Genomic DNA, 72089 nt, shown 5'->3' with positions numbered 1-72089 from the left:
GTGGGGTACTCTCATATATAAATACCGGTGGAATGAATGAAATCAAAACACATCTCATTTTTACTTTGTCTATATTACTGCATTTCCTCCCCCCACTTTCCACAAACATCTTCACACATAATAAATATTATATATATATAATTACACACGCACACACTATCTACTCGTATATATTTATATTTATACACAGTAGCTTACATATATATATTATATATCTATAGTATAATACTTTTATCCATATATTATTCTTTGTACAATATATAAAATAGTGGTTAGCGGTAGAAATAATTAATATTTCTCTTGACTAATCCTATAATAATATTACAACAATTAGAATATACATGGTGGTTTGGTTGGTGTACACTACAAGAAAAAATCATTTTTGTAACAAAACTTTTTTGTCTCTAAATCTACTTTTTCCGTTACTAATGACATTAGAGACGGAATTAGTAATGGAATTACATTAGCTACGTGAACTTTAGGGACGGAATTCCGTTACAAATATATTATTTTTTTGTAGTGGTAACTCAACACTAATATAACATTATTATTTGGTCGAATCTGTAAATGTTTGTTTTTGAAAATTTTCAAAATGTCTCCTATTAGTAGAATTCTCACATTAGTTATCTAGCTTCATATAGATACGAGAATTTAGACAAAGTTATAACTAATAAATAATTAAAAGTGTATTAGTAAAAATAACTATTGTATAACACAAATAATTATAAATTAGGATAATTAATTAATTTAATTTAAATTAAAAAATTATAAATTATGAAATATAAAATTTGATTAAAGTATATAATTATTTTTTAAAAGAATAAAAAACGAAAACGAAATTATATAAGAGGAACAAAAATAAAAAATATGAAAAAAAAGGATTGAGTTTGCATCCCATAATAACTTTATAACAAATACATAAGCAAAAGCTATCACATTTTGGAAAGGGGAATGAATTTGGTACAATATCTATGGATTTGGAACCAATTTCTTCAAATATTACCTTGGGACTAATGTTGCTCAACAATGTATATATTGGGACCAAATGTACACTTCTTTTACTATAAGATGTATAATAATTTTACAATATTTGGGTGTGTTGTATTGGAGTTTGATTTTTAAAATGGATTTTTAATTTTGGTTTGAATAATAATTTGAATGTTATTTTTGTAAGAAAAAATAATTTATTTTTACGTAAAATTTCATAGTAATAAAATAAAAACCATATTCCAAAAGAACAATATCTAATATTCAATAATATAATAAATAAGATTTGAGATATTCACATTATTTAATTTTAAAAGGTTTATTATAAGATTTGTTACAATATTTCATCAATACCAATTAATACATTTGGGTATGCTTGTGTGGGGCTTTAGTAAAAATTTTGAGTTTGAATAATTTTATGATGTGATATAAATAAGTATTGATGTGATATTTTGAATGTAAACTTGATTTTTAGAATAATATAAAAAAAATAAAAATAAATGTTTGATTTGATTTTTTTTTTTTTGGAGAAAAAAATTGTATGAATAGTGTAAATCCTTTAGAATCCTTCAACTGATTTCATTTACATTGCAAAAACATTTCGTATCTCATTTCCCTTCTATAACTTAAAATTAAAGTAAGATTTCAATTCATTAATCAACAACTACTTTTTTAATATTTTGGTTTGAAGTATATATATATATATATATTGTTTTATATGAGTTATAGGAAATTGTGTAGATAATATAAAAATATAATTTTATATTGAATATTAATTTTTTTGAGATAATAATATATACATTATATATATTAAGAATTATATCGAAAAAATATTTTTTGGAAGAACAAACAATGTATTTTCTCCATATTATTACTTATCTTAATATTATTTTAAACAACACATTTTCAAAGTATGCGTCAGCATCGTATATTTATTGAAAATATTTATAGTAAGTGAATCCCGCTTTACGACAATCATTTATAATACTTACTATATATATGAGCACAACATTATTTTACTTACGAAATAAATAACGAATGCTGCCTATAAAACGAGGTTTTCTTCTGTCATATATCAAGCAATATAAGAATTCAAAGTAGATTTTCTGTCGGCAAGCATTTTTCAAATCACCGATTGTACGTTTATTTGAGTTATGGATCCTCAAAACAACTTTTTGGAAAACAACTTCCTTCACATTGTGCTGGGAATTATAATGTTTTTCTGGCTTCGTCATCACGGGTGAGTTTAAGTAATTATTTGTTCACTATTGATTTTAATTTGTTCTTTCCTCTCTCGGTCTTTGTTATCATGTCGACATTATAATTCTAATAATTTTAGTAGAATGCAATCTGGTGATTATACAGTACTAAATTCATTTGTAAAATAAGTGTTGTATGATTATGAAAAAAGAAGAAAGATTTTTCATTGTATATTTCAATAAGTATTTTAGTATAATGATTTGTTTTAATAAATTTTCAGATTTTCATTCTCGGAAAGGAGTCATTAATTCGCCTTTTTTATGCTCTGTTTGTATAGATTTTAAATTTAGAGATTTTCATCGAACCATTTTGTATTTTGGTGTGTTTTCATTATTTTATTTTCTATTTTTTTTTTCTTGGGTTGTGTTTTGGTGTGTTCTCATTATTTTATTTTCTCTAAAAAATATCATATATCCGAAACGATGATTTTTTTATTTTTTTTTTATTTTTTTATTTTTTTTTTTTATGCAAAACACCCCCCATTCAACCAAAATATGAAAATAAAATTACAAAAGCACACATTAAAAAATGACATTTTTTACTAAATAATTTTCAATAGACTATTGTTACTTTGCTAATTATAAATCGTGAGTCCCGCCAATTGGAAGTGTCTTATTCTAGGGTTGAGCTAGTCTCTTTCCTGAGTGGATATAGTGCTTAGCACATGGAATATAAATTGATAAAATAAAGTATAAATTAATATAATATAAATACAATACATACATGATAATAGTTCACATAACACATATTATATTGTCATATTGTCTGATGTATGTTAATATGTTATCTAGTGTGTTTTTATTTGGTGAATGGGGCTAGCTAATCAGTGCTATATTGATTATCCCCCTTCATCACCCTACTTATTTTCTTTTGACTATAAATTTGATATTAATAGTAACCTTAAAATGAGTGTATCTATATATCTCCAATAATCTAAGTATTTAATAACAAAATGATACATTCCTTCTCATAATACTCATTCCAAAATTCATATTCTATTGTTAATCTGATTTCTTCAATTCAACCATTATTTCTCTAGAAGCATATACTAAATTTCATAGTTTTCACATTTACACCTTTAATTATATTCATTAATACTCAAAAGTTTGTATATGAAATCATCAGGCTGATAGGGGATCAAGAAGGTCTCTTGATTTTTCCAATTGAAAATCGAGACAACAATTCGCGCGGACAAGCAAGCCACGGATACACCAACGGCATGCTTGAGATTGATGTAACATTGTACACTCCGGCAAGCCCGCCATACTCATTTTCCCAACCACCGAGCATTTATGAACGTGCCGTAGAAGCCGACACAAGGGCTCAGATGAGTAGCCTTACTGATAACATAAATGAGATGCAGGATACGCAACAAAATTCACGCGAACAACAAGATCCGTTGGAAGAGTTTGAGGTGGTTCAAAGGATTCGCTTGTTGGAGCAAATACCTATTTCGAGTCTAACTGACGAGGAAACCATAGAATGGATAGAAGAGTTACAGAACATGCAGGATCAGCTTAGAGCTCGGCGCAGAGAGCTCCAAAATCGCAGTTCAAGTTCTTCAGCATTGCCGGAACAAAATGGATCAGGTGGTGGAAGAGGTGGAAATGAGGAGCCAACAGACCAAAACCCTAATAATTGTTGAACATCCCGTATGTTTCCAAAAACTTATTTATGTGATCTTTCAAATAATGTAGAGTTGAGAATATGAATCATCGGATTTGACTCTATAGGTTTGTTAGCTCTGTTTGATTATTATTGGCAATGAAACAAGTCTTGTTTGTTCTTTAGTTAAGAGCTTTTGTATTTTACATAGCTAGGTTCAAGGCGGCCTGGGTCAGGGTCCAGGTCCGCCCACGACTCAATACAAATAAGGGGCTCAATATATATTTATATTACTAACATGTAATTTGTATTATACATAAGTTATTTTTAAATTAAATTATATATTAATTTAATAGTTTTTTTTTTATAAATAATATTTACCGTTCATATATATATAATATTATTCGAAATAAATCAATTTGAAAAATACCATGTAAACAATACTTTTTTTTAAAAAAAATAATTTATAGAAAATAATAACAATGTAATAGATAAATTAATGATATATAGACAATAAGAATAGAACTACTATGATAAAAATAAAATTTTTATATCATGATTACAAGCATGTATATATTGATTTTCTAAATATTCTTTCAAATCAATTTGAAAAAATATATATACAATTAAAATGAAAAAATTGATGAGTAAAATAAAATAACAAATAAAAAATACATACATTGTATTCTTTTTTGCTTCTTCTTTTTTCGATTTTTCGTTTCTTATTTTTTCTGCATTCGCGGTATAAATATTGGAATTAATTTGTAAAAATAAAAAGAATGCATAACAATAAGAATAACACAATCAATATAATAATAATTAATTTATGCATAATCAAGTTTAAAATTTTTAAAATTAAATAAAGAATTTTACTATAAAAATTTCATTGTATATATTTATAAAAAAAATACAATCATCTTGCAAGAATGTGAACAACTATAATAAATTATATTGGCAAATAAAATATGAAAAAGATACAATACAAATCTGTCAAAGTCTGTAAAATTTTGGTCAAACTACAAACACTGATTGCAAAACTCACCGTTGGATTGAAAGAACAACCAAACATGAATACTCCCTGAAAATTTGAGTTTGATGAGACAATTTTTCCATATCCTTCTTCCGATCAGTGTATTCTTCTTATATTTTTTTTCTTCTTTATATTCTAGTGAAGAATCAAAGAAAATATATGAGTATTTATAAAAAGAATACGCATTTTTAAAAATAAAATCAAAAGTTTTAAACCAGATTATTTATATAATTAAAACTGAAGTATATATATATAGATAATCCTAGTCTTATTAGCAAATTCTAATAATTATCCAAAGTCAATATTAAAAATATAATAATAAAACTTCAAAATTATGAGAACGGGAGAATTATAATGCCTAGTCAAATATATATATATAATTTATATATATGAAATTTATTTAATTTATGTGAATAATATGGGGATAAATTTATGACTGTAGGATCATCGATTAAATTTCCAATGTTACTTTTAAGGATCTTTTATTATTGACCAAAAACTTTTCGGAAGTCAAAACTGTCCTCAAAGTTAGGTGGATTTCGAATGAAAACTGAATTTTGTCATAAAAGTCTAAAAAAATTGCCCAGAGACGACAAATGGAGAATTTTTCATAATAGTATACAAACACAAAATGTTTATAATTTAAAAAGTATATTACCATTAAAAAATTTAATACCCTATTATATTTGAAATTGTTATTCAATTAATTAAAAAATAAATAAAAATTGGTATCTCTTTAAAATTTGAAATGCTACGATTAATCAATTAATTAAAATAAAATTCTTTTGAAATAATTAATTCATATTTTTTAAAATATAAATATAATATTAAAATAATATTTTTTCTTTATACTATCAATAATTATTTCACTATCAGAAAAATTATATTTTAGCTTCAGAAAATAGTTTCGAATTTTGAATTAGATCGGAAACTATTTTTTAAATTTGCTTTCAAATTTTTGAGACTAAATCTATAATTTATCCTTTATAAATACGAAGTACATACTCCTTACTAGTATAATGTAAAAAAATAATATGCCCGATAAAGAGTAGTATGGTGGTGTGACTTCCTTGTCCGACCTAATTTACATGATTTTCAAGTTATCAAAATAATAATAATAATAATAATAATAATAATAATAATAATAACATTTTACTACGTCCTCCTCGGATGAAAGCACTGAATTGCATTATGTATAATATATTATTTCTGTTCGATTTTAAGGTTTTATTTATTTATTTTCTTTTTAATTTTGATTTTTTAATATTAATTATTATATCAAAATATAGTATATTTTTGTTAGTATGTTATAATACTAATAAAATAATATTTATAAAAATATATATATATATAAATATTTTTAATGTTAATTAAAATAAGAAAAATGTGACGTTAAATGACGGAGGATGGAGGCAGTTTTATAAATGATAAAATTACTTGTTTTTATAATGGTAGGTGGATTGAACAATCATGGTACAGTATAATAACACTTCTGACGAGTAATTCTTCTCTAAAATGGCCGAAGGAACTATGTGAAGTATGAAGCCGTGCAGGTGATGTTTCCAGAGCTTCTCCTTCTCCATTAATTCAAAGCTAGTTCATTCTTCATATCTTTTCGTTATAATTATGCTTTTATGAAGACGGTGGAATTCTGCTCATACGACAACTAGACCAAACTGGATCTGAGGTTTGACTGTATGCATCGGCATTGGTACTACATATTTTAGGTGTTAAATTTCTTCTTAATCTGGTCATTTCTGAGTAGAGCTCGATATATTTGGTTAGCTACGCAACTAATTTATCTGAAATTGCTGGATTCAGTCTAAGGTGTTAACAATTGGGTTTCTGAGGGAATTAACTTAATTGGATTTTTCAATTTTCGGTGAAACTTCTTTCTGTTTCTCTCTAACTCTGATTTATGATTGTTGTGTGTGATAATTGGAGCTTAAGATTGTTCGAGTGGTTGTGAAATTCAACTGTGGATGATATTCATGGAGTTCATTGGCCCTATTTTGGAAATTTTTATCTGCTTGTGTGATTGCATGTCGAAGAAAGCAAACACAATCCTAAACTTGCAAAATGATGCAAAAGCATTAGAAAATGCACTGGAGCAATTGAACAATGTATTTGAGGATGTGAAGAGAATAGTAGCACTTGAAGAGGAGAGGCAGATGGTGCCCAATAAGCAAGTCGATGGCTGGTTGTGCAAGGTCGAATCCGCGAACAAAAGTGTCGGGGAAGTTCTTGAAAAGTCGAGTGGAATGAGGAGTGGCTGTTTGAGCTGTTTTGGCTGTTGGTCGAGATACAAGCTCGGCAAGGAAGTTAGGGTGGAGCTCAAAGCTGTGGAGGAGCTAAGGATTGAAGGGAACTTTGAATCTGTAGCAGAGGCGATGCCGCGTGGTGTGGTCGATGAGAGACCTTCAGAGGATTCCATTGGATTGGATTCGGTGCTCGAACAAGTGAAAAGATGGATTGAAGATAGCGAGGTGAAGGTTATCGGAATACATGGGATGGGAGGCGTGGGAAAGACTACGCTTCTGAAGATGATCAACAACAGTTTTTTGGAGGAAAACTATGGGTTCGATCAAGTGATTTGGGTCGTAGTGTCAAAACATTCGAGCGTCGAAAGAATTCAGGATGCCATTTGCGAACAGCTTAAGCTTCCAGAGAATGTATGGAAGAACAAAGGCGAGGATGAAAAAGCAGTGCAGATCTTCAAGATTTTGAATGTTAAGAAATTTGTGCTCATGTTAGACGACTTATGGAGGCGAGTGGATCTTGTGAAGGTCGGTGTCCCCGCTCCCGACAATCGAAGAATTTCTAAAGTGGTTTTCACGACTCGGTTTGAGGATGTTTGCGGGTATATGGAATCAGATAAGCAGATCAAAATCGAATGTTTGACAAAGGATAAAGCATTGGCTCTGTTCAAGAAGAAAGTCGGGACGACCACTCTGAATGCTCATCCGATCATACCAAAGCGCGCCGAAATTCTTGCGAATGAATGTAAAGGTTTGCCGCTTGCTATAATCACTGTGGGGCGAGCCATGTCTGGAAAAAGGGATCTCCATGACTGGGACAGAGCAGTTACGAAGCTAAGAAAGGATCCCTCTGAGATCACAGGCATGGAAGATGACGTGTTTCGTATTCTAAAGTTTAGCTACGACAGCTTACGCAACGACACCATCAGATCATGTTTTGCTTATTGCTGCATATATCCGGAAGACCATGAAATTTTGGTCAATGACCTCTTGGCCCTCTGGGTCGGAGAGGGGTTTCTAGATCAATTTGATGATGTGCACGAAGCTTTTGATCAAGGACAAGATATTATCAAAAGCCTTAAAGCCGCGAGCCTTCTGGAAGACGGAGAGTCCGAAGAGTATGTCAAAATGCATGATGTTATTCACGACATGGCTTTATGGATTTCCGGTGGATCCAAAACAAGCGTGAATAGATATTTGGTGATCGATCACGTCGATGTGCTTGAAACACAATTACTTTCTTCGAGGGTGGAGGCTGAAAGGGTGTCGTTGTGGGGAAGTAGCTTTAGAACTGTTCCAGAAGTTCGATCTTGGCCAAATGCTTTAACTTTCGTCGCGAGAGACACTGCGGTGAGAGTCTTCCCTTCTCAATTCTTGCAGTTCATGGCTTTCCTAAAGGTTTTAGACTTATCGCGTAACGCTCATCTAGCGGAGTTGCCATCCGGCATCGGTGAGTTGGTACAACTTCAGTTTCTCAACTTATCACACACCCGAATCAGGGAATTGCCGGTGGAGCTCAAGAACTTGACAAAAATGAAATACTTGCTGCTGAATTCTACATACAGGATGGAAACGATTCCTCGGCAGGTGATATCGAGCTTTTCCATGTTGCGTGTACTGCGACTGTTTGGAAATAACTCTGCATCGTATAAGGATGTGGAAAATAACATTTTAAGCAGCGGTAGGAGAGAGTTGTTAGAATTATTGGAAGGCTTTCGAGACATTAACGATATATCGATCACGCTATTCGATCGATACTCAATCGAAAAGCTTAAGAATTCATACAAGATCCTGAACTGCTTAAGTTCTCTTTGCCTCGAGCGATGCGAGGGATTGACGCGGCTCGAGTTTTCATCTTCATCCATCGAAAGAATGCGACATCTTCAGAGGCTTGATATTTATTACTGTGAAATGAAGCAGTTGATAATTCATTTGGAATTCGAGCGTAGCCATGCAGCTGGAATTTCTCGTGCACCCGATCAATTCATATCTCGGGGAAGTTTCCGTAGCCTCAGTAGCGTATACGTTGCTTATTGCGACGAGTTGTTGGACCTGACATGGCTAACGTATGATCCAATGCTCGAACTTCTTGACGTGGCTCACTGTGCGTCAATGGTCGAAGTTGTGAGTGGTCGTCGTAATCAAAGTACAGGGCTTGAAGCAGAATCGAGCATTTTTTCCCGGCTTAAAAGAATACGTTTGATCAATGTGCCATGCCTCCAAAGTGTGTATCCGCATCCTTTGTCGTTTCCATCGCTCGTTGAGATGCATGTGCTATCATGTCGCAGACTACAACGGCTGCCATTTGATTCGAGAAGCGGACAAGGCAGTTTGAAGGAGATCAGAGGAAGTCATTGGTGGTGGAGTATGTTGCAATGGGAGGATGAAATGCTCCAGCCTCTCTTCCACGCATATTTTGTGCCCGAATGATCGAATCTGCTACGCTCGTCTGTTTAAGACATCCAGGTACATTCTATTACACATTATTTACCGAAGAAAGTGACAATAGTTTCTTTTAGGTTTTACTATTGCTGCGTTAAGACATGCATTTTTTTTTACGCTCAACTAGAATTTCTCTCGATTTTGTAACGAAATAATCGTGGAATAGACTTGATTTTATTAAAGAAAAAATCAACCAAAATACAAACAAAAGTTTGAACTAAGGGGGGTGTATTCATTCTTGATTTTGTAGGATTCTATTGAATTTTTAAAATCCGGGTGTATTCAATCCAGATTTTTAAAAGTTTTTTAAAATTTGGAGTATTTAATTGAGACTTTTAAAAGTCTTTTAAAATTTAGACGGTATTCAATCTAAATTTTTAAAAGTCTTTTAAAATCCGAAGGTATTCAACAATCCATATACTTTTAAAGTCTATGGATTTTATTGGATTTTAGATGAAAGTTATGAAAAAATTGTATAGTACAAAATCTCACCTAATCATGATAGATTTTGATGGATTCTTAAAAATATATTATTATTATTATTATTATTATTATAAGTGATAAATATTATGATAGTATTTATGTAATATTTAAATAAAATAATAATAATTTCAAAATATATTAGTGAAAAATATAACAGTTTTAAAAAATATAATATAATAGCAAATTATACCAAATTTTTCGAAAATATATATTTTTAATTGAAAATTTTAATTTATTACTTCTTATTTTTGGTTGCATACAAAAATATGTAAATAATTTTAATTAAAAAAATATGGAAAAGATTTGAACCAAAATCACTTGACAATGAGATATTACTTTTTTTCATATCCATTATATCTCATTGCCAGTTTACATTATTTGTTACATTAATAATACATATACACATTTAAAAAATTATATTAAAATTCTAATAAACTAAAACAAATTAATATAATAAATAGTAATATAATTAAAATTATAAATATTAAAATATTAATATATAAAAATATTATTATTCTATAATTATTATACGTTATTAATAATATATAATATTCTATAATATAATTATAGAATATAATACTATGGGCTATATTATATATAATATAAATATGTTTACAAACCTAAAAGTCACGGCCGCCGTCTGAGTTGCTTCTGCTATCATTGCTTTTGTGCAATTTTTTGTATTCTCTTATCTTTGTCCGATTGCACTGATTTGGCGTCGATTGCTGCATCGACTTTTTTCGTTCTTTCACATTCCTTTACGGTTCCTGTAAGATTTAGATATTTTTACTTTTTAAATTGATTTTGATTTCATATTATTGATCAATTTCATTTGTATTTACTGCACATATTAATCTTTTTTTATATTTTATAATTTGTTAATTATATGCTTTATGTTTGTAAAATATCTTATGTCGTATCCAATTCAACATTGTTACAATATTTACTATATTTTTTTTCGTGGCCTATTATGTAGAAAATATAAAAAGAAAGATATCTATTTTTTTATTTAATTACTTAATTATTTATATGCAATGTGTTTAGTTATATATTTTATATTAAAAAAAAAAATTAAAGTGTTAAATTATTTATGTATATATCTTAATAGGCTATTTTGTATCGTTAATATAGTATACTATTATGGAGGATTCGCAGCAAGACTTAAAAAAAAAAAAAACACCATACGAATAGTGAACTATGGAACAAAGCGATTTATTGTTAGAACCCATGGTTGATGCTGCGACTCGGGGATGGTGTGATAATAATGGTGTTTTTTTCAAAGCAACAGTGGAAGAAAAAATACTTCATATTCTTGATGAAAGACTTCGGTGTAATAAAGCGTATAGCAATTACCAAAGCCGTCTTAAATGGTTTAAAAATCGTTGGATTTCCTATTCAAATCTCATGTAGTTTAGCTCTGGTTTTGGGTACGATAAAACTATTAAAAAGTTTACAGCCTCAGATGAAAGTATGGGATGCGTACTTAGAGGTAAGCTTTTTAAACATCATATTATAATAATATTATAGCATTAATTTATTTTGATAATATAGTGAGTAAATATATATATATATATTATTTGTGCTAGGCTCACTCAAAAGATGCGTGCTTGTGCTATGGAGAATGTTCTGATTATGAGGACTTGGCTATTGCGGTAGGAAATGGTGTTGTTGTTGGAAACAACTCTATTGGATTGGGTAGTGCTACTGATGCAAGGACATTAGGAGATGATGAAAATAGAAATGTACGCATAGAAGATTTGAGTTATGATGCTGAAAATGAGATATTTGTAGGACTATCTGAAAATGATCAATCATATGGTTCTGCACCATGTTCAGAGTTACCTGAAGTGCGTGAAGTTTCAAATAAAAAAAGAAGTCAGCCCAAAAGAAGTAGAGTTCAATGTGAAGCAAATTCTAGTTCCACTGAAAATATTCTTTAGAAAGAGCTCATGGGAGAGATTAAAAAACTAACAAGCACTTTTGAAGAAGTTCATCATCTTTTAGAGAAAATAGATACTATACTAGAGAAAAGAGAAAGAGAAATAACATATACAACTTGGGATGCTATCAAAGAGATCCCAAATTTGGACGAAGACATTCGTCTGAAGGCATTTGACTTGCTTGACACCAAGTCAAAAAAAGACGGATTTTTAAAGATGACTATCGAAGAAAGAGCTAATTGGATAGCTTACAAGATTAGAGAGCAGTGATTATTTAAATAATATACTAGATAATATGCTATATTTTGTTGGAATTTTGTTACAATTTTTTTTTTTTAATCACTATTATGTTGAGATTCTTTTTAAGACTTTATTTTGTGCCCATATTTGAAATTAATAAACTCAATATTTTTGTTATTATTTAAGTTATATATTTTTTAAAATTGTATGCACTTGAATGTAAGAATTTCTAAATTTGCTTTAAAAAGATATATTTGTTTAAATTATATTATGTGGATTAATTAATTTGATTTACTATCTATTTTTATATAAAGCATGGAAATTCGTGAAATACTGGAAGAAGAAATTGAACGGATTTGGAGATGGAGCTTTATGAAAATGTAAGGCTTCTAATGTTGGCAATTAAGGCAGTGATTATTTTATTAGGAAAAATTTCTATGACACCTCAGCATATTGGAGCTAATTTAAAACGACGATCAATTAGAAAAAATGGATACTATTTTTTACGTGATATGATTGAAGGAGATCCACAAAGTTTTCGACAGTTGTATAGAATGTATCCAGATGCATTTCTAAAGTTATGCACTATCATCAGAGAGAAAACTTATTTGGAAGATACCAGATACATATCTGTAGAAGAAATGGTGGCAACATTCTTGATCATTGCAGGACACAATGATCGATATGGTAATGTTCGACAAAGATTTGGTCGTTCGCATTTTGCTACTAGTCGAAACTTCAACAAAACCTTAAAGGCGTTGAACACTATATCACCCAAAATGATGATTAAGCTATCTATAGGGGTGTCTGCTAAAATTCAAGAAAGTACAAGATTTAACCCTTTCTTTAAGTTCCTTTTATAATAAAAAAAAATACAAAAGTGTAATAATTTTTTACTTAAAAAGAAAACGACAATATTTTTTTAATAACAACCCAAAAAAGAAAATAAGCATACATTTGAATGACGGAGAGAGTATAATATAATGATCCTAATGGATATATCAAGTAACCAATGCATAGCTAATCGTCATCCGGGTACATTTACTACATCCTCAGCTTGGGAGCTTTTCCGTAATATGGGGGTACGGAGTTGACTGTCGGGGATATTGTGGTCACGTATCCTTACTCCGACGATGTCAGTCTTTCTATGGAGATTGTTTCGGCGACGGATACCGACATATGAGATTATCCAGCATTATGGCATTTCGATTGTCTTACGATGCCACTGTTGTCACATGGAGGTCGAGACTATCTCGCATCTTTTTATTAGTTCGGTGGTTGCTTGGCGAGTGTAGGAGCATTTTGCGGTGCCTTTTAGGATATCCTTGCTGGAGACACATACGTTGCATCTATTTGTGTCTTCGTGGCAGCTTTCTTCGGCACATTCTCAGAGTATTAGAGCGTATGTTCCGTTGTTGATACTATGGTTCATTTGGATTGCTCGGAAAGATGAGAAGCACAAGGGGCTTCGCGTATCTTCCGAGAGGATCATCTGGTGGATTCATTGACACTTGCAGACTCTTTGGCGTGCAAGGATTCTATTACATCGAAATTGGGTGGGCGATTTTCCTATAGCAGATGAACTTGGATTTTGATACCCCCCTCCGATCCCTCGGCCTCCGATTATGGTGCAATGGGAGGCACCATCTCCGGAATGGTTCAAGCTTAACACAGATGGTGCTTCGCTTGGCAATCCCGGGGCAGCAGGAGCGGAAACTATTATTCGAGATTCGGCAGGAGCAGTTCTCATTGCGTTTCAGACTCCGATTCTACAGGTGACGAAAACTTTAGAAGAGCTAACGGCGATTCAGACTGGAGTAGGGATAGTGATTGATCGAGGATTGATGCCACTATGGATTGAGACAGATTCGATAGCATGCATCTCCCTGATCTCCTCCGAGACGAGCTACTGGACTCTCCAACGATGTCTTACGTGTATTCAGTTACGGCTTAGGGACATGACTTGGTGGATATCTCATATATATATAGAGAAGGGAACCGCGTTGCAGATGCCTTAGCGACTGCAGCGGTTTCTCTCCCGATTGAGCGGATACTTCTCCCGACAGATATCTCTTCATCGATTACAAGCCTCATTTGAATGGATGCTGACGGTCTCCCGACTTTCCATTTCATGTAGCAGGCTTCACCATCTTACTTGATTTTAAATTAGCTTAGATCAATGATATTTGGACTAAATAGCTTAGGGCTTCATATTGTTGATGTCTTAGAGATATTGCCTTTAGTTCTTTTATTAAGAAAAGGAAAAAACCAATGCGTAGCTAATCGTATGTAAGTTAAAAATTTATTTGTAAGCATGAATCTGTACCATTATTTCAGTGAGTGCTTGCATGATCTTTGTTATGCTTTATCCAGTTAAGATATATATTTTTCTTGCAATGGGCCCCGCCAAATTTAAGTGTCTCATGTATGAACTTAGTCTATTCTTCGAATTAACATTTGCACTTCTTTTCGGATTTAACACTTATTAGGTGGACATAGTTTTGTAAAATATTAAATATATGCGCAAAATGATCGTCTCACCTAAAAGTTCAAACTATTAAGAAAACGTATTATTAATATATTTATTCACAAACGGGAACCCAATAATATGTATACATTTTGTTTGAATAAATATGTAATATATTGATTGTGTGGTTCTTTGAGAATAGACATTCATTTGCATTTTACCTTAATTATTGAAGTTTATGCCTTCTTTCTCATCCTTCCTACTTTATTGAGAAAGCTATTGTGAATTCACCTTCAACCTTATTTTGTTGGGCATGTGATATGTATTCCTCTTAATTTTACTATTCAATCATTCAAATTCAATTTAAATAAGCACATCTTCTTAATTTTAATTTTTATTTTTAATAAATGTGTTTCAAATATAAAAGTGGAGCGCTAATAGCTTTATATCTGTCATATTTCTCTATTTATATGAATTTAAAGCAACAAACCTTCATATATGAAGTGGTCTAATTGATTTCACTAAAATGCACTAAACTTATAAAAAAACATATGTAAATTGTCTATCTATTTTTACTATATTCTAGTAATCATACAATAAAGTAACATTCTCATCAAAATATTCTTTAAATTTATTTAAAATGATAATATATAGACAACAATGATTTATTTTTTCTGCTTATAAGCTGAAAAAACTGCCATTTTATAGGAGTTTTATAGCCGCAACAATAGATCCGTAGCAAAAGATAGTTTCAGTTACGACAATATCATGAAGTTTTTTTTTAGATTTGGTCAACTTTTATTTATTTTTATTTGTTTCACTAATTTGTTCATAACAAATACAGTTTTGACAAAATATTGTCGTAAATATATTTGTTCCGCTTATTATAATCATTTGTAGCAATTTTTGTTGGATTAAAAATCAATTGTGAGTTAAATGTAACTATTTGGGCTATCAGTCAGATTAAGCCTATATTAAGTGATCTATTAATTTATTAGGCTTAAATGTGTTTAGTAAGTGCGGGCCTCCAATATACAGAAACCCGATAACTTATTAATTTGGTGATGAGACCAATTAATACAAAGGAATATAAATAGGGTTATGATCCCAGGTCTAGATGCAATATTTTCATATCTCATCATGGGAGTAACGGCAGAAACCCTAGCGGTTTTCTCAGGAGGGGTTGCGCCATAGGTTTGAAGAACACAAAACTCTCTATTGTTTGCAGATCCGAATTCGACTATACTAATGGAATAAGGTTAGATTTATTTTGCTTTATTTTTATCTCAATTATGACTATACGGTAGATCCTGGGCTTAGGGTTAAATTCCTGGTAAGTTCCAACAATTGGTATCAGAGTCTTTCCGTATTGAATTATTGGGATATTTGGTTTGGTTAGATCAATTATATTTAATTTTAATTGAACCGATACATCAAGTATTGAACCGATACATCAAATATGCGTGATTGATTATTAAAGGCATTCATTATTTAGCCATTGTATATATCAGTGGTATGTTTCTTGTGCTGGTGTGAAGTAGCAATCTCAAAATTAAATGATATTGAATTTGCATAGTGATTTGTGAACGACCACACTGTATATAAGGATGTATATTTATATATATGTGCATTGATCAATTAATTAGTCGGGTTATTTATACTTGGACATTTGGGTATACTGACTTGATTAAACTGATTATTTGATCAAATTGGATATTAAAGTTTAATTGAAATTACAAAATTAGATCTGCATCATTGTAGATTTTTTGTTTACATTTATTTATTTTATTGTTAATTTTGTGAATAATAAGAATGTTAAATTTCATTCTTATCCATGTATACGAGTATATCCGTGTGAAATCAACACATATATATTGTTGTAAAATTAAATTAGAAGGATTGGTATGCTAATTATAGAGCATATAACTATAATACAACATTCAGTATTATGCATTATAAATGACGCCGTGTTGAAAATCTTGACCTGCCTTTGAATATTTGGATGGAAATCAGAAAAAAAATAATTTCATTGGCAATTGTGTTAGTCCGGCGTATATTTGTTTATTTATTTCTTTCAACAAAATAAATTAATTAATGCATTGTGTTGTCAATTTTTATTCATGAATTAATCTGATGCAAAATTCATTGGAAAGAACCATCATCAAGAACTTGATTATTTGTTCCCGTTTTTGGTATTATGATTAGATTAATTTAGTTATTTAATCAATCATTTTAGTTGAGATTGACATTCATTTGATGATTACATAATTTATCAATTAATTTGTGCATGTTAATGTATCTGCAATTAAATTTAATATGCGCATAATATATTTATTTATTCATTAGTGTTGATTTTATAAAATCGAATATTCATTATGATTCGTTTGATAGTCCAATTAAATTCGGATTACATCAACATGTATTTTTGACAGCATGCGTTAATCTCTTTGGGTGGTATATTTTTGTCTATGTAATTCCGTTGCATTTAGTCTTTCTTGGACTACTTGATTATTTTAATAAGTCCAGAAATTAATTGATGTTATTATGGCTTTCATAAGATATACATATCAATTTCTTTAAGGTGAATTTAATTAGCAATAAATATAATATAATAAATTTTATGAATGTGTTGAAACAGTTATGTTGCCAAAGCAGTCTTTCTTGTGTAAATCAGTTTATTTTGTGTATTAGAAAGTTGTGTTTGTGACTTACAAGGCTCCTTGACCCAAAGGCAAATCAACCATTAAGCAGTTACATGCATATTTAATTATATTGAATGTGGTGATGATAATTTAGTTATTTGTGTGTGAATAATAGATCCGTCAAAAGATAAGGTGTTGTTTGACACACTACTGTATTATCAACATTCGATTGTCAAAATAAGTTTATCACTAGTGAGTCAGTAATTTTTTCAACGACATTTGTTGATGTTACTCGATAACTTGTGATAAGATTGCTAATTTCTTTCATAAATTCACATACGAAACATTCAGTAGCTTATAGACATGTGCATTCAGTTGCTAATAAGCATTCTTTATTTTCTATGGAATCAGACCCGTATATATTGAACATGATTCTGATTATAATTTAGTTTAAGAAAATTATAAGTTCATTAATAATGCATGCTGCGTTTTGACGGTGAAGGTCAAGTATTTGACGTTGCCCAAGTAACCTCTCTTATATAAGATTTTTTCTTGATAACGTAAGTGTTCATGTGTATTTTAATTCATGTGATTATTCTTCGGCCCAAAGGCAGTTGATAATTGACAGAATGAAATATGCATCTGCAATAGTATGTATGGGATGATTATATGGATTTAACTTATGTGAATAGTACATCAGTCCAAAGATTGGTTGTTGTTTGACATTACTTATTGTCCGTATATGATTATTGCAACAAGATGACTGCTAGCAATCAATGTTATTGATCCAAAGATTGATCATTGATGTTGCACTTAGTGTCTTGGGATGAGAATGCATTATTATTGAGCTTCATTATGATTCATTTGGTTGCATGAATCATGACTTGACATTAATAATAGACCAACTCACTCATACGGCGAAAAACACTGCTCATGAAGGACAGTTGTTTGAGAAGTGGGATAGGTCCAACGCCTAAGTCTAATTATCATTAAGAAAAGCACTCCATGAATTTTAGGAGTACAATATATGATGATATGGATTCCTTGGCGAAATTAAGAAAAGCTTTACCAAAAGCGATAAGGCAGAAATGCGTACTCTTCTTAAGAGTCTCATTACCATAAAGTATAACGACAAACATAACATAAGGGAGTACATCATGAACATGTCTACTATTGCTACTAAATTGATGGCACTTAAGTTAGACATTTCGGATGACATGTTTGTCCTATTAGTCTTGCTCTTGAAATTAATTTAATTTCAGTTCATAGACACATCTGGGGGTGGATTTTGGTGTAACAACACACATCAGTATGTCTATGCAAGATTATTTTCTTGTCGAAATCAATTGATGTTGAAAGATACATCTATATGGGTGATGACAAGAAAGTTCAAGTTGAAGCCATTGACAAGTTTAAATTATTATTGAGTACTCGTTACTATTTGAATTTGGATGAGACATTTTTTATGGTACCATCTTCAATCAATATTTAATTTCGATCTCTATTTTGAACAAATCCAGTTATTATTGTTCATTCGAATATAAAGTTTTGTCTCTTTCAGAATTCAAAATCGATTGGAACTAGTGCATCATTTGATAATCATAATCACCATTTACTTAATAGTCTGACTTCATATCATGAATTAGTTATTGAACATATTCATATAACTTCCACGATTATGGATCCGCTTAATTAGTAAAGGGTTTCCACATAAGTTCTATAATTAGCATATTGCTCGTTTGATAGTGAAACCATATTTCGATACTTCGGTTTAGTGGGAGCTAATTAGTAGTGTTCAAATACTATTAAAGTTACTTTGGTTTACACTGCACAGTTCAGTATTCAATGTTCAATATTCAGTGTGCAATGTTCAGTTTTAATTCAGTATTTAGTTGTTTTGAATTAAATTTAAGGTGGATCAGTTGGAAATAGGCATGTTAAGATCACATTAAGTGAAATTTCCATGTTGTGCATCTGCACTTGATCGAACATAAGGTTATATTAGTGTTGTGACAACTGATCGGTCCTATTGCAATAAATGCAGTGACGGCCGCTTTGATCCGCATTGACGTGACTTATAGATAAAATTGGTAATATACATTAAGGATCTGATAGCAAAACATTCATGAGCTCATAAGATTATTCAGTGTACATTTACCCAAGTGGGAGATTGTTGGATTAAAAATCCAATTATGAGTTAAATGTAACTATTTGGGCTATCAGTCAGATTAAGTCTATATTAAGTAATCTATTAATTTATTGGGCTTAAATGTGTTTAGTAAGTGCCGGCCTCCAATGTACAGAAACCCGATAACTTATTAATTGGGTGATGAGGCCAATTAATACAAAGGGATATAAATAGGGTTGTGATCCCAGGTCTAGACGCAATATCCATTACGTTCCATATCTCATCGTGGGAGTAACGGCAGAAACCCTAGCGGTTTTCTCAGGAAGGGTTGCGCCATAGGCTTGAAGAACACAAAACCCTCCATCGTTTGCAGATCCGAATTCGACTATACTAATGGAATAAGGTTAGATTTATTTTGCTTTATTTTTATCTCAATTATGAAAACACGGTAGATGCTGGGCTTAGGATCAAATTCCTGGTAACTTCCAACAATTTTGTGACCATAACCATTTCTCTGTTATAAAGGATATTACTGGTTACAAAATTATTGTAATAAAAAGTGTATTTTATTGTCAAACTTAAAAAAAGTTGTCATGAACATTTTATCATTACTATTAACAAATAATACGAAAAGTCATCCAAAAGTCATTAATCATGGTACTCATGGCATAACAAAAAACTAAAAAGAATTCAAATTGTTTTTTATATAAAAAACAATTAATTCAAAAATGTTAAGAAAATTATAATAAAACAATTATCCAAAAAAATACGTTTTTGGTACAATAATTAGATGTTAGCTAATATAATTAATTGTTACATGTTCGCTGACACGATTAGCTTATTTGATATTATGTGTTTATCCGTGAATGATAAATAAAGATATTATTTAATTTATTTTTAAAATGTTTAGTTATTTTATTTGTGCGTACAGAAGTTTTGTTATTAATTATTATGAATTGTTAAAGTATTACAACAATATTTATTTTGTTATTTCAAATGTTTTGTGAAAAAAATAAATAAGTATTTTTTAAAATATAATAAATATTTTTGGAAATATGTAATAAACAAAAGAAAAAATCCACAATATGTATTTATTTTTTAAAAATGTTGATTAATTTATTTTGACTTGAAATAAATACATAAATAATCAGATAAAGTAATTTTCTCATGTGATTAAATACAAAGTAATCCCTTTGATGAAGACGGAAAATCATTTTTAAAAAATTCTCTCTTCAAATTCATAAGGAAAATTCTCTGCAAATTTTTTTCCAAAAGTTTTGTAGTTTGGTTTGCAAAATCTGTTATTCCGTTAAGAATTCGTTCTATCTTAAGAAGCGATCGGTGGAGGACCGAATTCGCTTAAAAAAAATCGCGTGTCATCGCGATGCTCGAATTTGATTTCATATCCTATTTGATTTGTGTTTTCAGACTTCGTCCTATCTCATATTTCGCCAAAAATAATTTCTAGCATAGTAATATATTTGGGGGTTTCAATTTTGAGTTGAGATTTGAATAGTAAAATATTTTGAATTGAAATAGTTATATTATGTGATATAAATAGGTATTAATGTGATATTTCGAATGTAAAATTAATTTTTAATATAATATAAAAAATAAAAAATAGATATTTGATTGGATATTTTTGAAAAAAAAAAAATTTTGATAAATAATAGAAAATCCGTCAAAATCTACCAAACGAACACAGGGTTACTGAATAGTGCGTTCAAAGTCTTGTCAGTTGGAGAATTAGTAAAGTTGCATGTAATAAGTACAACTTGATTGGCATTTTCCTTCATCTACTTCGTTCATTAACAAGCTATACATTTATTCGAATGAAATGATCACATATGGAGTATTAATCTTCAAATTAAAGGGTCATTTAGATTATGTACTCGATTAAAAAATAATATTATTTTATTAGCGGTGGAAATGTGTAAGAGTTTTGAATGTTTTTGTCATTTAACTTTATATATAAACTAATTATATATAATAGTATATTTATAATTTAAGTAAAAATTAAGGATATTTTAATATTAGTGTATGATTATTTTTTTTTTAAATAAAAAAAATATTTTAAAGTTGGATAAACAAAAATAATAAAAATAGTACTTTGAATTCAGTCGGAAAAAGTAGTATTTATTTTAATTATTACTCCCTCCAATCATATATCTTGTTTTCATGTTGCCATGTATATGCGTTCATGTATATTAATCTTTATTACTATTATTTTTTTAATTATTACTTTTTTTTTTTGTTAAAATGTTATTCAGTTTAAATAATCTGATTTATTTTTTTAATCTTAATTATATTAATTAGTTATTTTAATTTTAATATCTAATTATTTGTATTGTATTATGATTAGTTTTACTAATATATTTTTAATTATTTACTAATTATATATTTTTTTAATTTTTGTGTCTATATTAACTATAAGTCTATAACACCGTATGTGGGACGGAGATAGTATTAAATATGAAATATTTTTTTCATCTACTTCTAACATTTACAAATTTCTATTTTCGTCAGTCAAATTCAAAAGTTTACATTTACCTTTTTTAGTAATTGTGATCTTACCACTAACTAGGGGTGAGCAAAATATCCGAAATCCGAAAATCCGATATAAATCAAACTGAAATTTAAAATTTGGATCGGATTTTTGGATTGATTTGGATTGAATATTTTGTAAATTTTGAATTTTCGGATCGGGATACTAAAAATTTGAACCAATCCGAAATCTTAAGTATAATATTTTAATATATTTTATTATTAAATATTTTTAATATTTTAATAAAAATATAATATTTGGATTAAAAATTTACTCCCTCCGTCCCAAAACTATAGTGTGGGTTGTGTTTGGCACGGGATTTTTTAAGTAATATTGATATTATATATTGGTAGTGGGTAAAAAGTACGGGTAAAAGACTTTTTTGCCTCTGTGAGTATATTAGTGTAAAAAGTAGTAGCAATTGTGTAATAATTAAAAAAAAAAGTAAAAATAGTTTTATAGTGATATGGTTATTTATGGAAATAAGACTATTGTTTTGGAACGGATAAAAATGGTAAATATGACTATTGTATTGGGACGGATGGAGTATTAATATATATTTAATAATATAAAACAATCATAAAAATATGAAATAATATATAAATTTTAAAAAATAATAAAAAATAAAGAATTTCGGATTTTTCGGTTCGGTTCGAATTTTTTAGTTCGGATTTTGGGTTTTCAAATTTAGGTTATTTCGGATTGATTTTTGCCAAAAATCCGAATGCTCATCCCTACCACTAACTACTAATACTATTTTTTAAGACTTATTTATCATCTTACCCCACTTTATTATACATATATATCTAAAAGTAAGGACAATATGGTCTTTACATCATTATATTTATCCACCTATTTTAGTATAGTAATATTTCGTAATCTGCATGCAAAAAATAAATATAAACTTTAGAGCTAGACAAATGGAGTATTATTATATCAATATATAAAATTCATCAAGTATTAAAGGTGTGTTTGTTTTATGATATAAAAATAAAGAATGTGTTAACATATTAATTGTTTGGAGAAAATGTGTTAGAGAATTTTTATTAAAAATACAAAGTCTAAGAACTTGTTGATTTGTATTATTTATTTATTTATTATTTTTATCATTTAATATTATTTTTTAAGGATCATATCAAATATATTTTTTTTATTTAAAATATAACTACGGCAAGAAAATATTTGTATTGCCATGAAAATTTTCAATAAAATAACTATATAAGAAAATTTTCACCTAATAAAATAAAAAATTGAAAATATATTTTTTAATAATTATTTTCACAGAAAAAATAGAAATAATTTTTTTTTTCCATGAAAAATATTCAAACAAATTAGCCATTAAATACTTCCATAGCAAATTTGTCTTATTTTAGTCACATATATATATAATCAATAGATATATTCATGTCAAATAGTGTGACAAAAGATTTCATATGATAAAATTATTCTTAATGAGCTATAAAAACTAAGGAAAAATTGTAAAATTTACCCAATATGAATGTCAAATTATCATTTTTAGATTTTTTTATTTTTTTATTTTTACAATTTAGGACAATATATTAGCAGAAAGCCTTATTTCTATCCTCCGATAATATAAGAGGTTGGGATTCACAAGTCATCATTATTTTACTACCTTTCTTCCCTTTCTAGTTTCTTTCTTACATTAAACGTTGTATTTTCGGTACTTTTTTTTTCTCTGGTTTCTCGTTTTCTTCATATAAATCCAAAAGCCTTACCTTCGATTTGATTTTATTTTTCCAAAAGAATTTTTTATTTTTATTTTTTAGGTAGACGGAGCTGTGGCTGTTCGGTGTTACTTTGAAGGAATCGGCCACGGAAGATTGAAGACAGCGTTGTTCGGGAAGAAGACGCTGTCGAACGGTTGGTAGGAGATTGTGCGAGTGTTCATTCAAGTTGTCCGCTGGATCTTTTCGAAATTGTGACGGTTGTTTACCGGAGTTAGAACCACCGGACGCCGCCTACTATCATTCATCGGAGCAGGCTGTCGGAAGATAAAGCTGCTCATACCTCAATCTGTATGGAAGAAGGCCGTCGCCAACGATATGTTGAAATCCATGTGAATTGAACAAAGAAGAAACAGAGGGAGTGTTTGTTTCTTTGATTTGAAATTTATTTATGTTTTTCTTAATTTGGGCGTGCAATGTTGGATTAAAAATCTAATTGTGAGTTAAATGTAACTATTTAGGCTATCAATCACATTAAGTCTGTATTAAGTTATCTGTACATTTACTGGACTTAAATGTATTTAGTAGTTGCGGATCTTCTATTTGCAGAAATCTGATAACTTATTAATTGGATGATGATGTCAATTAATAATAAGGGATGAATATTAAAGTTGTGATCCAAGTCTAGGCGCAACAACCCTTACTTCTCCTATCTCATTTTTAAAGTAACGCACAAAAATCCTAACAATTTTCTTAGGAGGGGTTGCGTCAAAGACTTGAATAAAACAATATCTCAATTAAATTGTAGACCAGAATCGACTACGCAAATAGAATCAGGTTAGATTTATTAACTTTATTATATTATCTCAATTATTTCAAATGACAAATGTGAATGAAAATTCCCTAAGTTATTTTGGCATATGAACTAATGGTGTCTTAATTTCTGCAGCAAAGACTTTCCAAAAGACAAAAGACATATTTGAGGAAAGCTCAAAATATGGAAACTCACTCATTCCATTACGGTGCAAAGGAAAATTAGTGTGGAATCTTTTATTCCAGGAATGTGAGTGATTTACTCAACCGGATAGGGTTGAAGAATGGTAATGTGTGATTTGGAGATCATACTTTAGAGAGAAGAATATTGAGTGAAGCTCTTATCCATCTATCCATATCGATTCTCCTTAGTTTTGAATGAAGTTTTTGACAGAAAAATTCGCCGTAGAGGTCGAAGGTGTTCGGAATTAATGGAGTTCCAACCGAAGGGAATGATCAAGCTCTGGAATTCTCTGTTGTATGGTCGTTGTTAGTACGAGGTTGTAGCAACGAGAACCTTAGGAGGTATTTTCCTGGGTTAACCATGACTAGCATTAGAGTTGAATGAGTTGTGGTTGTTTGTGTCCTTAATCAGCACTGGTTAGTGGAATTCCTCCTGGATTGGTATCCCCCGGATGTAGATTGGTTGATAATCGAACCGGGTCAACAAACACCTTGTCATATTGCTGTTTTATGTTCTGCATTGTTTTTCGTTGTTGAAACGTAGTTATAACTATGAACCGCCCACGCTTCGGGAGTTGGCCCTTTAAAGTGTTCGAATTTGTTTTGTTCGATAAATCACTTTCCCAACATCTGGTATCAGAGCAGTGTTCTCTAATTCGTTGAGTAGATCTGGTCACGGTTGCAGACATGAGTAAGGAAGGACGTTCAACATCAAGACCTCCATTGTTTGATGGGACAAATTACCAAAGTTGGAAGAACAAAATGGAAGCCTTTCTGATGCTTCAAGGTGAAGACGTTTCTGATGCTGTTGAGTGTGCATGGTCTCATCCTATGAAAACCATTCAAGATGAAGATGGTGTTACTACTCTTGTGAAGAAACCGAAGAGAGAATGGACGTTGAATGAAAAAAAGCTGTTGGAATAGCAAACTCGAAGGCCCTATTTTCGATTTTTAATGCTGTGGATGAAACTCAAGCGAAGCTTATATCAAATTGCAAAATTGTCAAGGAAGCTTGGGACATTTTGGAAAATGCATTTGAAGGTTCAGCGCAAGTACGAGAATCTAAACTAGATCATGTGTAGACATTGTTCGAAGGAATGAAGATGAATGAAGACGAAACAATCGCTGTTTACTATAATCGCTTTATGGATGTTGTCAATCAAGCAGAAGCTCTTGGAATGTACTTTGAAGAAAAGAGGCTGGTGAGGAAGATGCTTAAAAGTCTTACAAAAAATTTCAGGCCAAAGGTGATTATGCTCGATGAACCACCAAAGTTGAAAAATATGACGTTGGATGAATTATATGGTACATTGGTGAGCTATGAAATGAATTATCTTGAAGATGAAACTCCAAAAAGCGTGGCCTTAAGTGTGGAGGACGTGGAGCTGATCGAATCTGCTGAGGAAATGGCATTTCTGAGTCGAAAACTTTCAAGGATGATTAGTGAAAAACGTGCAACAAAGATGAAATATGGGAAGCTTCAGAACCGTGGCAGTTATCAGGGTGTGAGTACGTCTAGCTTACAACGGAAATACTCTAAACAGAAACCATCAAATTACAGCAAGCCAAAAGAGAAGTTCGATGGTGGATTCAAGAAGAAGTTGCTTGAATCAGTTAAAGAGTCTACCTGCTATGGATGTGGAGGAGTTGGTCACATTAAATCTGAATGTCCAACGGTGAAGAAAAAAGAGAAGAAAGCATACCAAGCCACATGGAGTGACAATGATGAAGAGGAAACTGTCTGTGTCGAGGAACAAGCTGAAGATGATGAAGTTGTTGCTTTCATGGCCGATGAATCTGAAGCTATTAAAGATGATGGTGCTTCTACTGATAAAGTTTTAGAGGAATCCATAGAACTTGATGCTGATGAGTTGATTGAAGCCTATGAGGAGATGGTGTTAGAGCAAAAGAAATCTGTGGTGAAGAACAAAGAGCTACTTGATACCATCTATCGATTAGAAGCTCAGAATGATAAATTAGAAGATGAGATCGAAGTTTTGAAGAAGGATGTTGCTGTTAAATCAACTGAATCAGATGCTTTGAGGAATGAAAATCTGAGGCTAAAAGATGAGAATGATTGTCTTCGAAAAGGAAAAGAAAAGTTGGATGATGAAATTGAAATTTTCAAGAAGGATGTTCGTGAGAGATCAACTGAACTTGATAGATTAAAGGTTGAAAATGTCCAGCTGAAACAAGAGAATGATAGACTTCGAAAAGGAAAAGAGAAATTGGATGAAGTACTTTCGATTGGAAAACCTTTTGGTGATCATAAGGGAATAGGTTTTTGTGAATCTTCACACAGCAAACCCACTACATTTGTCCGGGGTGGACTTCTTGCTGATGTTGAAATTCCAGAGAACAAATTAGTTCCGATGGTGAAGCAGAATTTGAAGAAGAACAAAAAAAGAGATTGGAATGAAAATCGTAGAACACAGGGTGTTAGACAAATGTCATCACAACGTAATGACTGCGGATACTGCAGATGTCTTGGACATACTGATGAGAAATGTTTCAGATTGGCGAAGGACATTATGAATGGCAGAAATATTCAGTGGCCTACTGAAGAACTCAGACAAAATGTTAAAGTCAGATTGGTGTGGATGCCCAAGAAAAATCAAAAGGCAAACATTCTTACAAAGGCGTTGGATGCAAATTGGTTTGAAAAGTTTGGACATCAATTGGGTATGCATTCGTACCCTACTTGATTTTTCATGCATTGGTGCTTAATAAATTCACCAATATATTTATGGTGTTTGGAATATTTGTGGTGAATATTGGAGAATGAAAATAATTTGAAAAGATTTTGTTGAAAAATCCAAAAAGAAGAAGTGTTACGAAGAGACTTTTATTGAGCAATGGCAAGAGTCAGATTTAATGCCATGGTTGATGTTTTGGTTATGGATTGATTCGACGTGGAGGACATTTCAGTCCTACACTGGATTTTGAAAAAATTCTAGGCCTTGTGTTGTTGCAGAAATCATTGTTGATGCTGCGAAGTTGCTGCTACAACAAATCTGATGTCGAATCAACCGAAGTTGCTGTTGTTGTTTATGTTGGTGCTGCAGCTGATGTTGATGTTGCTGCTGCAAGTATTTTCCAGTGGACCAAATAAGAAGGAATTCTTGAAAATGGAACAACTGAAATTATTTGTGAAGCAACTGAAATTCTTGATGATATTGTTGGAACAGTTGCTGGTGACGGTGATAAAGTTGCTACTGCAACCATTTCTCAGCAAATTGAAGGTACTTGTTCTTTTTGTCATCTGCTCCCACGAAGGGGGAGTAATGCAGGAAAATGGGAGATCATATTTTCAGGGGGAGTTGCCCAAGTTTTGATGTTGTCTGCTTTGCTGATTGTTGATTTTATCTATTATTACTATTTTCGTTGGAACTCCGAAGTGATAACAACCATATCATTGTGAAGGCTGTCTGTAGCCTTTTTATGTTTGTTGGCATGTAATAGTTGGACTCACTCTTGGATGATTGAGTGCGTGAGTAGGTTAATTCCTGCACTTTTATTCGTGGTTTCATATGCCAAAAAGGGGGAGAATGTGAATGGAAATTCCCTAAGTTTATTTGGCATATGAAGTAATGGTGTCTTAATTTCTGCAGCAAAGACTTTCCAAAAGACAAAAGACATATTTGAGGAAAGCTCAAAATATGGAAACTCACTCCTTCCATTACGGTGCAAAGGAAAATTAGTGTGGAATCTTTTATTCCAGGAATGTGAGTGATTTACTCAACCGGATTGGGTTGAAGATTGGTAATGTGTGATTTGGAGATCATACTTTAGAGAGAAGAATATTGAGTGAAGCTCTTATCCATCTATCCATATCGATTCTCCTTAGTTTTGAATGAATATTTTGACAGAAAAATTCGCCGGAGAGGTCGAAGGTGTTCGGAATTAATGGAGTTCCAACCGGAGGGAATGATCAAGCTCTGGAATTCTCTGTTGTGTGGTCGTTGTTAGTACGAGGTTGTAGCAACGAGAACCTTAGGAGGTATTTTCCTGGGTTAGCCATGACTAGCATTAGAGTTGAATGAGTTGTGGTTGTTTGTGTCCTTAATCAGCACTGGTTAGTGGAATTCCTCCTGGATTGGTATCCCCCGGATGTAGATTGGTTGATAATCGAACCGGGTCAACAAACACCTTGTCTTATTGCTGTTTTATGTTCTGCATTGTTTTTCGTTGTTGAAACGTAGTTATAACTGTGAACCGCCCATGCTTCGGGAGTTGGCCCTTTAAAGTGTTCGAATGTGTTTTGTTCGATAAATCACTTCTCCAACATCAAATCCCGAGTTTAGGTTTAATTTCTTATGAGTTTCAACAAATGATATCAGAGCAGTCTCGTATTGAATTATTGTTTTTTTTATTGAATTAAATTGGAAGATTAAAATCTGATTTGAAGTCCGTTAATTGAAATTGTCTTGTAGCTCGAATTATCTGGAGTAATTATAAGTAGTGCATGTATGTATGTCCATATATAATCATGTGATAATGGATTCCTTAATATATTCTTATATTAATCAATTAATAGCATTGTCTGCATTACTTTATTCCTTAATATATTCTTATATTTTTATTGATAATTATGTTCAATTCCGATATCACATTCTCGTTCGTCGATTCATAATTGGTGTTTAATTATGAAATCATATAAATATATATTATATAAATCAAACTAGGTGTTTGCATTTATGCAGCTTACATGAATCAAGATATTGTGAAAATTCAGTATATATAGGATCAAAATGTTTTCATGCTTCACCATCAGAAGGATGACACGTACCACCATTTTCAGTGTCATGTGTGAATTGTCACGTAATATATGTTATACTGTCTTTTTATAATCATATAAACTCTGCAATCTTGGGGTTAATGATAAATATCATAATCGTGAAAAATGAATTTTTTTCTGTAGAGACTTACTTCATGTAGATGCTTTGTACCATGAATGCCCACAAAATTTGCTACAATCCATTAACTTAGCTTCAACATAAAATAATTATCGCAGCAATCAAATTTAATAATTGGTAACCCCAATTCATTCACGTTTATTTACACTACCAAAAAAACAGTTTTCTATTATGGCTGGAAATTCGTAACAAAAAGCCAATTTTCGTGTAATTTGCGTATTTGCTACGCTTTAGTGACGACTTTTATCCGTAATGTGTACTCGCGTAACGAATGTTTTTTGCCACGCACATTTTTGTAACTACTACTCTTGGTCAACGTTCCTTATGGCAAGGTTTTTGTTACGAATATTCTTTAGTAATAAAAAGTCGAGCTTCCCATGCGTGTGCCAGGACTTTTAGTCACGATATTTGTTACAAAAGTTCCTCGCGTTACCAAAAACTTTTCTATGACCGCTTGTCAGAGAACGCTTTTTGTTACGATTTTTTGTTACGTCATTGAAGCCGTAATAAACAATATATTTTCTTATGGTTACGAAACCAGCGGTAACAAAATTATCCCTTCATATTTGTTACGTCCAATAACCACTTTTTGTTACGTTTTTCATTTTTTTGTTACGTCATTTATTTTGTTGTTATGTCATTAAACCCTTAACAAAACTATCCATTCTTATGGTCACAGAACTGGTCGTAACAACAACCATCCAAATGGAGATTAATTACCATTTATGCATTAAATATGAGCATACACCCACTGATGAGTTCAAGTTTAGTGTACCGATGACTAATAAATCAAGTTATATGTTAGTGATCCTCATCACATAAATAGCTGTTGTAGGCAGCTCGGAACTACAAGATACTCAATAATAAGGCCAACATTTATCAATTTTGGCACTACAATGTGCACCTAAATAGGGTAATAGGAACATAGCCATAAACAATGTCATGTGAACGATAAAAAATATAAGATCAACACAGAATTGACATAATACCAACATAGCCACTGCCCCTGCATTAACAGCCTACGTATACATAATATTCTAACTACCACGTATGTCAAACTGAATATGCGCAGACTCAAGAAAACCATGATCATCTGCACAATGAGACCTGAATGGTCACAACATCGACGATGCGGTATGAACATCATATTGAAGGATTTAAAAGAAAAATCTCAAGGCACAATGCCACGAACCAGGCACGGGGGGCAGAGCACAAGTCCCTTAGCAAAATTTTTTTTTTATCTAGTACAAGATAATATAAGCACACGGGTACCGACCTACAATAGACATTACAAATGAGTTAGAAACATAGTTGGCCAAGAGAATTGGCCTAAAGTTGACACTGCACGGATTACTAGTTAACTTCATGTTTAGAAGACTTCATACCGTCATAGGTGATTTGGAAACAGGCCTGAGAAGCTCAGAGACCGTATCAATACGAGTTGTGGCCAATCAAGTAGTATAAGCAGACCATAGTGAATTCCTTAGCCATCCAAAGAACATAGGACACAATTATGCAAAGTACGGATATTACGACTACTTCAAATGGGCCAGTAACTGCTATAGAGTTTTCGTGCATGAATGGATACACATCAGCCTTGATATTTTTGAACTTAGTCATCGTTGCCGTCAACTCTGATATCCCATTATGCATTTTTTCCCACCCTTGCTGGAATGCTACAATATCTATTAAACTAGTTGCTTCATTGAGGGGATGACCTGAACTCGTAGCACTGTCAACCTTTGAGTGCTTCTTGCTTTTTCCCCCAAGAGCCCGTCGGTATAGAGTCTCCCGAACAGCCGGAGTCTACCCTTCAGGGGGAATCTTGTTTAGCTCATTTTGTAAATATGTCTACAACAAAGGAATCAAGTGAGGCAACCTTGCACATATTGTTATAGAGGTACTTAATGTCTAAATTGTATCAACATAGGGAATAAATGCAAATCTGGTTATCCTGGATTCACACAGCACGCTTTCATTGACACACAGCACTTCCTATAAAAAAACATAACTTAAACTCAAATCTGGTTATCGTGGATACACACAGCACGCCTTCATTGACACACGGCCACTTCCTATAAAAAAAATATAACTTAAACTCAAATCTGATTATCCTGAATTCACACAGCATGCCTTCATTGACACACGACCACTTCCTATCAAAAAAACATAAGTTAAACATGCACTAATTTTCCATAAAAATAAGGCAAACTTCTACATAAGTTAAACGCGCACTAGTTCACAATATGCACTCTATTTTAGGATTGAATTAGAACCATATATATCACTTTTAGTATTATATGATGATGGAAGGACTGAAACTGCTGAACAAACCTTTGAATTGGTTCCTTCATAAATTTATCGTAAGTGGTTGTCGTTGACACTATACAGTACAAGCATAAGAAGCTTTCAACTAACATTAATGAATCACCCCAGAGTTTTAAGCATTTTCTTGAAAAGAAATATACAACCACACTATAAGACGAGAATATTGACGTGCCTAGTTGATAAATTTTGGCTCACTGTTGCACCACACAAACACCCAAATTCTGAAATTCTCTTGAAACTGCATCTTGGGGATCAACCATGACTTCTAGTATTCCACTATCACCAGAAGATGAAAAAAAGAAAAAAAGTTGTTTTATATTTGGTTAACGCATAAAATTTTCTTGTCTTGGTTGTCATCAATCATCTTTTGTTATTTTATTTCCGTTTGTCCTTATCAATTGTTATTCTTGTTCTTAAATCACATGTATTGTAATACACCATCAAAATTTGATCACATGAAAATTGATAGTTGAAAAAAAACTCGAACTGCGTAAGGGTTTCACATAACTAGCTTGAAGACAAGGAAGAACTTTAGACATAACTCAACTAATAAAAAAAATGCGGACCTATCCTTATAGCCATTGATTAAAAACCTGTAGAAACAAGTAAAATCAGACCCAAGAGCTGATGATGAGCAGAGACAAAGTCCAAATGCGTAAAAGTGAAATCCATCAGATTTTTCATTCTTCACGTGGTATGGCTTTGGCAGGAAATAAAATTTAATTGCAAATGGAACAGTACATCAATAGCACGAAGAACATGCAGAAATTTGACATTGGACTTAAAACTGTGCAGAAAATCTGGATGTTGGTAACTTTTATTCTTTATCACTAACATACGATCTCGAAGGAAAGCATAACAAATCATGTTGACCTCTATTCACAGGGGAGAAACTGTGAACTTCAAATTAAAGTAAAAACACCAAAAAAAAAAAAAAAAAGGGATGCAACATGAAAAATTTAAAACGGAATGCTACAAAAAAACAACTCAAAGTACAATATTACCAGAAAAATGAGGAATTGGCGCGGAATGAACTGCGCCAAAACCGCAACTTTTATGCTCAAATGGCGCGGCATGTGTCACGGTTTTACTCCGGTACAGAATTACGATTCCAATTTCCTTTGCGCCTGATTTCCGGACCAAAAATAAAACTCTTGGTGCCATTATAGGAACCATAAATAAGAAAAAAAAAAAAAAAAAAAAAAAAAAAGGCATCAAAGCTGGTGCCACAACTAAGTAAAAAAAAATAAATTATTGATGCCGAAAGTGATACCAAAATAAAATAAAAATAAAAATAAAATATATGTTGGCGACACCTTTAGCGCCACACCATATACATATATATTTTTATTTTCTGGCGTCGACTTCCGCCCAAAACATCATAATAATATTTTATATTTTTGCAATATTTTGTTCAAATAATAATAACAATATAGTGATTAATTAATACAAAAAAATTCATTCAATTTATTTCACTAGTCACAAAATATCATAATCTATAACAAGCAAAACACATGTTGATATTTTCCAAACTAATCCTTCAAACTGACTGAGACTAAATAGGCTCAAACAAGTGTAGCAGCCTAAGAGCATATGGTTAGTTACTTAAAAGATATAATTGAGGATATATTTTCACCTAATTGTGCAAATTAATTTAACAATCATTACCTTATTTCATCTATGCTCTACAAACTAATTTAACAATCATTACCTTATTAGCCACCAGATCCAAAAATGTACCAAACTGAGTAAGCAATTTCATCTGCAAAAGGAAGTTTATAATGTAACATTGACATTACGTTAACGGTAATTTTTTTTTTAAAAAAAATATTAGACAAGAAAAAAGAAAAATGAATATACTGAAAAGCTCCTGAGAGCAAGTTATTCATCATGCCAATATTTTGCAGCAACAGATCCCCGTCAGCTCTCAAAATAAAAAGCTGGTCACAATATATTCACGTCAATTTCATCGTTCTAAAGGCTCCAATCTTAGAAACGTCCAATAGAACATACAAGTTAAGTGTGATGAAAGCATTGAAATAAATAGAAGGATCTCAAACACTAACAAGTTTTTTATAAGAAAGCATTGAAGAAAAAGGGAGAGATTGGAGCACCGGTGATGGAGACCACCCAGATATTGCATAAATAAATAAATAAATAATCTCATCTCAACCTCAATCTCAACCTCTATTTTTGAATATATCCACAGACGATTAATTATAACTCTTCCTCATCATCTAATTAATATTTATACACATATATATACACATTCAAACTCATCAGCATCCATCCATCCATCACCAACCTCATCGAATATAACCTACAAATTACTTCACTGATCTTCAATACTTTAAATAATTGAAATCTTGTGATGTTTGTCTCCTTAATTGGATACATGGCACTCTTCTTTTTTTGGCCATATTAATTTAAGCTACAACACCCAAAATGTGATATCTATATTAATTACAACAACATTATAAACATGCACTAAATCGCAATATGCATTGTCACTTTTGGGATTGAATTAGAACCAACCTTCTGTAATAAATACCTTATAAAAGGGCAATCACAACATAACTTAACCTATTGAATACATACTAGCAACTCTCATCCCGACTTGAAAATATATTGGGGTAACCACAACAAAACAATTTCAAATCTAAATCACTTAATTCCCATGTCGGTATGGGAATAAGCCTAAGACATCAGCCACCATGTATCCCAATTTTATTTTAATGAAAAGGTATTTTGAAGATGCACTAGATAAAAATGTTTGACGCAACCTTGATTTCGCCATAATTTTGGATATCAATGATTTTCAATTTTTTTTTTCTATTTTCTCGCAACAAGTAAATCACCTAAAATGAGGACAAAAACTAGAAGCGACAAACACCCACTCTTATTCACTACCATACCAGTAAAACATTGATATTTATATAAATATATAAAAATATTTATAGAGTTGGGTTTAGTAAATCTTTAATTCTCCTCATCTACTACTACTTAAACAACCAACAACAAGATCGATTAAGAAGAAATTGAAAAACTATATACCCACTTACATAATAGCCTTTACAATCATAGAAATGAACCCGTAAGCCAATCTTCTTTCAAACCGGATTTCCTAGCAATAAACGAGTAAAGAATTAGTTTTGATTGACCCAAAAACTACTAAATCACCGAAGCCCTAGTGGCTCAATAGAAGAATCATTTTCTTACACAAACCCGAAGATCAAATGGGCCTTTGAGAACCAGAACATACACACGGATTCAGATAGGGGAAATCATCAAAATTCTTACCTAAAGGCCGGCGCCGGAGTAGCTTGTCACCGATAGAAGGATGAGGCGATGTTGGCCCTCTCGCATGGCGGAAGAAGGGAACGAGACGAAAAAGGGAGAAAATTTATTTGCCCTAACGTTTTGTAGTGTTGATAGTGATCCATCGCAATGGTGTCTAAGGATATAAAAAACGCTCACAACCCATTATGTTGAAAGCTTAAAAACGTGTTCTACAATTTTTTTTTTTTTATTTAAGAGGAAAAAAATATATTTAATTGAAAAATATTACGAAAATTAATTGTAACTAATGTTATTTTTATGAAATATTACCATATTTGTAATTGTTACGGAAAATTTTGCGTAATAATTGAAACTCAGGCGTTGACCAGAAAAAATCTTTCTGTCACGGATAAGATCGTAACAAAAATAGTCATTTGTATCTATGTTATTGTTACGCCCCCTCGTACCGTAAGGATAGCCCCCTTTTTTGGTAGTGTTTGTTGTATAATAATATGATGACAACTTATAATTTGAAGGCAATATTTCACCTAAAAATTATAATAAATTATTGAAGCAATTTTGTAGTATATTATAATCAACTTGATGCTCCTTAAATGAGTAACTGTAGATAATTGGAAATGTGTCTCACAATCATTTCACAATGGACGATTAGCTGCACATAAAACATCTATGATTTTTTTCAAATGTGCACCATTGTTAGATTGTTCAAATCTAGCATCCACTACAAAAAAAAAAAAAAAAAAAAAATAGTATATTTGTAATGGAATTCAGTCCCTAAAGATCACGTAGCTAACGTAATTCCATCATTAATTCCGTCTTTAATATTATTAGTAACGGAAAAAGTGAATTTAAAGACGAAAAAATTTCGTTACAAAAATGATATTTTCTTGTAGTGATCTATACATGATTTATATCCATTAGGGTTTGAACTTATAACCTCACAGTCACAAGTTTATCTCCACACTACCAAACTATCTCTTGCGAGACAAAATGTGAAATATTGTGCTAATTTCAAAGTTTTCAAATAGAAGTCAGACTTATATTTTATATGTTACCGCATGTTTATTATTAGTATTGTTGTTGTTTATAGACTTTTTTTTTTTTTTTTAATTTAAGTTATGTAGCTACTTATTTTTTTTATATAAAATAATATGTATGTTAATATTTTTTGCAGTATTTTATTTTGTATACATGCAATATAATTTTATACATTTAACATGAATTTTTTATATAAATATTCAAGTAAAATCCCATTAATTTCAGTAGGATAATATTCTTCAAACATCATACCACCAAAAAATCAATATATAGAAGATTGAAGTAAAGAGGAAAAGATTACCGAGACTTGGTTCTAAAAGTAAGCACATAACAATAACAAAATAATTTGCCATATATATTTATAATTTTTCATATCTAATTTTATGGCTATATAGTTGTTTTCTTGTAATGCTAATGCAAATAAATATGAATTGGAAATAGTCACGGCTTATTACAATTTCTAGGACCCTATTAACAAATCTTGTTAGCCTATCCCTTTTTATTTCTTCGATTTGTTCATGCTCGAAACTGAATAGAGTTGGCATGGTTCATCTAAAACGATCCAATGAGTCAAAATCATAGTTTTAGTTTAAGGAACAATTCTGATTAACACGACAAGAAGGTAAAAATTCGAATTGGAAAGGTAAAATAAATGCTAAAAATTTAAATAAAGACGGTTGGAATCTCTATTAAAAAGTGCAGAAAAGGTAAAACAAAGTTGTAAATCAATATGAAAATGCTAAGAAAAATTTAAACAAAAATTATGCGAGAAAGAGAACGTGTGTAAAAAGTGAAGAAAATCTCTCTGGAATGTCACTGGAATTGAATATCGATCCAAAATCTGGATATGGCTTTTTTTTGAATAATTTTTTCTTCTTTAAAATCTTCTCCACAAATATCTCAACCCTCATCCTCCAAAATAGTCCCCCATGTCACCTTTCTGATTGAGTCCACACTTGGACTTACTCTTATGGGCAATTGCAAGGCTGGGATGTTGATCAACCATCTACGTAAGACATTCTCTTTAGGATAAAATACTCTATTTTCTATATTATCCTTACAAAAAACCTCACCTTTTAGCCTTCTTTTTGGATAGATTTTTCTCTTCACAAATTTCTTCCACAAAAATCTCACATTCCTCCTACGAAACAGTCCCCCACATCATTTTCCCGATCGACTCCACACTTGAACTTGCTCTTATGGGTTGCTACAAAGCTGAGCCAGCCCGAGAAAGTGAAAAGATCTGTTCATTTTGGGTTTTTGATTGCAAGAACTACATTGAGCCAAATGGTGATCTAGGCCTTTTCTTTTTTATGGATACAATTTTCTAAATTATTGTAATCTTCTATTTATTTAATCCTTTGTATACCATTCGAAGAAAGAAGGATTATGAGACTCATTGCTGTCGACAATGATGGTAGCCGCAAGGGGTTTGGACGATCCATCCAACAAACCCAACAAGGTCAAAACTGGTGAGCATCGGCAACACAGGTCCTTTCCATAGCAGAAAATTGGAAGAGAAGAGTTGTAATACACCCCACCAGTCTACAATCCCGATACGCCCGGTTTTCCGGAGCTTGCGGGCCGGGGTGTCACAGTTGGTATGAGAGCCGACTACGACAGCCCACAGCTATTGATCGGACTGGTGACGGGCCTAGCAGATGATGATCCTTCGGGTGCAACGAGGACGTTGCATTTTTAAGTGGGGGATGATGTAATACCCCAAAGTTAGGTCGGTGCTAGGCTAACTCCCGTGGATGAGCTGGTGTCAGGCCATCCGATGTTGAATATAGGTTAAATGGATTAAATAAACTACTCATGTTAATATTGTGCACATACCTTTTCGGTAGCCCTACTAAAAGAACTGTAAAGTTAAACGTGATTGTTCTAGATTAATTTGAGGATGTGTGACCCCCTGAAAAGTCTTCCAGGGTGCGCGTGTCTGAGGACAGAAGCCCGCTGAAAGGATTCGTGTTGACCTATGGAACCAGTCTAAACTCCTGACACGCCCGGTTTTGCGGAGCTTACGGGCCGGGGTGTCACAAGAGCTTGATCGTAAGCATCTGAATCATTGTGGTAATTGTTGGAAATTATTTTTGGCGAAATCTGAAACACAAAATCAAATAGAATACAAAATCAAATCCGAGCCTCGCAATTTCCTTGAAGCAAATGTGGCCCTCTACCGATCGCCTCCCATGATAGAACAAATTGTTAATGGAATAATAGATTTCGCAAACTGAACTAAAGAACTTTTGGAAGAAAAATTTGCAGGGAATTTTCCTGAGGAATTTGAAGAGAGAATTTTTGAAAAATGATTTTCCGTCTTCACCAAAGGGATGAAAAATATATTATATTTTTCAGATTACTTTATATTTAATCACGCTAAGAGAAAGAAACCATCCACTTCTGCACGTTGCATTCAGTTGCAACAAATTACTTTATCTGATTATTTATTTATTTCAAGTCAAAATAAATTAATCAGATAAAATATAGGAAAAATCATTTATTCATCTTTCACATTTTTTATTAAATGCTCAACAATCTCTCATATGAAAGAGGAAAAAATGATTCGATCAAAGAAAGATAAATTCTGTATAGGATAAGTAGGATTTCCTAAAATGAATTATGCATAGAATAAATAGGATTTCCTTTGAACTTTCATACGTAGTCATATAATAATTAAATACATATAAAATAATATATAATATTATGAAAATAATAGTAATTTTATAAAATGAAAAAAACAAACATCTTTCCCAAATAAGTTCATATTTTTTATTTTGTCTCCTCCATTTCCTTTCCCTCTCTTTTAAAAAAGATTGAACCGAAGTAATTTTTCTAGTTCCTCCCCTACCGTCCACGCCAAATTCCCCAGACCAAACAAATCCTTAGGCCATCTCCAACCAATCAACTATATTTATCAAGTTTTAACTCTAAATATGCAGTTGCTACAGTAATTTTGCTCCAACCGTAACTCTATTTTTTACTATTATTCTTCAAATATTTAATTTTTCCTATTATTTTAAACAACTTTTTATTTTTATAATTTAAAATAATTTTTTTTTAAATTTAGAAAAATAAAAAATAAATTTAAAAGTTAGAATTTAAATTTTTTTTTTTAAAAAAAAATAAAGCAACGCCATTTTTTGGCTCCAAAAAGTGGCGCAAAATTTGGTGTCCATTAAAGACAACCGACGCCAAATAAACCAACACAGCACCATTAATGGGTTGAAGATGTCCTTACTCCTTGCTGCCGTCCTCCCCCACCTCTTTTCTTCTTCTTCTTCGCTTACTTTCATCGCCTATTTTTTTTTTTCCTTCTAATTTGCGGCGTCGCCTTTCTCCCGAAGACAAAGACCGCCGCCGCCACTCCCAAGTTCTTCTCCAACTTCTTCTTCCCCAATTCTTTCCTTTCTTCTTTTTTTTCTTCCTCCTTCTTTTTCACCAAAGTCATTACGCAGCTACACCAGGTTCTTCCCCCATCTTCTTTTCCCCCAATTCTTTTCTTTCTTTCTTCTCTTTTCCTCTTCCTCTTTCATAGTCGCCACCCACCCCAACATTCCACAGCCGCCACCGCCATCGCCTATTAAAAATATTACTCGTGGGACACCGGGAACATTAAAAATAAAAATCAGTTTTAACCACTGCCACCGCCTAACGCTGCTCCCGTCGCCGTAGATTGTTAGGTGATATGGCGGCAGTTTCAAAGCAGAATATATTTATATCCAATGAATGGGCCAATGCCGCTGAGACCGTAACCTATGGTTCGGTTACTTCTCCAATAACCTTCATATGCGGCCCTAAGAATAGCGGGAAAACTACATTCTCTCGTCACTTGGTCAATGTTCTTCTGCAGAGGTGTTTATGTAGTACTATTTTATTTCATTTTCCTGTTTCCATTCCTTGTTTTCGTATTGAGGTTTTCTGGGTGATTTAATATGAGAATCAGTGTGCTATTAGGATTGGTCATGAAGGTGGAAATTTGTTATATGCTCGTGAATGTATGCTTTTTTATTTCCCAATATTGGAATTTCAACCCTACGTTGAATTTTTTGTGCATGTAGTCTATCGTAAGAATGTTTCATGGTGTTTGGAAGTGTAACTTTACTCAAATTCGTATAGGTGAAAACTTTGCTACTTATTAATTTTTGGCATGGTCATACAGGAATTACGAATATGAATTCTAACATATTCATGTAGATGAATTGATTGTTATGCAAAATAGTTTTCACTGTTTGTTAAAGTTCTTTGTTATATAGTATGTATATATATAATTAGTAAGGGTGCAGCCTTCATGATATCCATATGAAAAATTTATTCTTCATAAAATTATAGGAGTATGTAGTTGAGCAAATACAGCTTGTGCCTTTGCACAACAAACAATATCTATCGGCGGTGATGTTTAATTTACCAAGGATCCCATGTTCAAATAATGAGCTTTTTATTACAGGTATAGAAAAGTGGCATAACTCGACACCGATGTTGGGCAGACAGAGTTTACTCCCTCTGGCCTCGTGTCACTGGTTATGATTGACAAAACAACTCCAGGTATATTATTTATTGTTTTGACCAATAAATATATGACCATTTGTTAACCTTTTCATCTACAATATTAATACTATTAGATATTGCTAAATTTCCCCATTTGTGTCTTTGATATGAAAATTTGAAGATCCCATGCTTGAAAACTCCTGCACGGTATATTATTGATTCGTGCCTATGACTTGTTCTTTGATAAATTTTCTTTCTTTTTAATATGACTTCTCGTATGTAAAATTTTTAATATGAAAAAAGTAATATACAAAACTTAAGTCCATTATACATTTGTTTTATCAATCGTCACATACTCATGTTTTGTGAATTTTCTTGGAACACCTCAAATTTGAAATGCTTTTGCCTTTTCATTTGTCTTATTATGTTATCAATATGCTTTGAGTTAGCAATGGATTTATCATAAGGACTATTCCATATGAGCATGCCAATTTTAGGTTTCATCTCAATGATTTCACACTTTTGTAAATTTTCCTTCCACAAAATTCTATTGTATCGAGCGCTGTGTTCTATACATATCTTCTTAATTGATCTTATAAATTTTATGTATTCTGCTTATATATGGAATGATATTTTGTATGATCATTTACTTCTGAATATCATTTCAGATGCTTTTTCTTTGGTTATGTCTCATAGAAAAAGGGATCATGCTACTTATGTATCTTACATAAAAAAGCTGTATGAGCACTATCTAAAAGAATACAAGGAGAATGGAGGAAATTCCAGAAAATAATGAGGTTCCACTTGTCATTATCACCCCTGGCTAGGTTAGGTTTTTATTTATGGATCAAATACTATTATTGTATCTTCTCTAAATAATTATATTCTTTTCACATTCTATATTATCTTTTCTTTTTACAGAAATTGGTTATGAGATACTGGTCGACTTGCTAAAAATTATGTTCCCTACCCATGTTGTTAAGATTCAAATATCAGCTTGGAGCAAGAACCTGCCATCAGGAGCGTTTTGGTTGGATGATGACAATTATGATTTAGTGTCTGTCATTGAGATCAATACTGTTCTTCAAGATCACATGAAGAGATCGTATGTTCTTATTATTATCATTTAATGCAACATACATATCTTTCTAAAGTTTTCTGATTATCGGGGAGGAAAGAGAAGGAAACTTTTGGTGGAGGAGAAGGGTTTTCAAAAAACCCCGTGATTTGACTTAAATAGTATAGTAATGATACTATTTTTGTTGTAGACTCCTATCCGTCACTTCTTGCGCCAATTGAGGGTGACGTATAGGAGTTAGAGGAGGAGGAGGCAAGTTGTTGAGTATAAAAAATAAGATTAGAGTTTCAGCTTAGGAAAGATGAATTAATGAGCCCAGTGGCGATCCAATGGTGGGTCAGAGTCATTTGGTCGGATGGTTGTTGGCGCCGGGTCAGTTAGTTGGTCATTCAAAGAATATATTCGTTTGAATGAGGGCCTTGAGACGGTTGGTTACGAAGTTAACCGACGAGGAAGCGGTTTCAGACAGTTCAGATAAGTAACCGATGCGGAAATGATTTTTGGACAGTTCACATTAACAACCGATGCAGAAACAATTTTTTGACGATTTTTTTACGATTATCGATGTGAAAATAGTTTTTTGACAATTACCGACGTAAAAATAATTTCTTTGGGTGATCCAGAAGTAACCGACATGAAACAGTTCAAAACAATTTGGTTTGATTCGTACATAAGAATTCTTAAATTTTCTACCAACCGTGACACTCAGGGAGGGAGTAGTACCGCTAAACAAAAACGGCCCATGTGTTTAATTAATTTCGGGGTCCAGGATCAGGACCAGGACCACAACGACACCTGTAACCGTTCACATCTCTCCTGTTTTTTTCTTCAATAGATGATATTTCCTCGCTAAATCCCTTCCCTCCACTTTACCAAATTTCCCCCAAAATCATGGTGGCGTTGAAGGAGGGCAGCCGGCCGCCGTGGGTCGGTTTAGCGGCGGCAGTTTGGGTGCAAATAGCTTCAGGAAATGCTTACACTTTCCCTCTCTACTCTCACCACTTAAAGTCTGTGTTAGGATTAAGCCAGCAGCAGCTCACGATTCTCGGAGTCGCCAATGACATAGGCGAGAACGTCGGAATCCTCCCCGGAATCGCCTGCAATAAGTACCCGCCATGGGCGGTGCTTCTCGTCGGGGCTTTCACTTCATTTTTCGGCTACGGCGTGCTCTGGCTCGCCGTTACCCGAACCGTTCACTCCATGCCGTATTGGGTTGTAAGTCGATCCACTCATCTCCATTCGGTTCTGATTTTAGCTTAATCTCTCTCTCTTCTGTATCTATGCTTAGATATATATATATATACACTCCTGGAATTAGTGTTGCTTTGATTTTCATTTCTGTTGTTTAATTATCAGAAGTTCATATTCAGATTTGGAAGCATTAGTGATTTGTGATTGTTAATTCCGCCCTAAACTTGTTGAAATAAGATTAACGAATTTAGATGTTGGGATCGATTGTGGAAGCATTTGTGATTGTTAGTTCCGTAGCTGAGAGAGATTTCTAAACTGGTTGAAATAAGATTAACTAATAAGTTAGATGTTGGGATCGATCTGGTTAATGGTATTAAGAGAATTTTTACTTATTAGGTCAAAGAAATATTATTCATGTCAAAGAAGAAATAAATGGTAAAGGCACGTTTAGGGTAGGCAGGTATGCTTTTTATGAACGTTTTAAATGATCAAAGTTAAATTGATTTATATTATTTTTCATGGAAAACTTATACAACACTAACCATATTATACTTCATACCAAATAAAAATTTCATATTATTTCTCAAGGAAAACTTATATAACACTAATCATATTATACTTCATACCAAATAAAAAATTGAAACACTCATTCGATCTATTTCTCATTCATATATATTAGTTTAATATTAACTTCATAGTACCAAAGGTGCCTAATACATTAAGTCATATGGCTGAAAATAGCTCTCTTTAGGTAGAAGTTTCGGAAAAAATTGGAAAAATTTTAAGAATAATTTTATTTGATGTTTTGGGAGAGAGTGAGAGGGAAAAGAATGTTTTATGTGATGTTATTTGAAAAAGTTACCATTGATGTCTATGTCGAAAGTTTCAAAAGTATCTATGTAAACAAAACAACTTAGTATTTGTGGATTATTCGGTTTTGTTTTATTATTTTTCTGTGCAGTATTTTTGCATTCAATTTTTATGCCTTGGATGCTGGAGCTTTTGGATTATTAAACACAAATAGTGAAATATTCTATTATTTAAAACATCCATTCTCGACCAATTTGAAATAAGGTATTAAGAATTAGTGACCTAGTTTTGTGTATGTTCTTGCATGAAGAAAAAGGGCTTCATTTCATTTGATTAAGATATTGTTTTACTGGAACACTCTTTATCTGGTGCTTCCCATTGTAAAGAGCTTGTGTATTTACTGCGCAATTCGTTTTTTACGATAATTTGGCAGTTGTGGATTGCGTTATGCATTGCCACAAACAGCAGTGCGTGGCTTGGCACGCCTATTCTTGTGACAAACATGAGGAACTTTCCTCTCAGTAGAGGCACAGTTGCTGGACTGCTGAAAGGATACGCCGGTTTAAGTGCTGCAGTTTTTACGGAGGTGTACACTTTGGTCCTTGATAAGTCGTCGCCGACTCTACTTCTTCTACTAGCGCTAGGCATCCCCACCGTTGATTTGCTGATGATGTACTTAATCCGCCCTTGTACACCAGCTTCGGGAGAAGACTCTGCCGAGCATTGCCATTTTCTTTTTGTCCAAGGAGCAAGTCTTACCGTTGCCGTATATCTTCTAACCACAACTGTTTTGAAAGAAGTATTGTCTTTTGGAAATATCATTTCCTATATACTGGTTGTCATTATGGTGCTTCTTTTAGCAGCTCCTCTTGCGATACCCATAAAAATGACATTGTTCCCGGCAAAGCGTAATAAGTCCAGTTCAGAAGAATTAGTTGGCGAAGACGAGACAAATCTGGCAACAGATCCACTTTTGACTGCATCGTCATCAACTACATATCTTGGAAGCTTTTACGAGCCTGAAGATATTTCGGAAGTTGATTTACTTATTGCTGTGGGTGAAGGGGCAGTGAAAAAGAAGAAGAAGCCTCGGAGAGGGGAAGATTTTAAATTCCGTGAGGCTGTTGTGAAGGCCGACTTTTGGCTTCTATGGATTGTGTACTTTTTTGGAGTTGGTTCGGGCGTCACCGTCCTCAATAATTTAGCTCAGATTGGGGTTTCACTCGGCGTGGAAAATACAACGATACTATTGAGTTTGTTCAGCTTCTGTAATTTTCTGGGCCGGCTTGGAGGAGGAGCTGTTTCCGAGTACTTTGTGAGGTAAAAACAACATTTTCATCTAAGAATAAAATTGTACTTTACTTTTCCAAATCCTTGTAAGAAAACATGCCTTTCTTTGTTGCAGATCTAAGACAATTCCGAGGACATTTTGGATGGGCGTCGCGCAAACCGTCATGGTTTTAACCTTCCTTCTATATGCTTCCGCTCTGAACGGCACTCTCTACGCCGCCACAGCACTGCTTGGGATTTGCTATGGTTTCCAATTTGCAATAATGATCCCAACAGCATCTGAACTTTTCGGGTTGAAGCACTTCGGCATAATTTTCAACTTCATGCAGCTGGGAAATCCCACAGGGGCATTTCTCTTCTCAGGCTTGCTTGCCGGTCAAGTCTATGACTCGGAAGCAGATAAGCAACTAGGATCATCGTGCCTGGGGCCGAGCTGCTTCCGGCTCACATTCCTTGTTTTAGCCGGAATTTGTGGGTTAGGAACTTTGCTTAGTATACTTCTTACCTTACGAATTAGACCAGTTTACCAAATGCTTTATGCAGGAGGTTCCTTCCGTATTGCTCAAAGTTCCGGCCATTGATACTAGAGAGTCCCTTTGGCCGTAATCTTTGGGATTATTGTTGTGTTTAATCGTATGCCGGGTTATGCCTCAGACTTTTTACGTGTCTGGAAAATAAATTTCCTCCATGGCATTATCCTTATATATACTATACAGCGTTTATTGGCTCTGTATCGACACTTGACTCAATCTATTGATGCTTTTCGTATCATGAATCGATGACTTTAGCTACCAATGAAGTTTTGAAGTATTACTTGCTGTTGTCAATCTCTGTCGAAGGATTGCACAAGAGCTACAGATAACTATATTGTCTTCGGATATTTATGTACTATTTGCAGGTGGATTTGGAGATGAACATAGGAGCGACAAACTTTCCAAGGCATTGGATAAGATTTGAGGATGTATGATGAAGAAGTATGATAGGAATGTTTGTGATCTACTAGTAATTATGATAATGGTTTCATGTACATGGAGTTTTTCGGATTACAGGATAACTCTATAAGCAGCGCAGACGACATACAAACCGGAGGGACATGGAAAAAGACGGCCCATAAAGCGCTGCAATGAGGTAATATCTCTTTAACATCACGTCGGCTTCGTGTTCTGAAACATTGCGTCCCACTTGATCTCTTCCGACCAATATTCAGTGTCTAGTGAAAGAATCACAGAGCTCGAAAAGCTGCTATTCAAGGCGAAGTTTGCGAGCACATCCTTTCTGACACATCCGGGCTCAACATTTGACCCAGCTCAAGCTTTGGGTAGAGTCCGAGTTCCGGGAGTCGCCAACATGGCTCCCTGCAGTCAGCATCAGCATTCCGTGGACAAAGGACTACCGGTCCTTGTCATCGGGGATTCTGATGCCCTGAGCCTCTTGTTCCTCTGCACCATAGCTACTTTCCATCTCAAGCTATGGTTCCTCGGAGCCACCACGGAAAGACTTGATGATTTCTCACGATGAACCAATGTCCGACGTGCCTGGTGAGATACTTCTTAGCTTGCTTGATTGCCAGCACAAGCCATAGAATCAACCGTACGTTTCTTCCTCCATCACCATTCTCTTCCCTCGCTAATTTGAGGATCTCCAAGCGATGTTTGGCGACCTTGACGCCCATGCTCTGAAGAAACTCGAGGCTGAAATAAGGTATGTCTTCTTGCCCGAGCTCGCTCGTTATGGTTGAACATAAGAGCGTACTGATAGACGAGAGCCGGGTTGAGGTCGGTTCTCGAGAGCCACGAGAACCAATCCATGGCTTCCTTATGCATGGTAGTATAAGGAAGTAAAGGCTATTATTGTGTGTATAGTAGTTTATAATGAATAGAGAGTGGAGTTTCTTGGGTTGGGGGGATGATGATAGGGACAAAAACCATTATTGGTTTGGTAGTTGAACTTGAGAGTGACAAAAGATAAAAGAGAAGAGGCCTTCCCTTAACTAAGACAAACTCCCTTTGCAAAAAGAGGGCAAGTGAGGGTCTCACATTTTATTTTTTTTTTAATGACGTAGGAACCGACAGGCAAACTTCACGGTCATATGTCTAATCCTCATACCATCAGGTCATTCCTTACGGGACGAGGGTATCACTTTTTCTGTAACACATAGTAAAGCTTAAGGCATGGATTCTTTGGAAGTAGTAGTTGTTATTACTACCATGTCTCTTATCTTGTGGAGATCAACTAAAGTATCATCTATGGTTGGCCTAATTCACTCACTAAAACTTACCTGTGTTCATGTAGGTTCTGTTCTTGTACTAAGCAGCAAGTCATCTTTAATACATGACCAAAACAAGATGGCATTAAAGCATCAATAGGTGCCAAGTAAGGGTGTAATAAAGGAGCCCTCCTACAGATATAATATGGCAAGAGCAACAAACATCTTTAAAGTATACCAAAGTGAGTGAGTCATTCAAAAAAAATTAAAGTAGAGAGACAAATTGATTACCCCTCCATACTAAAGAAAGATGTAGGCTTCCCCTTTATCTCCATGTCCACCATTCAAAAATACCTAAATTCTAAAAATTAAATAAGCTCTTGGTGTTTGACACCAAAAACAATCAATCCCTCACTAAATCAGACACAAAACATCCTAACAGTGAAGTGAAGTGAAGAGCTGATCTTCCCAAAATACGACCAGGGCTTCAAAGTTCAAACTCGCTAAAATAATAATAAGTAACAATAAGAAGAATGTGGATGACTATGTGGTGTAATTGGAGAAGAAAAAAGAGAAAAAGGAAATGGTTAATACTTAAAAGGAAAGGCCCTGGTAAAAGCTTCAGGTTGGTTTCAAGTTCTGAAACATTGAATCCCACCTGAAGTCTTCAACTACAGAGGGCCAATAGTGATGATACTCTTCATCCAGTTTCTGATCATCCGTTTGAAATTCAAACACAGCAGGGCTTGAAAAGCTGTTGATTCTTGAGCTAGGGAACATCACCGGGCTACCATTTGTAAGCAGAGGTGGTGCTCGGTTCTGATGCTGCTTGTTAGCCAGCAACAGCCTCTTGTTTTTCTTGATCATGATGTTCTTCCGGCCAGTGCTGATGCTTCCTGCAGGCACGATGGCCAGGCCAGACTCCTTGCAACGAATCCATGTCCTTAAGTACTTTGAGAAACGGCTCTTAGTCCGTTTGATGGCAATCAGGATCTTCGACATGGGGTGTGCAAGAACGCTTCCATTATACTTCCGAGCAAGCTTGAGAATTTCCAGCTGGTGTTTGGCTATGGAAATTCCCATGCTTTGGAGGAATTCATGGTTGAAGTAAGCCATGTCGGCTTCTTCAAGCTCATTGTGTGAAAATATTAAGCCATAGTGATAGACTAGGGATGGGTCTAGGCCAGTTTTTGAGAGCCAAGTGAACCAGTCCATGGCCTCAAGTGTGTGTTCTATGCTAGTGGGAGATAAGTGTGCTTCTTCTATCTATTGTATGTAGTGTAGACACACTAATATAAAAGTGGTCGAGTGATTTGATTCTAAAAATTGACTTGTTTTGTTTATAGTGGTTGGAAACTTGAACCCATCTGCATGGTTCCATTCAAGAATTTAACATAAAGTGAATCATAGCCTTTTGTAAAATGAGTGAGAACTAAGAAATCAAGAAAGAAATATTTATTGCCATCAATCACGCTTGGAGAAAAGGAACAGTTAGTGGGCTCAACTCAAGGGGTGACTGTATTTCCTTTTCCTTTTATTTTATATAACACTAACTAATAACCCTGTTTGGCTGAAATGTGTGTTCTTATGGTTTCTATTCAATTTTTTTTACTATTTGAACTTTATATTCTAAGAAAGATATATATATATAATTTTCACAAAATACCCTATTAAATATTATTTAAAGTAAAATTACAAACCTCCAAACTTCAAAATAAAGTAAAAATACAAACCTCCAAACTTCAAAGAAACACATGTATTATTCTTTAAAAGAAACCCAATACATTTCAGAAGAGTTTAGAAGGACGGAAAATAAACTTAAAAGAGTGCTTTCAGTTACAAGATTATATATTACATGTTTTTAACATTTTATTTTTAAAATTTCTTAATATAACCCCGTCTTCTCAAACTTTACACTAAATCAATATATAGTTTTTATATATATATACTTGAAATTAAAAAATATTTAAACATTTACCAAACAAGTCGATATAATCACTTTATAAGAAAATAATAATGTATCAGGAATTTTTAATAATATTAAATACCGATTGAAATATAAAATTATAGTAATAATACATTCAGGAAAAAGGAATCATGTTTGTTAGTCACTATGAATCATCCAAACTGATAAGCTACATAATTTTCTTTTACCAAATACTCTCATTAAATATTCATAAAGCATATAAGATATTTTTAAGAATCATTCCCGACCAGAGTCCAGCAAAGTGATCCTTAATAGATATCTTCGAATAAAGTTGATTGCATCTATCATAAGAAACCTACAGAATGAATTTCAGCAAACTAAGCTAGCCAATCAGTTGTTTAATGTTTTCTACAAACATTGTTGATTAAAGCATGAAAAGGCACTAACACACACCTGCATGATGTGCCAATTAATTGAGAACAGCACAGTTAAAGTAACCCCTGTTGTGAAAATTACTTAGAACTGTTAAAAACACATATAACTGTTCTAGGAAGAGAAATTTAGTGTTCAACCAGATAACAGCAACTTTATGTATATTATTCTGCCACGATTTAGTATGAAACTATTGATCAATAACCTCAGTAATGTGGACTTTAATGGCACAGTAACTAGTAACTACACATCAACATGAGTTAACTCAAAATTTTTACAAGAATAACACAATCAATTTGATAAATAGACAGGGAATTCGTACCCATTCATTAGCATTGCTAAACTCCAGCAAGACCTAGAATATTTGTCGATGAAGCACGAAATTAGGGACTTAACCAGGAGATATAGTGTAACAAGAAGGCTCCAGCCACCAAATAGTTCCCCAAATACCTTAAATTTAACAAATTGTGACAAGAATTTAGTTAGCCTGGTTAAATAATCAGCACCATACATGAGGACAGCAAACAATAATCAACAGGAAGTTAACTAACACAAAAGTGGAGAAGGCAGCATGATAGATTAAAACTAAACATCAATCAACATTTTGTCTAATTGCAACAGCAGATTCCATTTCCTATCAATTGTTAAGGTGAATATCGCGTCTAAGTGTATACGCTATCAGTTTATGCCTCACATTATCAAATTCATTCATGAAACCTCCAGATTTCTCAGTCTTAGACGGTCAGTAGTGTTCCATTTGTTATATTTGTTTCTGTGAGTCAATTGGCGACTTCTAACAGTATAACAGTGTTGAAATCGACGTACCTCAATCAGGCAGCTTTCCAGTACGAAATATGGCGAATTTGGAGGCCTCTGAATGCCTAAATTCAATCCCACGGCTAGTCAACAACTCCTCGAGCAATTTCTTAGCTCTGTCCGGCTCCGAGCTCTCGCATTCAATCTCGTAACTCGTTCCAAAACTATAAAGCGTTTCGTCAATCTCCAATGTCAATCCATTCCACTCGTAAACACCCCTCACGTTTCTGAAACCCCCAAGACACACTAAACCTTCAGCATCCACCCGGAATTCATCCTTCACTCTCTTAATTATATTGGAGGATTCGATTTCGAGAAGGCGCCATGGCTCCGCCGCGCATTGGCGGCCAACGACTGGGTCGATAGGCTCTTCCTGCTCTTCGATGCGGCTAATACCGGCGGAGATTCGAGGCTTGGATTTCAGACCGAGAATGCAGCGGGAATCGAGGTCGTAAAAGCGGAGACGGAGAGCGGCAAGGTTGGAGGCGAGCTTGGCGTCGGGACTGTCAAAGAATAAATTTTCTTGGAGATGAGTGCGGCGGTGGTAGGCGGCGAGGATACCGCAGAGGCGCTCGTGCGCGGCGGAGGTTGGGAGGCGGAGCTTCACCTCCACTTCCATCATGTGATAACTGCCGCAACATGGAAGGGTGGCGGAGTATTCATTGAAATAAATAAACGGCCGTGATGCATTCTGGCCCACTGTCCGGCTGTCTAACAGAAGAGGGGGCAATAGAAAGTGGCACCGAATCTTCTATGCCAATTTTTCTCACTTCCTCTCTTAATTATTTAATCTTTTCATTTATTTTTAAATTTAAAAAAATAAAAATTATATCCTATTTTAATTTGTATTTATTTTTTATTATCATTAATTTATATTTTGTTATAAATATATGTTATTTTTTGCAAAATATTATACTCAATATTATATAAAAGAATAAATACAAAATAAATTCTTTAAAAATATATATTTTTTAAATTTATTTTTATCCAATATTATAATAGTATTATTTTGTTTATAATATGAATTGATGTAAAATGATTTTTACATGCAATAAAAAAATTTTTATTAAAAAAAATATAAAATTAACCCTTAATGATCTATGAAAACCCTGAAATGAAGCTAACAATTACGCTAAAATGATATATATTTTTATTATGCTATTTTATAATTTAAAATGACTTATATACAATAGTAAAAATTGATGTAAAATTATTTATATATAATTTTATTATGCTATTTTTTTCACTATTTTTTTAAATAAAATATTCTAATAAAAAATTAAATATAAAAATATAAATCCTTAAAGTATTATATAAAAAATTGAATGTATTTAATTTTTTATATAGTTGTGCATGTAATATTTTGTATAAAAATAATTCATCTTTACAAAAATTATAAAGTAGCATAAAAAAAAATTAGAATTGAAATTGAATATAATATATTTTTTATTTTCTTTTTAATTTTTAAAAGACTGAATATGCAAAATAATAGATATTTAATTTAAAAAATATATTTAAATTTAACTAAATGCTACATTATTCTCTCTCTTATTTATTACTACATATGTAATTATCTTATTGGTTAGAATACAGGAATAGAAAAAAATTTGAAATAGTTGATTTAACCCCGTATAAAATACAGTCAATATCTGACCCGGATCGACCGACCCGGTCTGGTCCATAGCCCAATCCATTTAACAGCTCTAGCAATAATTCAAATTTCCAACAAAATTTATCCATCGAACAAATTCCCTCACATGGGGAAAAAATATAAAAGACTACAAATTCTAAGTTTGCTTGCAAAGAGTGAATGATCTTTTTACTATATCAATGGTAATAAGCCTTTATCAAAACAAACTTAAGACAAGACACGCTGGATGAGATTTTCATGTAAGCCTCGCTCAAAAGAGTTTGAAAAGCAGCCTGCCGTGAGTGGCGAAGAAGGGCGCAAACACAAGTGACTCGACTGCCATCAGCTTGATGAGGATGTTAAGTGAAGGTCCGGAAGTGTCCTTGAGAGGGTCGCCAATGACCACTGCCTTGTGCGCATCCGATCCCTTTGGGCCGAGGGTTCTTGATATATATTGATGGAGTGAGTAAAAAAGTAAGGTGAAGAATATATCAATCAAGTCTCTTGCCTCAATGTACTTTTTAGCATTGTCCCATGTGCCATCGGTGTTTGATGCGGATATTGCAATCTATATGGTACACAAATACGGGTAAATAGTCGAGAATAAGGGCAAAAAATTAAAGCTTTTGAGCAATAACTGTAGTATACAGACCTGGACGCCAGAAATAAGAGAACCGGCAAGGACACCAGAAGGGTCTCGACGCTAAAGAAGGTTCTGAAAATCAGAGGGGTGAGCATGACAAGAGCACCATGAGGAATCATCTCTTTAATGGAAGCGTCGGTGAAGATTTTCAAATACGTGGCGTAATTTGGCTTGGTATAGACCTCAATCAGGCCCAGAATAGTATTGAACTGCCTTCGAACTTCCTCGACCATTTTCAAAGTAGTGTTGCCGACACTCTTCATGGTCATGGCAGAGAACCAGTACGGAAGCATTGCATCGACGATTAGACCAATAAAGACTTTAGGGGTCTGTTTTCATAAGAAATTACCTCCGGCGGCTTAATCGGAAAAATGCCAGAATCGATTTGTTCGAAGGGTTCCCCGGCCTCCTTAAGAAAGAATCCGGGCTATCTCGCGATATCCGAATATTTGATAAAAAGAATAAGCTAATAAAACAAGAACGAAGCTGGAAGAAGAAACTAGAATTAATGTGAAAAAAATTGTAAATAATTACATTATTCATAGAAAAAAGTTAAAGAAAAAAATGAAGAGAAAATATTGTAGAAGATGACTATCAATGGTGTCTGGCGTGTTATCTCTTTTTGATATTTTATTTCCCCCAATCTTGTTTGAAATCTTGTTTGGATAAGATTTTATCCCCAAATTTTCTCCAACATCTCCAACCTTTTTTTTTTAAAATCATGCCTTACCTGTTTGCTTGCTAGCTTCCATTTGGTTGCTTCTACAGTTGAGCTAACTTGATCACTAGATTGGTCGGGTCCGCAGGCCCACTTTCTGATCTGGACCTTCTGTTGGGTCATGAACCTCCGAGAGCTTGGGTTGTGCTTGTACTATACTGGTCCACTTAATTTTAAGTGTGTACAAATGCCCCTCAGAAAATTTATCTGGACACAACTTTATATATAGTCCGGATAATTTTGTAAAATCCCCCGTGTTTGGATCGACTAGTGCACGCGATTTTTTTGAATTTTGTCGGATCATGCCTCGCACCTAGGTCATTTCACCTCCAAAATCCTAATTTTCAATGCTATCTCAACCTTCTGGTTACCCAATGGTAGCCAAAATCCAAGATTTGCGTTCAAGAAGGTCGATTTTTGCTTATTCGGCCTGTCCCACAGTGTCTTTGTCTTCCGTAAGGTCGTGGTCAACCGCAGCCTGATCGTGCATTCCTTTCCGCTTCCAAAGAGAAGGATAGAACCTTCTAAGATGTTTTCCATTAATAAACGTTTTTAGCTCCTCCCATTCGGGCTCCATCAATCTATATGTGCCATTAGTTGACTTGGCCAATATGATAAACGGCCCTTCCCATATAGGGAACCACTTCCCGAGCTTCGCATTTTTGGGGCCTTTCAAGAGGACGGCCTTTCAAATCATGTCACCTTCTTGGAAGGTCTGAGGCCTCACGTGCTTTTGGAAGGTCGATTCAGCCTTTCTCTTTTGATGCCAAATGCGTTCAAGAGTCTTCAGTCTCTCTTTGGGCAAAGCGTCGAGCTTCTGGAGCAAGGTCTGGTCCTGCTCTCCAATTGGCAGCTGGTCCATCTTTAAGATCCGTAGAGAAGACACTGTAATCTCCAACGGAAGCATAGTGTATGGTTGTAGGTCAGCCTATAAGGAGTGCTCCTTGTTACGGATGATTTGGCATTCCGATATGCCCATAAAACCTCTTCCAAAGTATCATGCCAGCCCATTGGGTTGTCCTCCAGCGCTGTTTTGATAATGAAAATCAAGATTTTGTTTGTCGCCTCGGCTTGCCCGTTAGCCTGAGGGTAGTTCGGAGAGGAATGGAGCAGCTAGATTCCGTATTGGACTGTAAAAGCCTTGACCTTCGCGCTCATAAATACAATCCCTTGGTCGGTGGTTATCGTCTTTGGAATGCCAAACCTGTGAATAATGGTATTTTTAATAAAGCGTATGACATGATTATGTTGTACCTTGGCCAATGGAACAGCTTCCGCCCACTCTGTGAAGTAGTCCATAGCTACGAGAATGAATAAATGCCCATTGGAAGATGGAGGATGAATCTTGCCGATGATGTCCATCGCCCACCGAAGGAAAGACCAAGGTTTTATAATCGAATAAAGTTCTTCTATGGGGACTCGTCAAATTGGTCTATGGCGCTGACATGTTGGACATCCTTTAGCATAATCCATGCAATCCTGCGAGATTCGTGGCCAAAAATAGCCGTAACGGAGGATTGTCCACTTCATAGCGGGTCCAGCCCTATGGACACCTCCAACACCTTCGTGGACCTTGGCCATGACCTTCATAGCATCTTTGTGACCCAAGCACCGTGCTAAAGTCCCATTGGATCTCCGTCGATAAAGTTCCCCATCAATTTGAGTGTATTTTAGAAGCTGATGGCGCACTACTTTTGAAGCGATCTTTTCGGGGTATGTTAGATCTTCCAGCAGCGGGGTTCGCCAATCAAGGTCGTAGTCAGCCTACAAACATTCGTAACTTGGTTGTATTCATTTTCTCTTAAACCCGGAAGCCCATTGCATCAAGTCGTTTGCCTATAGATTCTCTTCCCGAGGTATGTCCTCCAACATCACCTCCGTGAGCTACTGAAGAAGGTCGTGGATTTCTCGAATAAGGTCCTGAAGTCGTGGTTCCTTGTACTTGAGTTCTTTTGAGGGCCTGTTGGATAAACAACTGAGAATCCCCTCGATAACGACGTTCTTGACATCCCTTGCGACCAAGAATCCCAACGCCAATAGCAACGCCTCATATTCGGCTTGGTTATTCGTGATTCCTTACAAAAGTTATTGGAAAAAACGCCATAATTATTCTACTGGACTGGAGATCACCACGCTTGTTCCGGCTGCTCCCGAGACGCTGGAACCATAAAAAGTCACCAGGCAAGGTTCCAGCCCATGTAGTCCAACGGACCGGCCTGAACCATCCTAGGATGTTCGGCCAAGAAATTTGCGATGGCTTGTCTTTCCACAGCCTTAAGGGGCTGATATGTCAAAGCGAATGATGTTACTTTAACGCCCATTTAACTAAACAGCCTCAGAGGACTGTCCTATTTAATAAATATTGTAGGAGATCGACTTTTCATATGACTTTAGTTTCAACCGGCATAAAATAATACTCTAATTTTGTGCATGTATTATATAATGATAAATAAATTTTTTCAATGCATGAATAACGAATTTCAACATAGCGCGTCCCCGACCTTCATCATCATCTTGGGCAAGGAGGCAACCTGTTGTATCGTCGGTCGCAGCTATGTACAGCTTCAACTCCCTTCCGCTGATTGGTGGCATTAACATCGGAGGAGATGCTAACGCCTGCTTAATCTGGCCAGGGCTTCTTTCTTGGTTGCTCCCCACTAGAATACGTCTTTATTGCCACACAACAACACCGAGAAGGTCTTCATTCTCCCAGCCGCATTGGCGATGAATCTTCTTAAAAAATTGACCTTCCCCATCAAGCTTTGCAGCTCTTTAATATTTCGGGGAGGGGTCCAAAGTGCTAGACAGCCTTGGCCTTACTCTTTTCAACTTCGATCTCCTTTTGATAGACCAAAAAACCTAAGGAATTTCCTGTTTGTACTCTGAAAATGCACTTTTCCGGGTTCATCTTGAGGTCATGTTGTCTTATTTGCATAAAGGCCTTCCGAAGGTCCAGCAGGTGGTGATCGAATGCTTGGGACTTCACAAACTCGTCATCTATGTATACCTCCATGTAAGCGCCGATCAGGTCATGAAAAATTACGTTCATTGCCCTCTGGTAGGTCGCTCCGGCATTATTGATGCCGAAGGGCATTACTATCAATTCGAAGATTTCGATTGCTCTAGGAAAATGGAAAGATGTTTTATAGATGTCCTCCTCGGCCAGATATATTTGATTATAGCCAGAGTAGGCGTCCATAAAAGAAAGAATCTCGAATCCAGCCATAGAATCCACGAGCATGTCGGCAATGGGCATCACGTATTCGGCATTCGGCATTGCTAAATTGAGATTCTAGAAGTCAATACAGATCCGGATCTTTCCATTCTTCTTCAACACTGGAACAATGTTAGAAATCTACTCCGGGGACCTGCATGTCTGAATAAAGTTAGCTTTAAGGATTTTTTTTGACCTTCTCATTCAGTTTCGGCAATAATTTCGGGTTGAAACGCCTACGGGGCTGTTTATGCGGCCGAAATGAAGCTTTAGTAGGTAATAGATGCTCCACTAAGCTCCTTGATAGCCCTGGCATCTCATGGTAATCCCATGCGAACAATCCTTGAATTTTTGGATCAAAGTAATCATTCGCTTCTTCTTCTCGGCATCCAGCAAGACACTGACTTGTGTCGTCCGAGGGGTTGCCTCATCCCCCAGGTTGACCTCCTCCAATGGGTCCTGTGCTTCGAAAGGTAGAGCAACTCTTTGAATCAGTGAATGAATATCCTCTTTGTCTTGATCGTAATTAGGCGGCTGAAAGGATGTCCCTATCTGCCCATCGGGAGGTTGAACGGCATGATTTATAGCTTGTATGAATTGACAGCTAGACCTGTCTGCCCTCACCTCCAAATCCTGCAAAATCAGGTTATCAGACATGATAACTACCTAAATTATTAGGACGTGCCTCGGCCTAAACTTTGATTTCGAATCCGTTCATAGTTAGATTGCATTCTTTCCACATTCCAATGTCCTCTAGCATAATGTAAAACGAGTATACATCAGGGGAATAATAAACGGTCTCTACGGAATGTACCTCCATGGTTGGATCAGCCTTGGCTTCCACCGTTTCGACTTGATCCCAGTTCCAAAACATAAATTTTTTGTGCAGAGTCGAAGGGACGCATTGAGTAGTGTGGATCCAATCCCTCATGAGAATGGCTGAATAAATTGGCTTCCCTTTGATGACAAAGAGAGCCATCTGTTCTATCCTCATTCCGACCGTCACCTTCGCCACTAAAATGCATACTGTTGTGCGTGCGTTTCCAATGAAGTTGGCCATTCGCATGGATGTCGAGACGAGATCATTTCTGTTTTTCCTTATCTTCCTTAAGGTAGACAAGGTCATGAAATTGACGGATGGTCCTCCATCGACTAGAACCTTGCTGACCGTCCGCCCGTCGAGATATACGGTAAGGAACAAGGGCTTCAAATGACGCGTACTTTTGTTTGTTAATTTCTGGAAGACTCCTGGTTCTGGTTCTCCTTTTTGGATGTCATATTTTGGTCCACCCAACATAACGAACAGCTCATAACACACTTATTGTATTAACCTTAAGGTCTCTCTCACAATGCAAAGGTCGTTCAAGGTCTTGATCAGAAGCTATGATATCCAAGGTAGCCTCCGACGTCTCATCGCAATTGAGAGCATCAATCATCGGCTCATCCTCAGGAATCTGGTCTTCCCCGAGTGTCACAGTAAAGTAAGGTTTAGTAGGGTACTCAATCCTTGCAGAAACTCCTTTCGGTCTCCATTCTTTTAGGGCCTGAAGTTGGCTATGAAGGTCCTTCCGACCAAGCTTCGGCCTTCTGACAACAGCTCCTTCCGAGTCCTAGGGCTGCTGCCCCATGGCCTGACCTTTATGGTCGTCGGCCTACTACCCCCCAGCCTGATGCTCCTAGAAAAAGCTAGTTGCCAAACGTTGTCGTTGCATTCTCCTTTTTTGGGTTCTAGTAGGAGGTCGTGTCGTCTGCTCCTTCCCGTTCTTTGTCTAGCTTCCGTCACCGGGCGCTTTCCCAGGAAGACAATCTGATGGGGGTGTGATCACCACCTGATCTATGGAGGTTACTCTCCAAACCTCGCCACCCTTTTCGAAGCTTACTTTTGCGACCGTGTTCGAGGGGGAAAGTCTATCCCACACCGAACTCCTTCTCGGAGGTTTAACAAACCTTCCAAGCCTTTCAAACACGGGTTTTTGAAGGCCTGCTCCCATACTATCTACTCCAAACCCTGAATTTTCCTTTTTGGACCTGGATGGATGCATATCAACAACATTTATCAGCACGGGGAACTACTTTGTGTCTACCTTCATGTTAGGTTTTTCGGCCAGCTTGAGGCGGTTTTCCTTGATGGCTTTCTAGATTGCATTCTGGAAGGCAATACAGTTCCCAATCTGATGGCCATATACTCCATGCCATTTACAAAATGATTTTCCATTCAGCTCATTTTTGGTTGGTATTTTGTAACCTTCTTTGAGGCGGAGCTGATTGTCTTTTGGCAAGTAGTCAAAAATATTTTTCCGTCTTCACGATGTCGAACGAGTAAGATACCTTCTGATTTAGCTCCTTCCGTCGTGGCGGCTTAAGAGCCGGGCATGTATATGGCTTCCCTTGTAAAATTTTAGCCTAAAAGGTCTCCTCTTGCTCCTCCTTGACCTCGGCAGCCCTTTCTTGGGCAAAGACGCAATGATTTCCACTCCCGAACTTCTGATTTCAGGCCGTTTGAGCTTCTTTCAAGGGTTTTTCGGCCTTCACAGCTTTGGACTTCGGCTTCCGAAAGTCATGACACTCCTGGAGAGTCATCCTGTCATGTAGCTGGTGCATCATGTTATTTATTTCCATATTCACCACCTGATCATCTAGTACACGAACATGGCATTTAGTTTTTGCCCTTCTGAATTGTTTTAAGAACTGCTCGATCGAATCCTTGCTTCGCCAATCGCCATACATCCTATGAATTTCATCTTTTATTACCTGTGGATTTATGATGGGATGTGGCAACGACGCCATCTCTTCCTGCCTCCCAGGCTATTCAGAAGCTGCCTGAACGGACAACAGATTATGTAACGCCGGCTGTGGGAAGACTTGATGAGTGGTCCCCGTTGTGGAAACCAAACTCGAGGGCATTCTGTAGGTTCTCTAAGGACTGGAGCCTGCTGCAATAGTGTACTTTTGGGGGCTAGTTGGGCAAGTTATTCGTCAGTTTGTTGCAGCCCGGAACCAGCAACAAATTGACCTTTCCTAGCAGCTCCCTGCCCCCTAATTTATTGGGATGGTGTTAGGATTGGTCCCCCTGGTTCCCAAGTTATTCCAGAAGGCTTTGAGACAAAGAAAGGTGTTGGAATCGCTGTCGGCCCTGCCCCCCATGGACTGAAAGTCTCTTGTCCGGCCATTGGGTTTTTTTGAAGGCCTGGAGTGGGGACTAGGGTGCTGAAAGTAGTTCCAATAAATAGGGGATTATTTTGCCAATGTGGTGCTGATGGGACTGACCCAAAGGTCATCCCAAATCCGTCGGTTGGAGGCCGACCAAAGAAGGCCTGCCCGGCCGACGCTCAAAATTATCCAACTTTCTGGGTTGTGATCGGAGGTTCTCTAGATCCGGTTGCCCTACCGAACAGAGTAACATGGCCATACTTACGTGCATGGGAGATCGGATCTGCTACGAATCTGGTTGTAAGGCCCAGAGGAGGTCAAATCTCTGGTTGGTTGTAATCGACCTTCTGAACCTTGCTTTTTCGAGTTTCTCCCTCCATAAGCAGTTCAAACTCATTCTGTATAGTGGGTTTCAGAATGTCGGTAATGTACCAAGATAGATCCAGGGTGGATCCATGAATGGACGACCAAATTTCCCCACGGATCTGCCCCTGAAGAACGCTAGTTGGAAGGCCAATGATCTGGTCCGGCCTTCCAGCAACAGCGAAAGCCACGTCGCGTGGGGCAACTTCCTGCGCATGGCGCGATGATGAATCACCGATGATTTCTTTGTGTTTTTGACATATGCATAGTCGTCAGCGGTGTAGTTTTCTCTTCCGAAGTTGCATGCGAAATTCGCGAGACGTCAGTGTCCCACCAGGTGTGCCAATTCTGTTATCGTAAAAAATCACCTCCGGCGGCTTAATTGGAAAAGCCTTCAAGAATCGATTTGCTCGAAGTGTTCCCCGGTCTCCTCAAGAAAGGATCCGGGCTATCTCGCGATATCTTTTATCTGCCCCAATTTTGTTTGAAATCTTGTTTGGATAAGAATCCTCAAATTTTCTCCAACCTCTCAAACTTCTTTTTTTCAAATCATGGCTTGTCTGTTTGCTTGTTAGCTTCTATCGGATTGCTTGTACAATTCAGGTAACTTGATCACTAGTTGGTCGGGTCCGCAGGCCCACTTGCTGATTTGCACCTTCTGTTGGGTCGCGAACCTCTGAGAGCTTGGACTGAACTTGTATTGGACTGGTCCAATTGATTTTGGGTGTATACAAGGTCAAAACATCGACTGTTGAAATCGCTACTTGGCTCACAAAGGCGCCAAATAGTGCCAATTAGACAAGTTCAGGAGATCCAATAGCAAATCCCTGTAAAAAATCAAACATAGGGATCGATATATGAAGCATGGGCAAAAAGATTGCGATAGCGTGTTAATAATTTCGAAGAACCTTCCCAATGGCGGCAGTGGTGTTCCCAGCTGATGGGACCATAAACATCAATGGCCAGCCCAGTGGCAGTTGTGCTTACCATTCCAAGAGCTGCAATGACAATACCTTACATAGCCGTAAAGCTGAAACTAACAAAGATGCTAATTGCAATAGTGAAAATGGGGATTATAACTAATTCATATCCCAAGGCCAGGCCGAATATGACATTGGTTGCTGCACCAGTTCTGCAAGAATCGGCAACATCTTGCACAAGGTTGTACGCAACGGTTCTAGAAACCAGGAACAAAATTAATCCAACAAAACAATAGAAACAAAACGATGAACAAAAAAGTGTCAGAAATAAAAACTTGTCGACCTGTACGCGTTGCTGGTGTAATATTCAGTCAAGAATCCAATGATAAATCCAGCCCAAAGTCCAACAGAAACACAAAGGAATAGCTGCCTGTTTTAGAAACATTAAGTCAGATCAGATGCAATCTGATACAACAAATGCACAGCAAAATTATACGCCTCTTAAAAACTAAACGCAAGGAAAATCACTAGTGGCATGTCATATCCTTGTTTTAATTAATTAAACGATTTTAAAATAAAATAAAATGGTAAGACAAATAGATATTCTAATATTTTGATATTCCTAACAATGACAAAAAGAGAGAGAAAGAGTTCTAATATAGAATTGAAAATTTTTGGGATGAAATAATGAGTGATTGATCTTAACAATCCCTTCAATTGTATAGTTACTGTGCATGGAATATTTATTTAAATATGAATAATTTTAGCCGATACGAATTTAGAAAATGCAGTGTTTTATTGTTTGTGTCATTGAAAACTTTATACAAAATTATCTAAGGATACCTTGCTTTTGTATTGTTGATTTCTTCTTTTAATCTAGCTACATGAATAATAAATACTATATTTTATTGTTCAAATTCATTCAATAATCATCTTAATCCTTAAATTATCCTAGGAGATATTTTATTGTCCTTTTGGTTAGGTGTTTGTTTAACATATATATGCTTTGAATTATTTTTTTTCATTTAATTTTAAAAAAATAGAGGTTATATTTTATTTAACATATATAAATATATATATTAATGAAAATATAATATATATAAATATATATATATTAATGAGCACTTATATACAGCTTAGTGTACGAATGACTACCTGTTATTACATTTGTGTCCCTCATAATATTTAGTTTTTTTTTTTGTCTTTGTTTATACTTACGTGTAATTTATACCGCATTAGTGACAAAAAATATAAATTACATCTCCAATTGTCCTTTATAGCGAATGATGTTTTTGACTGATTTAGATGATATTTCATCACGGGGAGGTGCAAGTAAGAGGTTTAACGCCTCCGAGTACCTTGCACAGTGGAACTGTGAAACGTTCGACGTAACCACAGCTTTTCAACATAGTTGTCTCGCGGTTATAACAACGGCGTGTGTGCATGCACAAATCGATGGTTGAACAAATGCAGAAAGAAAAACAACACACCAAGTTTGTTTACGCAGTTTGGTTTTCCAACCTACATCTGGGGGATTTCAATCCAAGAGACTTAACTAAACCAAACACTTGGTTTACACCATATAAGTCACCAAACCGAACTACCCACCTATCTTCTACCCAAACTCCATTTAGTTTATACAAACTCTCATGGACTGGTTGTTACTGCGCCGCAATGACACCAGCAGACCTGCGGCCAAGCTAAGAATAAGGTTATGTATCGGATGAATGACTCATTCGGCTTCAGGTCAAGAAATCTTTTTTCTCATCTTCAAACCTCCATGGATAAGCTCTATCAACACACAAACAAGTGGAGAGAAAACACACTCTCTAAGTTCTGGTCTGTCTTACACGCTAACAAATATACATGCAAACAAAACACATATACACACTAGAAGACAAAGTGTGTACAAAGGTAATGAATGCCCTGCAAGACAAATGAGATATCCACTGTCACGTTTTGCTCCTCTTCCATATAAGACAAGTCATTTGTCTCAAAGCATTGAATGCACATCAAGTTTGACCTTTACAAACCAAATTCCTCGACTAGGGCACCAAACAATGCCAAAATTGAGTTACAAAGTAGTTGTGACAGCGTGTCAGCATGCCTCTTCATTGCCTAAATAGCAAAAAGGGGTTTTTAGGATTTTTCTTATACCAACAATCTCCCCATTTTTGTAAAATGAAGCAAGGCATAATAAAAACAAGCAAACACAATCCAACCACAATTCAATCACAGTTATTACAGGCCATAAATCCACCAAGCCACAGACAACTTTTACATCAAAAGGGTGTTGTAACAACCAGCAGACAACATCAGTTCATAAAACAGACAAAAGATAAGCCAAATTTAAAAAATAGATACCAGCATATCCAAGCATTCCCCTTATCATAAGCTCCATTCTGGCTTGTTGTTTCTCCCTCTTGCATTGCAGCCATAGGAAAAAAGGGTCGGGTCAAGGCTCCGTCTCTTTATCAACAGCATCACCAACATCGGGAACCTTTTCCAGGTCCTCCCCAGGATCACCGGAATGGGGCAAAAGTCTCAAGGCCTGGCAACTTTTCTCTTCTGCTCAATCAAGACAACAGACAAAGCAATATGTTCCTTCATAACATCTTAGAGTAGCTCTTGCAACGAGCAAGTCCCCTTTCGGCATCTAGCGGGGCACCATGCAGGAAATCATTGTGAAGCTGTTTCAGATTAGATTAAGCCAAGAAGGATCGCATAACAGGCACATCTTCCTCTGGCTCGGGGTGAATTCCATTGGATGAGAGAAACAAGGTTATAAAGCCCGGATAGGGCAATCGAGTCCACTCCACTCGTGAATCGAAGCAGAAATCTATCATCTTCTTAATCACATCAAATACAAAGTTAATCAAATCAAAATTCTTATCAATGGCATAAATTAAAGTACCCATATCTTGATTGACGACAGTGTTTTTTACGGTTGGGAACACGTTACATCCACAAAATCGGAATAAGCACTGATATTTTAGAGTAATCACAGCGGCAGTTACTCCAGAACGGCCAAAAGTGAAAGCATTTCTAGAGGAAATCGCCTGTGCAATTTCTCAAGTTGATTCTTCAACTATCTCAGATGACATTTTATCAACATCGTTGGCAGGTAGCTGTAACAGAACGTTGATCACAGCGGAAATCAACTCCAAAATCTTTCCACGCATGTAGATTTTATGATGCCAAAAAGAGGTCGGATTCAACACTTCGCCACTTTGCCATTAATCTTGGAGAGTATCATCAAGACCTATTGCTCAAAATAACAAATTCCGTTCCCCATGAAAGGCTCAGAAGCCAATTTCTGTATATGCTCTGCGAACAAATTGAGGTTCAACAATAAAAGTTCTACCGGCAAGAATTTCAAGAGCATACCTTTTGCCTGAGGCATAATAGTACGTCTCATTAAGCGCTTTATCTTCGTGAACACCAAAAAAAGCAGTCAACTTTCGAAGACTCCATTTTGATAGACGAGATGACTCCGGTGGAGGATCTACTCTCTATGATCCTCCAAACTTCCTTTTTTAAAGAAGGTCCAAGGAAAAGGACAAACGAACATAGTCAAGGTCTTCATTCTCTTCATTACCTTAAGCAGTTTGAACCTCGGGTTCCTCTGGATGCTCAACATGAACGTCATTACCTTCTCCTTCAACACTCACAGTCTCACAATCTTCAGCAACATTACCAACCTCATTTGGATCACCTCTAACATCAACAGGTTGTGGCACTTCTGGATCATCAGGTCCAGGTACATTGCCAGCCACAATCTCAGGAATATGTTCGCAATGTATTTCAGCTGAAATAGGGGCATTCGTTGTAGTTACAGTAGCATCGTCATCACCATCAGTTTGAACATCACCTTCTTCACCGCTAGAACCAATCTCCTCTACAAATCCTCATTGAGCACCATCAACTACATTTTGATCTTCTGTTTCCATCGTTGCTTCTTGGTTGAGATCGATTTGGGCAACAACAACATTTTCTTCAACTTGCCCCTCAACTCCCTTAGATATAGGACGATCTCCAGAGGTTATGACCATTGTTTCCTCAGCATGAACTTCAGCATTTGTTTGATTCTCATCCTCACAAATAGTTTTCTTCAAACTCCTACGTTCATCGATAGTTTCAAGGACTGGAATAGAGGGTTCAGTTGCTTTTTTTCTTTTCTTAGAATATGCAGCCTTCTTCTTTGATGAAATTTTTGGTTTAATATTCCTAAACGATTTTTCACCTTGATTGAAAATTTTTTTAAAGAGGAACCTCTCACAATTTTGAAATCTAAGGTTAGAGAGAAATGATGAAGATACACACAATCTCTGATCCTAATCGATATACATACATGGTGTATCAGAACCCTTCACACGCCACCATAATTACACTCCATCAGAACATGCGCATGGGATGTCAGGACGTTGTTTCAACGTCATGGCACTGCCCTAGGCAGCAGGCACTGCAGTCCTAAAAAGGCTACTAATTTCCCTTCCAATAATATTATGCCATGTATTTCTCCATTCTTTATATTTATCCAATATTTCAAAATATATCCAAATAAAATCTCATGAATATTGGACTAAATTCCTTTAATAATTTGAATTAGTTAAGGTATGAACACATACCTAATTCCTTTCTCAATTTCTCAAACCGTTCCGAATCCAAGGCTTTGGTGAATATGTCCGCCTTTTGACAATTAGTTCCAATGTGCAGTAATTAGCACACTTCTACTTCCACAAGCTCTCAAATAAAATGGTATCGAATTTCTATATGCTTCGTTCGACCATGTTGGACTGGATTTTTTTAGATGTTAATTGCACTTGTGTTGTCACACCATAGCACAAACGACTCCTTCTCAATCTTATAATCATTCAACATTTGCTTGATCCATAAAAACTGCGCATAACAGCTTCCGGCTACTACACACTCCACTTCAACAGTAGATAGAGCAATCAAACTTTGCTTCTTGGAACTCTAACTAATCAAATTTTCACCAATGTAGAAACATCCTCCGGTCGTAATCTTCCGGCCATCACAGCATCTGGCCCAATCGGAATCAGAAAATCCAATTAGATCAAGTGATGATCTTTTAGAGTACCACAATCCAAGTTCGGACATTCCATAAATATACCTCAAAATTCTCTTTGCGCTTTAGAGTGAGATTCTTTCGGGGCTGATTGGAATCGAACACAAACACCAACACTAAATGTGATATCGGGTCTGCTAGCCGTGAGATACAAAAGACTTCCGATAATGCTCCTATACAACTTTGTGATCGACATCCTTTCCTTCAGCATCTTTAGACAGCCTGTCCTATTTTCCCAACGGTGTTCTAATAGTCTTAGAACTCTTCATACCAAACTTCTCAACCATATTCTTTACATACTTTGTTTGGTTCAGAAATATCCCATCAGCACATTGCTTGATTTGCGTCAGAAATATCTCATCTCGAATTATGAATACATGAACTCTACAAATTCATCTTTCAACTTCTTTGCTATAGATCCAAAGACAATATCATCGACATAAACTTGAGCAATGATAACATCAGTACCTTTATGTTTGATGAATAATGTCTTACCTGTGGATCCTCTGGTGTATTCCTTTCCAATCAAGAAGGTAGACAATCATTCATACCAAGAACGGGGTGCTTGCTTCAATCCATACAAAGCTTTCCTCAGTCGGTAGACATGATTCAGATAAAATGGATTTTCAAATCCTTTAGGCTGCTCCACATATATTTTTTCTTTGATCCAGCCATTCAAAAATGCAGTTTTAACATCCATTTTAAATAGAGAAAATCCAAGCATGCATGAGATTGAAAGTAATAACCAAACGGCTTCAATTCTTGCAACGGAGGCAAACATTTCATCATAATCAACTCCTTCAATCTGAGTGTATCCTTGTGCAACTAGCCAAACTTTGTTCCTTGTGATATTCCCTTTCTCATCAGATTTGTTCTTGAATATCCACTTTGTTCCAATGACATTGATGTCATCTGGTCGTTCTACCAACGTCCAGACTCTGTTCCTTTCAAACTGATTTAACTTATCTTGCATGGCACTAATCCAATATTCATCTTTCAGCGCTTCTTCAATGTTCTTTGGCTCAATGGTAGACACAAAGGAATTGATACCAGAAAATTCTATAAAATCAATTTGCTTTCCTCTGGTTCGACGACCTCTATTTGGATCTCCAATGACAACATCAATAGGATGGTTCTTAGGGATTCTTGAACCATATCTCCTTATTTTAGCATCAGACTGACATTCTCCAGGTTGTTCAGCAGTAGTGGTAATTTCAATAGATTCATTTGTTTCACTCCAATTGAACTGCATCAAACTCTCATCACGAGTTGTTTCTGAAATTGGGGTAGAGGGTTTTAAACCTCAGGTAAGACATTCTGATTCTGAACAGTAGAGAGAGGCATCAAGTCTTCATCATCCTCTTAACTGATTAATCTCATTTCCACACGAGAGTCATCAAAAGTTACATTCATCGATTTCATAACTTTCTTCATCCTCTTGTTGTAAATACGATAAGCTTTGGTTTTATGAGAATAGCCAATGAATATTTCTTCATCTGATCTTGCATCAAATTTCTAAAGATAACTCATGTCCTTCAAAATGTAGCATCGACATCCAAATGTGTGAAAGTATGACACATTCGGCTTCCTTCCTTTCCATAGCTCATACGGTGTGATCTCAATGTGGGGTCTCAAATGTACTTTGTTGATCGCCTCAGCCCATAAGTACTTCGTAGCACCTTTGGCTTGCATCATTGATCTAGCCTTTTCTTGAAGTGTCCGATTCTTTCTTTCCACGACTCCATTTTGTTGTGGGGTCATCAGGGCTGAATACTCATGAAGTATTCCGAGATCAGAAGATAAACCATCAAACTTCTGATCCTCAAACTCCTTGCCATGATCAGTATGAATTCGATTCACCTTTGATCTCTTATTATTTATTAATCTTTTACACAATTTCTCAAAGATATCAAATGTATCTCATTTATCCTTCATAAAATCAACCCATGTATATCTCGAGAAGTCATCAATGCAGACAAGTATGTACTTTTAACCTCCAAGACTGGGTGTATCCACCGGACCTATCAAATCCATGTGTAGCAAATCAAGATAAGTGTTGCTGCTTTGATGTTTTGATTGCGGATGAGAGACACGCTTCTGCTTTCCTCGAGCACAATCACCACAAATGAAGTTAGGTAACTTTCAAAAATTTGGAAGTCCTCTGATAATTCCTTGTTTGCTCAACTTCATCAAGTTATGTTGGTTGACATGGCCAAGCATTTTATGCCATAGAAGGGCTTCATCATCCTTTGAGATCAATGCAACTTCCACGGGTTTGTCAAGTAAGTAGCAGTTATTCCTTGACATTTTTCCAGTCATCACACACTCCTTCTTGTTGTTGTAAACCTCATAAGCATCCTTAATGAACTTCACTTACAGCTCATCATCACATAACTGAGTAATACTAATGAGATTAGTACTCAAGTCTTCAACAAAATATACCTTCAACAACTTTGGTATATCTTTGGCTTCGAGAGAACCATAACCCACAATTTTTCCTTTGGCTCTATTTCCAAATATCACTTCTCCACAAGTGTCAGCTACATAGTTCTTCAATAGATGCTTTTGATTCGTCATCTGGCGTGAACATCCACTATCAAATACTATCGGGATGAATTAGTTGCTTCTTGACTAGATAAGATGACATTGCACATCATTTTAGATTGATCCTTCTTAGGTCTCCATTTCATTCTGAAATTCACACTTTGTTTCAACTCCTCTGAGGGCCAATGGACCTTTTTTTCAGACATCAAATCCCTAGCCAGCTTGAGATAGTGAGATTCAGCATGACCAAATCCAAAACAATACTTGTAGTTACTATTTTGTTGTAACGACGGGTTGACACGTTTGTTCCTTCTGCGATTTTGATTTTGCTCACTTTTATGTTCTCTTTGGAACCTTTTGTGTTCTTCTCTTTTGAAGGTTTCTCTGGAATCTTTACATCATTAAGCAAACCGCCTTTTACAAAGGTAGTTGGTTTCACCTTCATGGATTCTTGATAACCAATCCCACGATGATCTCCAAATGCCTTTCCAATTGATAAAACTTCATCGAGTTTGTCTTTTTTCTTTTTTGAGTCTATCATTCTCTTCTCTAGATCATCACATTTCATTTTCAGCTGCTTGAATTCTCTCTGAAGTCCTTCATTGATTTCAAACATTCTTGATTCACTTTCTCAGCTTTTTCAACTCGAGCTTCCAAATGGTAGACTGCGTTGATCAAATTTGTTTTTCTTTACACAAATTTTATGTTTGGCTACAACTTTCTCATAAGCTTCCATAAGCTCATAGATGTCTATCTCGATTGTTTCGTTGTTGTTACATTCTTCTTCATGAGCATTTTTTTTTCCTTTGCTAGATTCTTCTTCTTTGGCAACAAAAGCAACAACGCTATCATTATCACTTTCATGTTCAGATTCTTGATTGCCTTCTTCATCACTCAAGGTAGTTTGAAATGCATGTTTTCCTTTATTCTTGAATGTTGCATATTCCACTTTCACATGGCCAACTCCACCACATGCAAAGCATTATCACTTGAGTTTTCTGGCCTAGAAGTAGTGTTGAACTTCTTCTTGTAGCTTCTATCATAAGCTCCATTTCCTTTGTTGTAACCAACACTTTTCTGTTCTGGATACTTTTATTGTTCACCAATTGTTTTACATTCATAGTGACTTTTGTTCCCATAATTGTAGAATTTTCGAGCACGCTTTTCACTTATCATCCGAGATAACTTCTTGGAGAGCAGAGAAATTTCTTCATCAGATACGACAAGCTCCAGATCTTCAGCAGTAAGAGCAATCCCTTTTGAGCTTTCTTCTCAAATATTATTCATCTCTCAATTCATGAAAATACCATTTAAGATTTCAAGATTCATGTTCTTGGTTTTCTTCTTATCCTCAAGAGTAGAGACTTTGATTTTTTGAAAAATTTTTCTTGGGGCTAAATATGAACCAAGAAAAATTGGATAATCACATAAAGCTCAAACTTTGTTCACTAAGAGATAATATAGGTGAATGTATGAAATTAAGGTCAACAAGAGTAATCCTAGTGCCTTATCATTTTAATCCCATCAATTCTCAATAAACGCAAAGTCAATAAGCATAAGCAAGCAAGTTCTAGGTAGTCAAACACAATATACGTTCACACAAACCAAGAAAAACTGAGCATATATGATATGTATGTAATGAATTTGCTCAAATAAGGCTCAAAACAGCTGACTTAAGGGTTCTTTGTCAGAGGGCTAAGCACACTCATCATCTAGCTTCATCAATAAACACGGCAAGATCCTAATGAACTAAGTAAAACAAAACAACCTCAGCTTGAAATACCCAAGAGAACATGCAGGGAAGTGCATCAAAATAAAGCATTATATTGCATCAAAAGTTCCAATCCCCCCCCACACATAATTGATGCAATGTCCTTATTGCAAAACTAAAGATGAAACAAAAGAGATGGAGAAAAGAAACTTCCCTACAATAGGTGGGGGTGACCAGCCCGCTTAGGACCGGCAACGTTCGCGTAAAAGCTTTTCAATAGAGTCCAACTGTCCTTGCAGAGCCTCTTGTCCAATTAAAATTGCATTAAGCTTGCCCCGAAGCTCATTATTTATCCTGCTTTAGTATTTTAACATTGGATGCCAGCGCCTGTAAAGTAGATACAGTGGCAGATCGCGATGGAGCACCATCCTCAGTAGAAACATCAAGACCTCTCAGTCATCATCAAACTGGACCACATCGCGATGGGACGGCCGACGCTAGTGATTAACAAGGTGATATCCAGTATCATCTTTCTTAACCATACCCATGTGGAATAATACCACCATATCCAGGTACTCGATTGGTTCCACTTGATGTAGGCGCTTCTTAGAAATAACAAAAGCATCAATACTATGGATAACACCCAAACTAAAGGCAAGAGTAGCAATAAAAGCGGCACCAATCAAATCCCTTTTCTTCTTAAAAACTTCACTAAATTGCACAACCAACCAGTACCCAAGATTAACCCTAATGTCATTAGCCATGCACCATAGAAAGAAAACCTCAGTTTTAGTAACAATACTGAGGGTACCCCTACCCCAAGATATAAATGAAGCAATGAAATGTTGTATATAACGAAGGGCGGGGTCCTTCAGTTGACGGGCAGACATATTATTATCAAAAAAAAAATTCCGTCCATAGAAAATTTACTCCATAATTTCTCAAATGAAACAGAAAAGGGCTCAACAAACGGCACATGCAGCAGTACTGAAAGAATCATCCTCAAGTTCCTCAGAAGTCACAAAACCTAAATGTAAATTAAATTCGGCTAAAGAAAGCTTAAACACTTTACCAAGCAAGCGGAATCTAATTACATCAGGTTGCATTACATCAAATTGTTTAGGCAAGTCAAACACAAATGTAGAGAAGAACTCGAGGACAAGTTCAATGAAACCAGCCTATTGATAAGTGAACAAGCAACTCCAACCAATGCTAGATATGTAATAAAAAAACAGCATCGCTAATGCCCAACTTCTCAAGTGTTTTAACGTGAATGCACTTACCCGAGAAAATGCTCTTAATGCAAAAAAGTTTGTACCTTGTCTGTTTCTTGGCTGTGAAAGAATATAAATAGCCCTCAACTTGATTCGGAGGCAACACTTGAATCAATTTACCTTTTTGCGCCCGTGCATTGGTGGGTGCAGTAGTAGGGAAATCGACTGGAATTGTGGGTGTTGTCTTACCCGCTCTACCTCGCAACTGAGATGATGTCCTTTCCTTCAATTATGTTCCTTTGTTCTTTTGCATCATCTCGGCTTTGAAATAGTCTATGACCTCGTAGCCATTGGAACTTTGG

At 35.0% G+C, this 72089-nt stretch overlaps 5 protein-coding genes, 2 long non-coding RNA genes and 1 pseudogene across 10 annotated transcripts; 4 read left to right on the top strand and 4 right to left on the bottom strand.

Moving 5' to 3' along the window:
* Positions 1–6360: 6360 nt before the first annotated feature.
* Positions 6361–9967, top strand: LOC127241795 (probable disease resistance protein At5g63020). The gene is made up of 2 exons (XM_051261012.1): positions 6361–6435; positions 6523–9967. Exon 2 carries the CDS (start codon positions 6865–6867, stop codon positions 9568–9570), a length of 2706 nt encoding a protein of 901 aa, XP_051116969.1. The 5' UTR covers positions 6361–6435; positions 6523–6864; the 3' UTR covers positions 9571–9967.
* Positions 9968–11332: 1365 nt separating this feature from the next.
* LOC127241842 (uncharacterized) lies at positions 11333–12263 on the top strand. The gene is made up of 2 exons (XM_051261065.1): positions 11333–11554; positions 11652–12263. The coding sequence occupies exons 1-2, from the start codon at positions 11381–11383 to the stop codon at positions 12003–12005; spliced, it is 528 nt and encodes a 175-aa protein (XP_051117022.1). The 5' UTR covers positions 11333–11380; the 3' UTR covers positions 12006–12263.
* An 18207-nt stretch (positions 12264–30470) lies between these two features.
* Positions 30471–35383, bottom strand: LOC127241594 (uncharacterized). Of its 4 annotated transcripts, XR_007836571.1 has the most exons (7): positions 35253–35383; positions 35015–35076; positions 33813–33892; positions 33664–33714; positions 32957–33079; positions 31010–31475; positions 30474–30900 (listed from the first exon to the last, which is right to left on the bottom strand). It is a non-coding gene; the product is annotated as an uncharacterized LOC127241594 (long non-coding RNA). The 4 variants fall into 4 exon arrangements; XR_007836573.1 differs by having other exon boundaries at positions 30471–31475; positions 32957–33105; XR_007836570.1 differs by having other exon boundaries at positions 30473–31475.
* Positions 35384–39577: 4194 nt separating this feature from the next.
* On the top strand, positions 39578–41569 carry LOC127241805 (uncharacterized). Its single transcript, XR_007836627.1, has 3 exons — positions 39578–40148; positions 40741–40838; positions 41450–41569. It is a non-coding gene; the product is annotated as an uncharacterized LOC127241805 (long non-coding RNA).
* A 1135-nt stretch (positions 41570–42704) lies between these two features.
* LOC127241804 (protein NUCLEAR FUSION DEFECTIVE 4) lies at positions 42705–45977 on the top strand. Its single transcript, XM_051261026.1, has 3 exons — positions 42705–43074; positions 44294–45180; positions 45266–45977. Exons 1-3 carry the CDS (start codon positions 42751–42753, stop codon positions 45729–45731), a joined length of 1677 nt encoding a protein of 558 aa, XP_051116983.1. The 5' UTR covers positions 42705–42750; the 3' UTR covers positions 45732–45977.
* A 1477-nt stretch (positions 45978–47454) lies between these two features.
* LOC127241794 (uncharacterized) lies at positions 47455–48999 on the bottom strand. Its single transcript, XM_051261011.1, has one exon. The coding sequence runs from the start codon at positions 48569–48571 to the stop codon at positions 47978–47980; it is 594 nt and encodes a 197-aa protein (XP_051116968.1). The 5' UTR covers positions 48572–48999; the 3' UTR covers positions 47455–47977.
* Positions 49000–49859: 860 nt separating this feature from the next.
* Positions 49860–51196, bottom strand: LOC127241750 (triphosphate tunnel metalloenzyme 3-like). Its single transcript, XM_051260946.1, has 2 exons — positions 50541–51196; positions 49860–50165 (listed from the first exon to the last, which is right to left on the bottom strand). The coding sequence occupies exon 1, from the start codon at positions 51151–51153 to the stop codon at positions 50542–50544; it is 612 nt and encodes a 203-aa protein (XP_051116903.1). The 5' UTR covers positions 51154–51196; the 3' UTR covers positions 49860–50165; position 50541.
* A 1020-nt stretch (positions 51197–52216) lies between these two features.
* On the bottom strand, positions 52217–63607 carry LOC127241640 (pyrophosphate-energized vacuolar membrane proton pump-like; annotated as a pseudogene).
* Positions 63608–72089: the final 8482 nt, after the last annotated feature.

The sequence above is a fragment of the Andrographis paniculata genome, unplaced genomic scaffold, assembly GCF_009805555.1.
Source record: "Andrographis paniculata isolate CXL003 unplaced genomic scaffold, ASM980555v1 Contig83END, whole genome shotgun sequence".
NCBI lineage: Eukaryota > Viridiplantae > Streptophyta > Magnoliopsida > Lamiales > Acanthaceae > Andrographis > Andrographis paniculata.
This window is presented reverse-complemented; position numbering and strand designations above follow the sequence as displayed.

Coding starts and splice junctions, on each gene's coding strand:
- LOC127241842 (XM_051261065.1), top strand. CDS start 11,381: ATGAAAGACTTCGGTGTAATAAAGCGTATAGCAATTACCAAAGCCGTC. Junction 11,555..11,651: donor TATGGGATGCGTACTTAGAG/GTAAGCTTTTTA, acceptor TATTTGTGCTAG/GCTCACTCAAAAGATGCGTG.
- LOC127241804 (XM_051261026.1), top strand. CDS start 42,751: ATGGTGGCGTTGAAGGAGGGCAGCCGGCCGCCGTGGGTCGGTTTAGCG. Junction 43,075..44,293: donor ACTCCATGCCGTATTGGGTT/GTAAGTCGATCC, acceptor ATAATTTGGCAG/TTGTGGATTGCGTTATGCAT. Junction 45,181..45,265: donor GTTTCCGAGTACTTTGTGAG/GTAAAAACAACA, acceptor TCTTTGTTGCAG/ATCTAAGACAATTCCGAGGA.
- LOC127241795 (XM_051261012.1), top strand. CDS start 6,865: ATGATATTCATGGAGTTCATTGGCCCTATTTTGGAAATTTTTATCTGC.
- LOC127241750 (XM_051260946.1), bottom strand. CDS start 51,153: ATGATGGAAGTGGAGGTGAAGCTCCGCCTCCCAACCTCCGCCGCGCAC.
- LOC127241794 (XM_051261011.1), bottom strand. CDS start 48,571: ATGGACTGGTTCACTTGGCTCTCAAAAACTGGCCTAGACCCATCCCTA.